This window comes from Gorilla gorilla, chromosome 4 (assembly GCF_029281585.2).
Source record: "Gorilla gorilla gorilla isolate KB3781 chromosome 4, NHGRI_mGorGor1-v2.1_pri, whole genome shotgun sequence".
NCBI lineage: Eukaryota > Metazoa > Chordata > Mammalia > Primates > Hominidae > Gorilla > Gorilla gorilla.
The window spans coordinates 62,165,753-62,236,968 of NC_073228.2; the positions used below are offsets into that span (position 1 = coordinate 62,165,753).

The window sequence follows — 71,216 nt, forward strand, 5'->3', positions numbered from 1 at the left end:
GCATCCCCCAATCTCTCTCTCTTCTCTCTTCTCTACCATATCTCACAACCTAAGACTTTTTTTTGTTGTTGGGGGTGGGGGGGTCCTGGGGAAAATTCTTTTCTTCCAGATTTCTTCAAGATGCACAGTCTGTTGGCCCAAAACCCCTTTGCCTCCTTACCAAAAAACAAATCAGTAAATCCATTTTGTAAAACAAAAGCCAGAGAGATTTCTTGGCTCCTTTAGACTCTGCCGCATGACTCCACTCAGGCAATGACAGAGAGCCAACTGACTGCTTGCATGGAGAGGAGAATGAAGGAGGGAAAGCAAATACACATCTCAAACGATCATCCAGACACTTGATCCACACATATATCCTCTCCCATCACTCAAGATTTTGGCTGTGGTCAGTTGTGGTTTCTTTCTTGATGAACAACACTGTTTGAAAAAAAGTTAGAATAAAAGTTACTCTTTTGTTCCTCCTAACAGGCCCTTAGTACCTGTATTCCTCAACAGCCTCTGTCGACCTTTGTCCTTCTCCCGTTCCTTCCTTTTCTCTCCCATCACTGTCTCTTCTCAGTCTGACATTCTGAGAGGAGCTGGCCAGAAGTCACCATTGCCCAAGTCAAGAGAAGCAATGATGACAAAGGCAGCAGCTCAGGTGGCCACACATATCCCCTGCTTCAGCCCACAATGTACCTGTTCCCCCCTCCCCAATCATGACATCATATGAGCACTTCCTAATTTCCACATCCCAAAATACCCCTTTTAGCCTTCATCTTACTTGGCCTGTCTCTATCAAAGATGGCCACTCCCTCTTCCTTAAAAATCTTATTATTATTAGATTTGGCTTGAAAGGCACCTTCACCCACTTGGTCTTCCTTCTCCTCTGCTGCCACAGCCTGCCTTTGTGGCCAGATCCTTCCACCTATGTTTTCACTGCCATTGCTCCCCAAAGTTCTGTCCTTGACCCCCTTCTCTCTCCGTGTGCCCTCACTAAACACCCTCAACCTCTCTCAATGCTCTAACACCTACTGAGACATCAACAATTCCCAAATTCACACCTCCAGTATCCCTCTCCGATTCTACACACGTATATGCAACTGCCTGTTGACTGTTTAACCTGGAAAACGAAAAGCTAGAGAGTGGATAAGATGGTTAATTTCCAATATTTGAAAGAGTGTCAGACCACAGAGCAGACCAGGACTAAATGGGTAGATTTCAGCTCAGCACGCTGAGGACTTTCCTTTTTTTTTTTTTTTGAGACAGAGTCTGGCTGTGTCACCTAGGCCAGAGTGCAGTGGTGAGATCTTGGCTCACTGCAACCTCCGCCTCCCGGGTTCAAGCAATTCTCACGTCTCAGCCTTCCTAGTAGCTGGGATTACAGGTGTGCACCACCGTTCCAGGATAATTTTCGTATTTTTAGTAGAGATGGGGTTTTGCCATGTTGGCCAGGCTGGTCTCAAATTCCTGACCTCAGGTGATGCACCCGCCTCGGCCTCCCAAAGTGCTAGGATTACAGGCGTGAGCCACTGCGCCTGGCCTACACTGAAGACTTTTCTAACAAACAACACTAGCCAGGGGCTAACGCAGGGGATCCTTCTGAGGTAGTGAGATCCCTGCGACTAGAAGTAGGCACAGAGGATTTCTGCAGATGGCACAAGGCCAAACTAAGCAACATCTATGTTTTCCCCAGTTCTCAGATTGAGACTTCTCAGCTCAGTAGAGGTTCAGATAAATAAAAGATTTTTTTCATTTTATTGAGTACCTAAAATTACAATTCTTCAATATAGGACACTGGTTAGAAATTACTGTGATATTTCCTTTTCATTGATTTTTTTAATAATCATGATTTGTTGTTTATCAAATAAATACTTTGGTTTTGGGGTGTTTTATTTTTTTGAGATGAGATCTCATTCTGTCACCCAGGCTGGAGTGCAGTGGCACGACCTCGGCTCACTACAACCTCTGCCTCCTGGGATCAAGCGATCCTCCCACCTCAGCCTCCCAAGTAGCTGGGACTACAGGTATGCACCACCATGCCCGGCTGATTTTTTTTTTTTCTGTATTTTTGGTAGAGATGGGGTTTCACCATGTTGCCTAGGCTGGTCTCAAACTCCCGGGCTCAGGAGATCCACCTGCCTCGGCCTCCCAAAGTGCTGGGATTACAAGGGTGAGTTGAGCCACTACGCCCAGCCATACTTTGCATAACAAACTCATTTGTCTTGTCATACATACACTAGTTTTTAGAGAACAAAATTTTCTTGGTCACTGACTGGAGGGTTTCAGATTAAAGCACAGTTGCAAACACACCGCTTCTAGACATTTCTCTTCATTATGTTCCCATACACTGTTTTTAAAAATAGTAAATTAGGCCAGGTATGGTGGCTCTCGCCTGTAATCCCAGCACTTTGGGAGGCCAAGGCGGGTGGTTCATGAGGTCAGGAGTTCAAGACCAGCCTGGCCAAGATGGTGAAACCCTGTCTCTACCAAAAATACAAAAAAATTAGCTGGGCGTGGTGGCAGGTGCCTGTAAACCCAGCTACTCGGGAGGCTGAGGCAGAGAATTGCTTGAACCTGAGAGGCGGAGGTTGCAGTGAGCCGAGATCGCACCACTGCACTCCAGCCTGGGCAACAGAATGAGATTCAGTCTCAAGAAGAAAAAAAAAAAATTAAGTTAATAGATAAGGAATTATAATTAAATCCAAATCATATTTAACACAAAGACTTTTTAAAGGTTCTTCAAATACCTTGTTATTTTTTCATCACCAGCCTGGGATGTTATCAGGCAACCCTAAATACAGTTAAGGCAAATACTGCACCATTACTAAAGGTAAATGAATTTGTGGCGATATTCACTGAACATTTTCATGCTGGGCCCCATGCCCAGCATGTATGAAACAGGGATGTTGAGTAAGTCATAGTCCTGTCCTCAAAGAGCTCTTGGCCTAAAGAGGGAGGCAGACGCATGAGCCAATGATCACAGTAGAATAAGGTAAGTATTGTGATGTTTGTCAGCGAGAACAGGGAAGCCTAGACAAAGGACACTTACGACTAAGGTCTTGGCCGGGCGCGGTGGCTCACTCCTGTAATATCAGCACTTTGGGAGGTCGAGGTGGGCAGATCATACGAGGTCAGGAGTTCGAGACCAACCTGGCCAACATGGTGAAACCCCGTCTCTACTAAAAATACAAAAATAAGCCGGGTGTGGTGGCACATGCCTGTAATCCCAGCTACTTGGGAGGCTGAGGCAGGAGAATTGCTTGAACCCGAGAGGCGGAGGTTGCAGTGAGCTGCCAAGATCATGCCACTGCATTCCAGCCTGGGCAACAGAGCAAGAACCTGTCTCAAAAAAAAAAAAAAAAGAATAAGGTCTTTTTTAAATACCTGACTGCAGGGGGGTGAGGGATAAGAGACTACACATTGGGTAAAGTGTACACTGCTTGGTGATGGGTGCACCAAAATCTCAGAAATCACCACTAAAGAACTTATCTATGTAACCAAACACCACCTGTTCCCCAAAAACTATTGAAAGGTTTAAAAATAATATCTAATTGCAAAATCTTAAAATAACAAAAATGTAAAAGCAAAATTTTTACACTTCCATCATCTAATCAAATTGTTTTCACTTCTCCATCTTACCTTCTAATCTTTATACATATACATGCAATTATTTCATACATGCAATATTATGAAAGTAGTTTGAGAGTCCACCTTTTCATGCCTTATATCATTAGTATTTTTCCATTTCACTTTTTTTTCTTACTCCCACTTCATCCCCTTGAGATAACCAATACTCTACATCTTCTTTCTCTTGATCGAATCACCCAGTGGTAGGGCACCAGAATAATATTCAAATTAGAACAATTGGGCCAGGCACAGTGGCTCATGCCTCTAATCCCAATACTTTGGGAGGCTGAGGCAGGCGGATCACCTGAGGTCAGGAGTTCGAGACCGGCCTGGCCAACATAGTGAAACTCTGTCTCTACTAAAAATACAAAAATTAGCTGGGTGTGGTGACAGACGCCTGTAATCCCAGATATTTGGGACGCTGAGGCAGGAGAATCGCTTGAACCCAGAAGGCGGAGGTTGCAGTGAGCCGAGACAGTGCCACTGCACTCCAGTCTGGGCAACAAAAGCAAAACTCTATCTCTAAATAAATAAATAAATGGCCCGGCGTGGTGGCTCACACATGTGATCCCAGCACTTTGGGAGGCTGAAGCGGGTGGATCACCAGGTCAGGAGATCAAGACCATCCTGGCTAACATGGTGAAACCCCATCTCTACTAAAAATACAAAAAATTAGCTGGGCGTGGTGGTGGGCACCTGTAGTCCCAGCTACTCGGGAGGCTGAGGCAGGAGAATGGAGTGAACCCGGGAAGCAGAACTTGCAGTGAGCCGAGACCATGCCACCGCACTCCAGCCTGGGCGACAGAGCGAGACTCCGACTCATAAATAAATAAAAAGCAAAACTGAGGCCTAGATTGACAACTCCTCCATGGAACACAGCAGCAACATTGTGTGAATTTTCTTTGCTTAGCTACTTATGCACGTATGCTCTTCATACTATTTTTTTCTTCTCTCCCTCCCGCCCCCCTATATATATAATACCCCAACTCACAACTTCCACCTTTACTCATAGTTTCAGCTGCCTCATAACTCCTGCTCACACATGGGCCAACACAACCTTTCAATAACATGACATTTCCATTTCAGCAATTCTGCCATCCTCCTCAAGCCCCTAATATCTCTTGGCTCTATTTCTCAAGTTTACCTTTTCATGCCAGACATACTCATGGTCTCATCATCTATGACCTTGGGAGGAGGAAGAAAGGGGGGTGTGGTGATATGATCTACAACTGCCCTTTTAGCAAAGACAGTGGAAGGGGCATTTTTTTCCTCCCTCCAACAGCCTTGGCCATGACTCCCCTCACCGCCAAAGCCACTGCATTCCCTCACAAGGTTCTGCCTTGTTCATAACCTTGTGGGGCCTTTGAAAAAGTTTAAATGGTTAAATGTTCAATTAACTGCTATGGAGTATACTAAAATTTCACATCTGAAAGCTTTTCTTGTGTCAGCTTCAATAAGGAGGCAGGAAGAAACAATCCTTGAGCCCGTCAGACCCAAAGGTGACTTACTCTAGTGGATCCCAGACCTACCAAGGCGAGGCCCCAGATGGTGTTGCTATCTTCTCATACATGCAGGGCCAAGAATGGACCTCAGAGTCACATGTGCACCTAGGTCCCAGTTCTGCCACTCTGTGTGATATTGAAGAGGTCAAAACCTTTTTTTTTTTTTTTTTTTGAGACGGAGTCTCGCCCTGTTGCCCAGGCTGGAGTGCAGTGGCATGATCTTGGCTCGTTGCAACCTCTGCCTCCCAGGTTCAAGCTATTCTCCTGCCTTAGCCTCCAAAGTAGCTGGGATTACAGGCACACGCCACCACACCCGGCTAACTTTTGTATTTTTAGTAGAGACAGGGTTTCACCATGTTAGCCAGGCTGGTCTCGAACTCCTGACCTCAGGTGATCTGCCTGCCTCAGCCTCCCAAAGTGATGGGATTACAGGCGCAAGCCACCATGCCTGGCCTGGTCAAAACATTTTGAGTCTTGCATTCCTCATCTCTAAAATGAGGTAAAGTTTTTTGTTTTTTTTTTGTTTCTTTGTTTCTTTCTGAGACAGTTTCACTCTTGTTGCCCAGGCTGGAGTGCAATGGCATGATCTCGGCTCACCGCAACCTCTGCCTCCCGGGTTCATGCGACTCCTTCTCCTGCCTCAGCCTCCCGAGTAGCTGGGATTACAGGTGTTCACCGTGACACCTGGCTAATTTTTGTTTAGTAGAGACAGGGTTTCTCCATGTTGGCCAGCTAGTCTTGAACTCCTGACCTCAGGTGATCCGCCCACCTCAGCCTCCCAAAGTGCTAGGATAACAGGTGTGAGCCACCGCGCCCGGCCAAAGTGAGGTAAATTTTTAAAAGTGACTTCATATAAGTAATTGTAAGGATTAAAATATTAAATGGAAAACCGAGTTTAGTGTCAATTAAGGATTATGCAATTGCTGGTTTAATTAATTTCCCATTTAGTTTTTGGCCTAGGGAAAAGCCTGTTAACTAAGTAAATGTTCCATTTTCTATCAACAGGAAAACAATCAGCTACAAAATCACCAGTGTCTCCTGGATTCCAATCCTTGGTCAACAGTGCTAAATCCACAGAAGCAAAACTAAAATTTTTTTTCTTTCACAGAGTAGTTTTAAGCCTCCAAGCGTTTGAATCTTTAAAATGTCATTCAGGGACTTTAAATGAAGTAGTGAAGGCTGGGCACGTTGGCTCACACCTGTAATCCCAGCACTTTGGGAGGCCAAGGCGGGTGGATTACTTGAGGCCAGGAATTTGAGAACAGCCTGGCCAACGTGGTGAAACCCCATCTCTACTAAAAATACAAAAAATTAGCCTGGTGTGGTGGCGGGCACCTACAGTCCCAGCTACTCAGGAGGCTCAGGCACAAAAATCGCTTAAACCCAGGAGGTGGAGGTTCCAATGAGCCAAGTTCGCGCTGCTGCACTCCAGCCTGCGTGACACAGTGAGACTGTCTCCATAAATAAATAAATGGGAAAAAAGCAGACGAAGCATACTGGTTTCTTTTTTTAACCTTTATTTACAAAGAACACAACTCCTCTTGACACAAACACACACACATTTCAAGAAGGAGCCCATTAAGAACAACAACAGACTGGCGAGAATGACGGGGCCTTATTGAACACTGTCAATAAAGAACACTGGTCTGTGTACCCCAGACTAGGGGTCACTGCAAACATTTTCTCAGATATGACTTTTCACCTCCAAGACAGGAAAAGAGATCTTGACGTGGAGGCCCGCCCACCTACAAGGCAGAAAGCTCCACACTCAATCTTCAGCATCGTCAAACTGTCCTGTTTCAAAGACCATCTTGGAATAATAGGGTATCAGTGGAGGCGGATGGTGCCAGCTGGGGTCATAGATCATGTCTCCTTGTGGGGCACAGCACACCCAAGGTTTAAGCTCTTGAGAAATGCTCTCCTGGATGTCGTCAGCATCTGCAGGCAGTTTTAAAAGACAGATTAAGGGAAGGAAGGAGGGAAGGAAGGAAGGTAAAAACGGACAGCCAAAAAGGTATGTCTAGGGGACAGATCCTTGCACTTATTTTGTTTAAAAACACACACAGTTCTCCTTTCCTGAAGAATTGTAAATGCGTTCATTCGGAACAGCTGAGAAGCTATGCTTCTCAGACAAGGGTTCTTAGCAGTGAAGAAGCAAACTGGGTAACACAGCACTTCTATCTGCAGCTGCTCAATTCATAGCAGAGATTTTTGGAGAGAGTAACAGTTTTGACGTTAAAACAGTGATACATTATGGAGTCAAATGCAAAATTTGGATTTTTTCAATATAAAAGAGAAGGTGTCACAGAAATTGGAGACCTGTAACAGATACCAGCCTAAGCTCATAGATGTGGACCCCTGTTCCAAACTGCCTACAGGGCTGGTCTGACAGGTGTGTCTGAGAAGGCCTAGTTCAGGACCCCCAGAGACTCCACACCTACCATATGGATTCCCTTGATCTGCTTTCAACTCTGAGTCCCAGTCCTCATTAAAAAGATCGCCAGGCTGTTCCTTGGGTGGACAGTTTGTCCCTTCTGACAGCTCCCAGGTATTCAGTTCTCCATCAGAGTCCTCCTCATCCATGGCAAAGCCTTCCTCTTCAGAATGGGTGCCCTCACCCTGGGCAGGACTGTCATTAGGAATGCTCTGTGCTCCACGGGCTAAATTGACAAAGAGAAGATGGCCTTAGCGACAAACCAAAGAGGACCTGCTCTGTGCTCAGTAAATCTTGGGCAGACTTACTACGAAGGTAGTAAAACAAGTGCACAGAGTCTTCTTTAGCCACCGAGCAGTTTTTTAAAAATGCACTTCTTTGTATGTTTTTAAAAGAGCTGATAATTTATTTTCAATAAGATGTTTTGTCTTATACAAGGCATTAATTGTCAGGTCCTTTAATTTACAAAGAGGGCTAGGGACAGTTAACATTTTCAGGTGGTTTGTATGTCACTGAGGCAAAGGGCCTCTGATAAATAATACACTTTCACAATACAAGCCTGAATTAGTTTTTGCTCTTTTTTTTTTTTTTTTTGAGATAGAGTCTCGCTCTGTCGCCCAGGCTGGAATGCAATGGCACCATCTCGGCTCACTGCAACCTCAACCTCCCAGGTTCAAGCAATTCTCTGCCTCAGCCTCCTGAGCAGCTGGGATTACAGGCGCCTGCCACCACGCCCAGCTAATTTTTTTGTATTTTTAGTAGAGACGGGGTTTCACCATCTTGGCCAGGCTGGTCTTGAACCCCTGACCTTGTGATCCACCTGCCTCAGCATCCCAAAGTGCTGGGATTACAGGCGTGAGCCACTGTGCCCAGTTGTTTTTGCTCTTTTATTCCTCCCTTCAGCCTCAAAGAGCATGTTAGAGGTGAGCACGGGGACAAAGGGGAGCAGGGGCACTGCAGGCAGAAGACCAGAACCCATCTAATCACAATGGGCAGCAACAGTGCCTCCCTCTGACATCAGGGAGGCCGGAAGGTACATTTTCAAAAGGCCTCACAATAACGGAGGAAAGACTGGGGAAAGATAATGGACTTCCGAGCACATAGTGCTTTGGTGATGCCAGGTCCCAGGAGAGAAGGCAATCAGCCTAAAACAGCCATGCTCTTAATACTGGAACAACAGTAACAGTGATAAGCAATAAAGTGATAGTTCAGAGCAAGGGGTCTAAAGCCAGACTGTCTGATTTCAAATCCATGTTTTGTCAATTACCAAACATCGGACTGGGCCGGGCGCGGTAGCTCACCCTTGTAAACCTAGCACTTTGGGAGGCCAAGGTAGGTGGACTGCTTGAGCTCAGGAGTTCAAGACCAGCCTGAACAATGTTGCAAACCCTGTCTCTACAAAAAATTCAAAAAATTTAGCTGGGTGCAGTGGCATGCACCTGTAATCCCAGCTACTCAGGAGGCTGAGGTGGGAGGATCGCTTGAACCTGGGAGATGCAGGCTGCAGTGAGCCAAGATCGTGCCATTGCACAGAGTGAGATCCTGTCTCCAAAAAAAAAAAAAAAAAAAAAAAAAGTGTGACTGAGCTGAAATTTACTTAACTAGTTCCATAACATAAATATAGAATTACCATATGACCCAGCAATCCCAGTCCTAAACATATACCCAAAAGAACTGAAAACAGCTGTTCAAATAAAACAAGGATACTCACAGCAGCACTATTTACAATCACCAAAAGGTAGACACAACATCAAATGTCCATCAATGGATGAACGGAAAAACAAAATGTGGTATATGCATATGATGGAATTATTCAGCCATAAAAAGGAATGCAGTGCTGATACATGCTACGGCATGGATGCACCTTGAAAATACGCTAAGTGGAAGAAGCCAGACACAAAAGGCCACATATTGTTATGATTCCATTTACAGGCAACTCACATTTGCCTATCCAGAACAGATAAACCCACAGAGACAGAAAGCAAATTAGTGGTTGCCAAGAGCTCAGAGAAGGAAGGAATGGAGAATGACTACTTGGTGAGCACAGGGTTTCCTTTTAGGGTGATGAAAAGATTCTGGAACTAGGTAGTGGTGATGGTTGCACAACACTGCCATTGTGCTAAAAGGCTACTGAATTAATATGCGTTAAAATGGTTACATGGTAAATTTATGTTATGTATCTTTTACCACAATTTTTAAATTGTTTTTATTTAACTGTTCTGTGCCTCAACTTCCACATCTGTAAAATGAAGATAGGGTTGTTGTGAGAGTTAAAAGAAAAAAAAAGGCCAGGCACGGTGGCTCATGCTTGTAATCCCAGCACTTTGGGAGGCCGAGGTGGGCGGATCACCTGAGGTCAGGAGTTTGAGACCAGCCTGGCCAACATGGTGAAAGCCCCTCTCCACTAAAAATACAAAAATTAGGCCGGGAGCAGTGGCTCACGCCTGTAATCCCAGCACTTTGGGTGGCCAAGGAGGGCAGATCACGAGGTCAGGAGATTGAGACCATCCTAACATGGTAAAATCCTATCTCTACTAAAAACACAAAAAATTAGCCAGGCGTGGTGGCGGGTGCCTGTGGTCCCAGTTACTCAGGAGGCTGAGGCAGAAGAATGGTGTGAACCCAGGGGGCAGAGTTTGCAGTGAGCCGAGATAGTGCCACTGCCTGGGAGACAGAGCGAGACTCCGTCTCAATAAATAAATAAATAAATAAATACAAAAATCAGCCAGGCGATATGGTGCGCGCCTGTAATCCCAGCTACTCAGGAGGCTGAGGCACAAGAATCACTTGAACCCAGGAGACAGAGGTTGCAGTGAGCCAAGATTGCGACACTGCACCCCAGCCTGGGTGACAGAGTGAGACTCCATCTCAAAAAAAAAAAGAAAAGGAAAAAAAGGGGCCAAGCGTGGTAGCTCACACCTGTAATCCCAGCACTTTGAGAGGCTGAGGCAGATGGATCACATGAGGTCAGGAGTTCGAGACCAGCCTGGCTAACATGGTGAAACCCCATCTCTACTAAAAATACAAAAATTAGCCGGGCATGGTGGCATATGCCTGTAATCCAGCTACTTGGGAGGCTGAGGTAGGAGAATGCTTGAATCCAGGAGGCAGAGGTTGCAGTGAGCCAAGATTGTGCCATTGCACTCCAGCCTGGGCAACAAGAGCAAAACTCCCTCTCAAAAAAAAAAAAAAAAAGGCAGGGGGCTGGGCACAGTGGCTCATGCCTTTGTAATCCCAGCACTTTGGGAGCGTGGGCTCACAGTAATCCCAGCACTTTGGGAGGCCTAGGTGGGCAGATCACTTCAGATCAGGAGTTCGAGACCAGCCTGGCCAACATAGTAAAACCCCGTAGCTACTAAAAATACAAAAGTTAGCTGGGTGTGGTGGCGCGTGCCTGTAGTTCCAGCTACTCGGGAGGCTGAGGCAGGAGAATTGCTTTAACCTGGGAAGCGGAGGTTGCGGTGAGCTGACATCGTGCCACTGTACTCCAGCCTGGTGACAGAGCGAGACTCCGTTTCAAAAAAAAAAGATATTTTGAGAGAGAACACATTCACGTAACTTTCAGTATACTGGCATAATTGTTCTATATTACTATTGTTATTAATCACATATGCATAATTTATAAGTTAAACCATATCAGAAATAGTATATATAGGAGGAAAAAAAAGCAGTTTCAGGCATCCATTGGGGTGGGGGGGTCTTAGAATGTATCTCCTAGGAATAAGGGGAGACTGCTGTACTATTTTCACCGTTTCAAGCTGTTTCTCTCGGTAGAAGGATGGGTTTGAACATAAGAAAAGTTCAGGACTTCCCTTAAGGAAGCTCCAAGCAAGGCTTCCAAAGGAGGGTACTGTTCAACTGGGCAGAGAAGGCCACTAAGCAGCAGAGAGGACTGGCTAAAAGAGAAGGTAAATGAGACAGAGGGACTATTCCTCTCCTCACATCCTTGGTCTCCCCAACTTCCGTCTCTGCCATCTACTTGCCTAGTCGATCCATAGCCTTCTCAGTCTCTCTCTCCTGACTGGAGTGGTCAGCTGTAGCAAAGCCAGCCTGCAGGAAGAAGAAATGATTACCAAGGACTTGGGTATCTGGGGTATGCCCAGTATTCAACTATTGCATCTCAACCCCACCCACTCTTCCATACTCCCCTTGGTGATGCAGGGCTGGGACTCTGCCACCCACATTTCTGCTTTGCCCTGTTAAACTGCACAAGGCTGGAGGGAGATGGGCCTTGTTCCTCCCTATTCATGTAGGCATCACCTCATGACACTTCACCGTGGCAGCAGGAATGCCTTCCTATAGTGGCCACAGAATCCAGTATACAGTTCTGCGAACTCTTGCAGAGCCAGTCTTATCACTGCACCTTCTCTTTAGAGGTCTGGGTCTCAGGACTCTCCTCCAAGCTCAGAGACCCCCTATCATCAGCTGGGGCAGTGCCTTCTCCTTAAAGGTTGGAATTTCAGCTCTGCAGAGCCTTTTCCCTAAGCTTTTAAATTTTAATCAACTTAATCTCTTTGTTCCTTCAGCCATAGGTTGGTAGCTGTTCCCTGAGGTTGCCACCCCCAGGTACACGTTTTACCTTTTCAGTTACTTAACAACTTTATAGCTAGTAAACAACTCTATCAAATTCTCTGTTTCCTCACCGACACACTGAGGTGGGGGAAGCTTTATAATTCCTCTGCAATGCTGAGCACTGAAGGCAGTATTTCTAATCTAACTGAAAATCTTCCCGCACAGCCAACCAAATGCTTCTCTGCTCCCATCACTCAGAAGTTCCTGAAACCCTATGACCTCCAAGACCTCTTTCTAATGAATCACGAAATGTTCCCTGCCTGCATAGAAGACCTGATTTTGATCCCAGCTCTGCCATCCATTCAGAGTGTGACCTTGAACACATCACTTCAATTACTGTGCCTGAGTTTTCTTCTCCAGAAATTGGGGGTGACTGTTCTGACCCTGCAGGGGACTTATGATTAGACACCATTTATGAAAACACCTGGCATGTGGCAAGAATAACATTACTTGAACTTAAATTCACCTTTTCTGCTACATCTAAACTGTACTCGGCACCTGCTCCAATCAGCATTCATTATCTAGTCATGTCTGGGTTTAATAATTCAGTTCCACTCCCTGTAGTTAGTGACAACCTCTGGTCACTGCCGCCCAGGGAGAAGTCAGACCTCTCGCCTAAACCACTGCCACGGCCTCCTAACCACCTTCCCATCCAGCCATCTGGCCCAGCCTTACAGAATTAATCACTACTCTGCTCAAAACCTTCAACAGCCCTCCACTGAGAGAGCACAAAATTAGCCATGGCATTCGCACGTCCCCTCTTCTCCCACTCCCATCAACCTGTTGAGCATAGTCCTCTGCATGCTCTGAGACCCAACTCCAGGCCATGTGCCCTGCACTTTCTCATCTCCACGCCTCTGCAGACACCACCAGCCTCTCACCTTGATCCTTTCCTGCTATGCCCTGACAAAATTAGTCCCATTCTATTCTGCACTCCAAAGTAATTTTCTTTATAAGTGTCGCTGCATTTTTCATATCTTACTTTGGCTAAGTACCATCTTTGAGGCATCATTCATCCAGTCGGTATGTCTATCTCCTGTGCCAGGCACTATGCTAGGCTGGGCAAACAGCCCTAACAGAGGATTCCTACCTTCAAGCCGCTCAGCACCTAGCCGGTACAGACTGTAAACAAGGACAGGTAAGAACTGTAATAACGGTCTGTAACGTTCTCGTGAAAACCAGGAGCTGTCTAGCTTACATGAAAACAAGTTTCTGGAAACCCTGAGTCAAACAGGGCCTTTCTGGTTTCAGTAAGGAGAAGGGGGAGCGCGCATGTGACATCTGGGGCTCAGGGTTAGCTGGCATCCCCACCAACGGACAGAGGTCCACAGGTCTGTAAAGTCAAGTCCCTCTCCTCGCCGCCCTCACCTGGCCCTCGCCCAGGCTCCTGGCAGCGGGCCCCGGCTCTCGGTCACCAGCGTCACCTCCCATTTACCAAGTCCGCAGCGGCGCCCAGCGGGCGGACAGCCTTCCCTGCTGACCCGGCGCGCCCACCCACGCCCTCGGCTTTCCCCGCCCCGCAGCCCCGCGGCCCCGCGGCCTGGCCGTTTTCAGCTCGAGCGCGAGCCCAAACAGTGCTCCGTGTCGCGGGGCGGCCCGAGGCCGGCCAGAGGCGCTTCCCCGGCCCCGCGGCCCCCGCCCAGCCCGGCCCCGCGACTTCCCGCCCCAGGCTTCGGCTGGCTGTTGCTCCCGGCCCCCACGCAGCGCTCACCTCCGGGCTGGGGGGCGCCCCCCGCGCGCTAGGCAGCGGCGGGCCCCGAGACGGCTCCGCGGCCCCCTGCGCCTGGGCCCCGGCGGCCTGAAGGTCCATGCCCTGCGGCCCGCGGCTGGTCGCCCTGGACGCCGTGGGCCACGTGACGCGCCGGCCCGGCTGCCCGCCGGAGGATCCGCCGCAGAAGTGCCAATCAGCCTGGGGAGGGGGTGGGTACCGGCCAAGAGGGCGGGGCGCGGCGGGGGTCACGAGGAAGCGGGGGCGGGGCGGCGCAGGGGGCGGGGCGCGCGGCCTCGCGGAGCCCGCCCCTCCCTCCCAGCGCGAAATCTGAAACAATCTCGGAGACGGATTTTGGAAACTCCTCTCGGTGCATATCCTAAGGCTGGACGACTAGCTGCGTGTGAAACGTCAAGCGTACCCTACTCGGCCACTCGGGGTGTGCTCCAGCTTCAAAGCCCCGCGTGGGTAAGACACACGAGCAACCCAGTGACCTCCACCTTGAGCTAATGATCGTCTTTGAAGTTAATCCATTAGAAACCAAGATAGATGATTAAGACACAAACTGCAATATGCAGTGGACACAGAATACGGGCCACGACGCTTACTCATAATAATCCTGAACATTCGGGATTCCTGTATTTCCATGCTCAACGCCTGATACCGACAACCTAATTATTTCCCATTTTGCCTCGAAAGGTGGCTTCTGGGGATAGGCAGGGCCTGAGCTGGGAACAGCCCAACTGGAAAGACAGCCTTCCCTGCCTTCCCCACAGTGCCTAACCTCTAATAACAAACCAGCTCAAGGCGTGCTAATCACGTCAACATCAGGACATGAGACCCTCTTCCTTCATCCCCCTCAAAGACTGTGTTGTTTGTACAACACAAAAGGCATTTGAAAAAATTTAGCATAAAACTGACACACAATATTCGATATTATTTTTGTTCTATATGTAGATGTTCCTACACAGGAGTCAGTATCCCCAAGGCTAACTGCCTCTAGGTCAGCAATGTCCAATAGAACGTTCTTTAATGGTGGAAATGAAAGTTCTACTATCTGTACTGTCCAATATAGTAACCATATACCTACTGAGCACTTGAAATGTGGCCAATGTGAATAAATTGAATAATTCTAATAAATTTAAATTACTACATGTGCCTTGGAGCTACTGTTTCTAACAGTGCAACTCTAGGTGTACTAGCTAGATGTGTTTTCATAACCTGCAATATTGAGAATCAGATACAGGGATGTGATGACCCCAGGTGACCACCCTTATAGCCTTGTGTTAAGGAGACTACCACTATCCTCTTTGCTCCCTAATCTACATATCTCTTTTGTAAAATTAAAGTGCCAAATAAGATTAAGAATGTTAAACATCCCAGGACTTAAGGGACAGGAAAAAGAGGAATTTTTTTCTTATTTTAAAACAAATGACAAGAAAACAGGGGCTGGCCGCGGTGGCTCACTCCTGTAATCCCAGCACTTTGGGAGGCCGAGGCAGGCGGATCACTTGAGGTCAGCTCAAGGCTATCCTGGCCAACATGGTGAAACTCCATCTCTACTAAAAATACAAAAATTAGCCAGGCGTGGTGGCACACACCCATAATCCCAGCTACTCGGGAGGCTGAGGCAGGAGAATCACTTGAGCCCGGGAGGTGGAGGTTGCAGTGAGCAGAGATTGCCCCACAGCACTCCAGCCTGGGCGACAGAGTGAGACTTGGTCTTAAAAAGAAAAAAAAAAAAAAAGAAAGAAAAAGAAAACAGTACAAAAGCTTAAAATAAAAATGTTCTAAAGTAGACTCTAATACTCATAGAAATTTAATATATAATAAAGGTAACATCACAAATCAGCAGAGAGAAACATAACTGCCCAAATAGTGTTGGCAAAATTAACTGCTTGGGGAAAAAGAGTTGTTCTCAGCACCAGGAAGAGCTTCCAAAGCATTTTAAAAACAGACATCACACATACACACACAAAATACCTCTGGGCATCAAAAATCACCACAAAAGGTGCCTATAATCCCAGCTACTTGGGAGGCTTTGGCAGGGAGAACTGTTTGAACCCAGGAGGCAGAGGTTGCAGTAAGATCACACCACTGCACTCCAGCCTGGACCACAGGGCAAGACTCTGTCTCAAAAAAAAAAAAAAAATCACCACAAACAAGGCTGGGGGTAAAATTATTTGCAACAAATGAGAAATAAGATATTAATATTCTGAATATGTTTTTAAAAACTCTGGCCAGGCACAATGGCTCATCCCTATAATACCAGCACTTTGGGAGGTTGAGGTAGGAGGATTGTTTGAGCCCAACTGTTTAAGAGACCAGCCCTGGCAACATAGCAAGACCAGTCTCTACAAAAAAAATTTTAAATTAACCAGGCATGGTGGTGTGCACCTGCAGTCCCAGCTACTCAAGAGGCTGAGGTGGGAGGATCTCTTGAGCCCAGAAGTTAAGGCTGTAGTGAGCCATGAACACACCACTGCACTCTAGCCTAGGTGACAAAGCAAGAACTTGTCCAATTAAAAAAAAAAAATTAACTCATAAATTAGTAAGAAAAAAATTTTTTAAATAGTCTAAGGATGTAAAAAGATGAGAAACATAAAATACACTAACTTCACTAATATCAAAGAAAAGTATGGTAAAACAATGACATATCACATTTCACCTATAAAATGGTAAAAATAAAAGATATAATTACACCAGTACAGGTAAGGGTACTGACACTTTCATGTATTGCTTGAAAGAAGGAGCAAACCGGCAATACATATCAATATTCTCTAAAAGCAGTATCCTTTGATCCAGTAATTCCACTGTCAGATGTCAATCTCCTAAGGAAATGGCCAGGGATGTGAACAAAGATTGACAAGAATCTTCATCAACAGCATTTATCTAATTTTTTAAAAAATTAGAAATGACAGTCCAGGCCGGGCTTAGTGGTTCACGCCTATAATCCCAACACTTTGGGAGGCCAAGGCGGGTGGATCATGAGGTCAGGAGTTCGCAACCAGCCTGGCCAATATGGTGAAACCCCCACTCTACTAAAAATACAAAAATTGGCTGGGCGTGGTGGCGGGTGCCTGTAATCCCACCCAGCTGCTCGGGAGGCTGAGCCAGAACCACTTGAACCCAGGAGGTGGAGGTTGCAGTGAGCCGAGATGGAGCCACTGCACTCCAGCCTGGATGACAGAGCAAGACTCCATCTCAAAAAAAAAAAAGACAGTCTAATCAGAGGATTAGTAAAATATATTATGGCTCATTTTTACAATGTAATGTTATGAATTCATTAAATGTTTTTAAGGCTATTTAATGACACGGAAAAACAATACTAAGTGAAACGTAACAATAAGCTACACCGAAAGCTTCTCCCAGTGACAGGATGCTTTTTTTTACCACACTATTCTATTTCCTCCATATTTTCCAGAACAAATGCATACCACGTATCTTTTATAATGAGAATAAACCAACAAAACTGTACTTTCTCCTTTTTTTTTTCCTTGAGAAGGAGTTTCACTCTTCTTATCCAGGATGGAGTAGCAATGGCATGATCTCGGCTCACTGCAACCTCCGTCTCCCAGGTTCAAGCAATTCTCCTGCCTCAGCCTCCCAAGCAGCTGGGATTACAGGCACCCACCACCACGCCTGGCTAATTTTTGTATTTTTAGTAGAGACGGGGTTTCACCATGTTGGCCAGGCTAGTCTCAAACTCCTGACCTCAGGTGATCCGCCTGCCTCAGCCTTCCCAAAGTGCTGGGATTACAGGCGTTGAGTCACCACGCCTGGCCACTTTCTCCTTCATTTTAACTGGCTCTTAGGTCGAGATTAGAGATATTCATGCTTGACCTGGGATAATTTTTAAAAAACCCAGTCGTATGCCATCCATGTATTTTGGGAAACATTTAGGACCTGTGGAAGATCGGGCCTCAACATTAAATCAGCAATTCTCTTTACTGGAATCAGATTAGCACATCAAACTCAGCAGTGTCGTGCGCCTATAATCCCAGCTACTCAGGAGTCTGAGGTGAGAAGGTCACTTGAGTCCAGGAGTTCAAGACCAGCCAGGGCAACAGAGCAAGACCCAGTCTCAATCATAAAAATTTTTTAATTTTTAAAAAAGATTTAACAAGTTAACATAAAATTAAAGTGTGTCTCAAAACCAGACAGCCATCTTGTCTGCCATCACTGAGCAAATTACAGATGGACTCAATACAAATTTGCCCACAGGGCTTGCTTGCAACACTATTTCACAAAGCTGACTGTATTCTTCATCTTCACAAATGGCCAGTCTGATGCATAGCATGTTTAGCTACAAATGCCTCTGCTGACTCTCCCTGCAACATTTTCATCGCTCGCCAGTAGATCTGTCCACAGTTCTCAGGTCTACCAAGGGGGTGGTTCAATTCTTCTTTCATATAATCCATCCAAAGATCTTTAAAAAAAAAAAAAACATACAATTAGATAACTGACAGAGTGTTATTAGGTAACCTTATTAAATATCAATTCAACTCAAGATTTCTAAGAAACTTAACTTCTCACTGTTACTTCCCTAGGACGCTTTGTTTAACAATACCTCTCTTAGCTTCTTTAAAGTATAGTGGCAGGTTTTGGTTTGTTTTTGTGTGTTTTTTTCTTTTTTGAGACAGGGTCTCACTGTGTTGCCCAGGCTAGAGTGTAGTAGCGGGAACATGGCTTACTACAGTCTCAACCTCCTGAGTTCAAGTGACCCTCCTGCCTCAGCCTCCAGGGCAGCTGGGAACACAGGCACACCACCATATTAGGCTAATTTTTTTATTTTTTGTAGAAACAGGGTTTCACTATATTGCCCAGGCTAGTCTTGAACTCCTGGGCTCAAGCAATCCTTCTACCTTGGCCTTAAGCAATCCTTCTACCTTGGCCTTCCAAAGTGCTGGGATTACAGGCGTGAGCCACTGTGCCTCATCAGTTTTGTTTTTTTGTTTTTTTTTTTCCCAGTAGAAAACCTTCACATCAATCATAAAAGTCTATTTTATTCAATGAACTCAAAAATACTAAACTTTTTGGCTAGTCACAGTGGTTCACACCTGTAATCCCGGCACTTTGGGAGGCCAAGGCGGGCGGATCACCTGAGGTCAAGAGTTCAAGACCAGCCTAGCCAGCATGGCGAAACTCCATCTCGACTGAAAATACAAAAATTAGCCGAGCATGGTGGCACACGTGCCTGTACTCCCAGCTACTTGGGAGGCTGAGGCATGAGAATCGCTTGAATCTGGGAGGCAGAGATTGCAGTGAGGCAAGATTGCGCCACTGCACTCCAGCCTGGGTGACAGAGTGAGACTCTGTCTCAAAACAAAATAAAATCAATGTTTATGAGTTCATAAAGTCCACAGATTTTACATGACATACCTATACCCAGAAGTATGTTGTACAAGTCCTACAAATGAGGGCAATGTGGAGACAGTCAACAACAGACGCCAATTAGCATCTCACGTTTACCCCTTTCATGTAACTCTAAATACATTTTTTTAAAGAAAACAAAACCATGCAAATCTTTCTCTAATCCAGAGGGGGTGTTTTTGGTTTTTGTTTTTGAGACAGGGTCTCATTGTATTGCCCAGGCTGGAGTACAATGGTGGCATCACAGTCATTGCAGCCTCAACATACTGGGGCCCAAACAATCCTCGCACCTCAGCCTGCTGTGTAGCTGGGACCACAGGCATGCACCACCATACCCAGTTACTTTTTTTTTTTTATTGTTTGTAGAGATGGGGATCTAAATATGTTGCCCAGGCTGGTCTCAGACTCCTGAGAAATCTAGGGTTCTTAACAGACGACCCATGGACCCCTGAACTTATGATCCTGAAATGATAAAATTAGTATACACAAAGCAACTGAGGAGGCAGAGGAAGGAAACAAGTTTTATTTTAAAACAGGGTTATGATGCAATAAAAAAACTAAGAAACAGTTTTGTTTGTTTGTTTGTTTTTGAGACAGAGTTTCACTGTTGTTGCCCAGGCTGGAGTGCAATGGTACAATCTCAGCTCACTGCAACCTCCGTCTCCCAGGCTCAAGCGATTCTCCTGCCTCAGCCTCCCAGGCAGGGATTACAGGTGCGCACCACCATGTCCAGCTAATTTTTATTTTAGTAGAGACGGGGTTTTACCATATTGGCCAGGCTGGTCTCGAACTCCTGACCTCAGGTGATCCGCCTGCCTTGGCCTCCCAAAGTGCTGGGATTACAGGCATGAGCCACTGTACTCAGCCAAGAAACACTGTTCTAACCATACTAATTGGTCACAAATTAAGGGTTTACTTACCAGAATCTGCGGATCCAAACTCTCTCAAAGCTCTCTCGTAATATTCTCTTATGTTCGCCATATTGCAGGATTCCTGACAAAGATAGACAATCTTGTCTCAAAAGCCTGATTTATAACATAACAAATTCATTCCAACCATATTGTTAAGCAGCTACTGTCTGTCAGGTATTTGAAGGGAAGAGTTTAACATGAACACAACTTGGCTCTCAACTTTTCTAGGAAAAAAATCAAAGCCACTCAACAGAGTGAAGTACATATGTGAAACATAAAAGCACTTTGCTGTAGTAGCATGGAGAAAAGTGCTATTAGAAAAAAGTGGGGGACATGGGCAGCTTCACAGAAAACAGTATTTGAAAGTCTTGAGGAATGAGTGGGAATTAAATAAAGAAACAGCAAAGGTTCTGTTCGCTTTGAGTAAGGATTTCTTCCTTTTGAATATCTGGGCTCTGCTACTTATTTGTTATATCCACCTTAAAATAAATACTAGTTATATGACCTTCAGCAAGTTTTTGAACCCTTTGACCTTAAACATTTCCTCACCTATAAAACAAGCTTTAATATCTCCTAGCACAACTATAAGTATTAGATTAAAATGCTGATGAATTATGTACCTAGCAGAATAGCTGTAATTAACTTTACAACCAAAAACTGCTCATTCTCCACCTATTTTAAAAAATGTATTCTTGCCGGGTGCGGTGGCTCACACCTGTAATCCCAGCACTTTGGGAGGCCGAGGCAGGTGGATCACGAGGTCAGGAGATTGAGACCATCCTGGCTACAACAGTGAAACCCCGTCTCTACTAAAAATACAAAAAATTAGCCAGGCGTGGTGGCGGGTGCCTGTAGTCCCAGCTACTCAGGAGGCTGAGGCAGAACGGCGTGAACCTAGGAGGCGGAGCTTCCAGTGAGCCGAGATCGCGCCACTACACTCCAGCCTGGGCGACAGAGCGAGACTCTGTCTCAAAAAAAAAAAAAAAAAAAAAAGTATTCTTGCCGGGCGCAGTGGCTCATGCCTGTAATCCCAGTACTTTGGGAGACCGAGGCGGGCAGATCACAAGGTCAGGAGTTGAGACCAGCCTGGCCAACGTGGTGAAACCAGTCTCTACAAAAAATACAAAAATTAGGGCCAGGCGCGGTGGCTCACACCTGTAATCCCAGCACTTTGGGAGGCCGAGGCAAGGCAGGTGGATCACAAGGTCAGGAGTTCAAGACCAGCCTGGTCAACATGGTGAAACCCTGTCCCTACTAAAAATACAAAAATTAGCCAGGCATGGTGGTGCATGCCTGTAATCCTAGCTACTCAGGAGGCTGAGGCAAGAGAATTGCTTGAACCTGGGAAGCAGAGGTTGCAGTGAGCCAAGAGTCCAGCCTGGGCGACAGAGTGAGACTCCGTCTAAAAAAAAAAAAAAAAAAAAAATTAGCCAGGTGCGGTGGCAGGGGCCTGTAATCCCAGCTACTCGGGAGGCTGAGGCAGGAGAATCGCTTGAACCTGGAAGGCGGAGGTTGCAGTAAGCCAAGATCGCGCCACTGCACTCCAGCCTGGGCAACAGATAGCAAGACTCTGTCTCAAAAAAAAAAAAAAAAAAAAAGTCAATTTAACCTCATATTTTAGACATGCATGAAAAACAGAATCACACCTGTTTAATGGCTCATATGTGCACGGCATTATGCAACGTCCTTTCTATCCAGTATCCCATTTGGCCTTACAACTCTCATACCCCTGAAACAGGTATAATGACCTCCTTTACAGATGAGGATGGGAAGCTTAGAATTAAGTGACTTGCTCAAGGCACATAACTATCATGTTATAAATCCAAAGCCTGGCTATTACATATTAGGCTAGACTATCTCCTATACTATAAAACTGTTCTATACTGTAGAATAAGAACAGATACTTGGCTTGCCGGGCGTGCTGGCTCACACCTGTAATCTCAGCACTTTGGGAGGCTGAGGGGGGTGGATCACCTGAAGTCAGGAGTTTGAGACCAGGCTGACCAACATGGCAAAACCCCGTCTCTATTGAAAATACAGAAATTAGCCGGGCGTGGCAGCCCGTGCCTGTAATCCCAGCTACTCGGGAGGGTGTGGCAGGAGAAGCACTTGAACCCAGGATGCAGAGTTTGCAGTGAGCCAAGATCACACCACTGCACTCCAGCCTGGGCAACAGAGTAAGACTCTATCTCAAAAAAAAAAAAAGTAACATCTAAGTTTTCTATTCCCCAAACATATACTTTCTCTTTGCTTGATTACCGTTCTCAAACCAGCTCTATGAAAAAGGGATTAGACCAAGGGATCAGAAATTTATACTGTATTATAATGAGAGCTTTTTACATAACAAAACACTCCCGGGCCAGGCACGGTGGCTCACGCCTGTAATCCCAACACTTTGGGAGTCTGAGGTGGGCACATCACGAGGTCAACAGATAGAGACCATCCTGGCCAACATGGTAAAACCCCATCTCTACTAAAAATACAAAAATTGGCTGGGCATGGTGGCGTGTGCCTGTAGTCCCAGCTACTCCGGGGGGCTGAGGCAGGAGAATCACTTGAACCTGGGAGACGGAGGTTGCAGTGAGCCAAGATCACGCCACTGCACTCCAGCCTGGCAACAGAGCGAGACTCTGCCTCAAAAAAAACAAAAAAACAAAAAACAGTCTGATAGATTAGTAACCACTAATCCATTTTCCCAAACAAGAAATGCTGAAACAGAACACTTACTTGCTCCTTTTCAAACTGAATCATTTTCCTGAAAAAGTCAACTGAAAATGGTCGGCTCTCCTGTAAACTAAAAAGGAAGGAGAAAACTTTATCTTCAACAATGACAAAAAGCCTCTTACATCTCATAACTGTAAATACCGAGACCAGTGCCTCCACAACACATGGTTTAATAAAGACTTGACTTCAAATCAATGCAAGGACTTGACCTGATGGCCAGTCATTCTCACGATTCTATGACCACTAATGACTTTCTCTTCATACCCAGTTCTTAGTTTTTTTTTTTTTGTTTTTTTTTTTTGCGACAGGGTCTCACTTTGTCACCCAGGCTGGAGTGCAGTATTGCAATCATAGCTCACTGCAGCCCTGAATTCCCAGGCTCAAGCAATCCTCCTGCCTTAGCCTGTAGAGTAACTGTGACTACAGGCATACATAACCACACACAGCTTATTTTTGAAATTTTTTGTAGAGAAGAGGTCTCACTAGGTTTCTCAGGCTAGTCTCGAACTCCCGGGCTCAAGCAATCCTCCCGCCTCAGCCTTCCAAAGTGCTAGGATTACAGGCGTGCGCCACCATGCCTGGTTTAATTTTCTTACTGTACTCTTCTTTCTCAATTGTAGAGTTTTCAAGTTCCCTCAACTACATGTCAAAGTCTTTTGGGAAATCAGTAATTCCATTTCTAGGAATATATTCTAAGGAAATGATTTCTAATATGGACAAATATTTGTGCAGAAATATTCATCAAAACAGTATTACTGTGGCCAAAAAAGTTATACTGCATCCACGGCCGGGCATGGTGGCTCACACCTGTAATCCCAGCACTTTGGGAGGCCAAGGCAGGTGGATCACCTGAGGTCAGGAGTTCAAGACCAGCCTGACCAACATGGTGAAACCCTGCCTCTACTAAAAATATAAAAATTGGCTGGGCGTGGTGGTGGGCACCTGTAATCCCATCTACTTGGGAGGCTCAGGCAGGAGAATCACTTGAACCCGGGAGGCGGAGGCTGCAGGGAGCCAAGATCAAGCCACTGCACTCCAACCTGGGTGACAGAGTGAGACTCCGTCTCAAAAAACAAAAACATAAAGTTATACTGCATCCACAGAGTGGTATATCATACAGCTTTCTCTTTTATTTTTTCCTTTTAGACAAAGTCTCCCTCTGTCACCCAGGCTGGAGTACAGTGCTGAGATCATGACTCACTGCGGCCTAGAATTCCTGGGCTCAAGCAATTCTTCCACCTCAGCCTCCGGAATAGCTGACACCATAGGTGCAAACTGCATCTGGCTAATTGTTTTTCATTTTTAGTAGAGAAAGGGTCTCGCTATATTGCCCAGGCTGGTCTTCATCTCCTGGGCCCAAGCAATCCTCCCACCTCAGCCTTGGCTTCCCAGAGTTCTGGGATTACAGGAATGGCGTGAGCCACCACGCCTGGCCTCTTTATTTTTTTTTTATTTTTTGAGACAGGCTCTCCCTCTGTTGCCCAGGCTGGAGTATGGTGGCACAATCATAGCTCACTGCAGCCTCAAACTCCTGTACTCAAGCAATTCTCCCACCTCAGCCTCCTAAAGCACTGGGATTACAGGTGTGAGCCACAGTGCCTGGCCCATCAGCCATGTATTGTTTTAATTTCAACTTTTATTTTAGATTCAGGGGAGTACATGTGCAGGTTTGTTATGTGTGTATATTGCGTGACACTGAGGTTTGGGATAGACTGACCCTGTTACCTGGGTAAGGAGCACAGTAATCGACAGGTAGCTTTTCAGCCCTTTCCTCCGTTCCTCCTACCCTCCTTCCCCCCATCCTGTAGTGTCTACTATTTCTGTCTTTATATCCACGTGTACCCAATGTTTAGCTATAATTGCAAGTGAGAACATGTGGTATTTGGTTTTCTGTTCCTGTGATAACTTGCTGAGGACAATGACCTCCAGCTGTATCCATGCTACTGCCAAGAACATGATTTTGTTGTTCTTTATGGGTGCATAGTATTCCATAGAGTATATTTACCACATTGTTTTTTTTCCAATCAACTGTTGATAAGCACCTAGGTTGATTCCATGTCCTTACTATTATGAATAGTGCTGTGATGAACATACGAGTACATGTCTTTTTGGTAGAATTATTTGTTTTCCTTTGGGTATATATCTAGTAATGGGATTGCTGAGATAAATGGTAGATCTGTTTTAAGTTCTTCCAGAAATCTCCAGCTGATTTCCACAGTGGCTGAACTAATTTACATTCCCACCAACAGTATATAAGGTTTACCCTGCAGCATTGCCAATATCTATAATTTCTATGACTTTTTAATAGCCATTCTGACTAGTGAGATGGTATCTCATTGTGGTTTTGATTTGCATTTCTCTAAAAGTTAGTCATCTTGAACATTTTTTCACATGTATGCTGGCTGCCTTCAATATAGCTATTATGTTTGTTTTGTTTTGGGTTTTTTGTTTTTTGTTTTTTTTTTTTTGAGACGGAGTCTTGCTCTGTTGCCCAGGCTGGAGTGCAGTGGCGCAATCTCGGCTCACTGCAAGCTCCGCCTCCCGGGTTCACGCCATTCTCCTGCCTCAGCCTCCCAAGTAGCTGGGACTACAGGCGCCCGCCACCACATCTGACTAATTTTTTTTGTATTTTTAGTAGAGACAGGGTTTCACCATATTAGTCAGGATGGTCTCGATCTCCTGACCTCGTGATCCGTCTGCCTCGACCTCCCAAAGTGCTGGGATTACAGGCATGAGCCACCGCGCCTGGGTGTTTTTGTTTTTGAGACAGGGTCTCACTCTGTCACCAAGGCTGGAGTGTACTAGCACAAACACGGCTCACTACAGCCTCAACCACCTGGACTCAAGTGATCCTCCGACTTCAGCTTCCCAAGTAGCTAAAATCACAGGCACATGCCATGACACCCAACTTTTTTTAAGTTTTTTTTTTTTTTTTTTTGAGATGGAGTCTCGCTCTGTCGCCCAGGCTGGAGTGCAGTGGCGCGATCTCAGCTCACTGAAAGCTCCGCCTCCCAGGTTCACGCCATGCTCCTGCCTTAGCCTCCCAAGTAGCTGGGAATACAGCTGCCTGCCACCACGCCCGGCTAATTTTTTGTATTTTTTTTTAGTAGAGACGGGGTTTCATCGTGTTAGCCAGGATGGTCTCGAACTCCTGACCTTGTGATCCGCCCGCCTCGGCCTCCTAAAGTGCTAGGATTACAGGCGTGAGCCACCGCACCCGGCCTTTTAACTTTTCATAGAAATGAAGTCTCGTTGTGTTGCCCACGCTCGTCTCAAATGCTTGGGATCAAGCAATCCTCTTGTCTCAGTCTCCCAAAATCCTGAGATTACAGGCCTTGAACCACCGTGCCCAGCTCATATAGCTATGTTTAATAAATGATGTTTATAAAGAATTTTTGGCTGGGCACAGTGCCTCACACCTACAATCCCAGCCCTTTGGGAGGCCAAGGCAGGAAGATCACTGGAAGCCATAAGGTCAAGATCAGTTTAAGCAACAAGGCGAGACCCTGACTCTGCAAAAAAATTTAAGAATTAGCGGGGCACGGCCAGGCATGGTAGCTCATGCCCATAATCCCAGCACTTTGGGAGGCTGAGCTGGGCAGATTGCTTGGGCCCAGGAGTTCAAGACCAGCCTGGGCAACACAGTGAAACCCCATCTCTACTAAAAATAAAAAATTACCTGGGTGTGGTGGCGCACACCTGTAGTCCCAGCTACTTGGGAAGCTAAGGCACAAGAATCGCTTGAACCAGGAAGGCAGAGTTTGCAGTGAGCCAAGATGGCGCCACTACACTCAGCCTGGGCAACAGAGCAAGACTCTGTCTCAAAGAAAAAACAAATATTTAGGCCGGGCACAGTGGCTCACACCTGTAATCCCAACACTTTGGGAGGCCGAGGCGGGCAGGTCACCAGAGGTCAGGAGTTCGAGACCAGCCTAGCCAACATGGCAAAAACCCTTATCTACTAAAAATATAAAAAATTAGCCGGGCATCGTGGCACATGCCTGTAATCCCAGCTACTCAGGAGGCTGAGGCAGGAGAATCGCTTGAACCCGGGAGGCAGAAGTTGCAGTGAGCCGAGACTGTACCACTGCACTCCAGCCTGGGCAACACAGTGAGACTCCATCTCAAAAAAAAAAAAGAAATTTTTTTTAAATCATAAATAAAATTACAGTTATACTATAATCTCAACCACATAAAAACAAATTTTAAAATTATGTGTTAACAGTAATTTTTCCTTTGATGATGTAATAAATTATCATGGTTATGTTTTCCCCCACCACAATGAACTGCTTTTATTGTTCAAAAAAAAGAAAAAGAAGGCCAGGCATGGTGGCTTACACTTATAATCCTAGCACTTTGGGAGGCTGAGGCAGGAGGACTGCTTGAGCCCAGGAGTTTGAGAACAGGCTGAACAATGCTGTGAGACTCAGTCTCTACCAAAAAAAAAAAAAAATGTTTTAAGTTAGCTGGACATGGTGGCACATGCCTGTAGACCCAGACATTTGGGAGGCTGAGGTGGGAGGACTGCTTGAGCCCAGGAGGTCAAGGCTTCTGTGAACCATGATTGTGCCACTACACTCTAACCTAGGTGACAGAGCGAGAACCTGTCTCAAAAAAGAAAAGGAAACATTACTTTTTGAAAAAGTTCATTGGAGGCCAAATGCACTGGCTCATGCCTGTAATCCCAGCACTTTGAGAGGCCAAGACAAGCAAATCATTTGAGATCAGCAGTTCGAGACCAGCCTGGCCAACATGATGAAACCGTCTCTACTAAATTACAAAATTAGCCGGGCGTGGTGTCGCACATCTGTAATCCCAGCTATTCAGGAGGCTAAGGCGGGAGAATCACTGTCTCAAAAAAACAAAAAAAAAACAAAAAAAAAGGAAAATGAAACAGTGTATTGGGTCAGGTGTGGCGCCTCATGCCTGTAATCCCTGCACTTTGGGAGGCTGAGGTGGGCAGATCACCTGAGGTTAGGAGTTTGAGACCAGCCTGGCCAACATGGTGAAACCTTGCCTTTAAAATCTAAAATTTAAAAATTAGCCAGGCGTGGTGGCAAGTGCCTGTAATCCTAGCTACTCGGGAAGCTGAGGCAGGAGAATCACTTGAACGCAGGAGGCAGAGATTGCAGTGAGCAGAGATTGTGCCACTGCACTCCAGCCTGGGCAACAGAGCAAGACTCCATCTTAAAAAAACAGAAAAAGTGTATTGGATTACTCCCTCAGATGCTATTTGTGATTAAAATAATCTGGGTATGAGCGGCTGAGTATGGGGTAGAGGGACTAGTAACAACTATGAACGTCTGTGAGTACCTTTTAAACACAGCTCTGGCCTTTTTGTAGCCACCACTTCGATAAGCCCAATCCAGGTACTTATTCTTCAGGGTTACTGAGTCGGCACCTATGACAGCTAAGAGAGCTTTCTACAATTTAAAAGAAAAAAGAAAGAAGCTATGTGAGAAAACTTATAGATACCAAAACAGATTTTCCCAGAACCACCTGAGGCCACTCCATAGTGCTTTAGGCGCACCTGCAACACTAGAGCTGACCAACCAGGGAACCTTCTGCCATTCCCCACACCACAAGACTTGGAACACGGAGCCTATACCTTAAAGACTGCCTCAGTGTCTTCTTGGCTTTTGGCACCTTCACTCCACTCTGCCCAGGAAATCCACAATGGCAGACAAACCTACTCCCAGTTTAAAAAATGTTAGTTAGAGAACAGCATATAACAAAACATCGCATGTACCCTATAAATATGTAAAATATTATGTATCAATTTTTTTATGCTATAAAATGACAGTTTAGTCCTATGCTCTGAAAACTAGTTAAAAAGGCAGGTTCCTCCTAAGATAATCAACATGTAAAATAGGGATTCATTCCCAAACAGTCCTCATTGTGACAGAATTCTCATTGCCCAGCAGGAATGGCACTCCAGAACACAGCCAGCCTTCTGACCAAGTCACTCAGAGCAACACTCTTCTGTGAATTTTAGTTCCTTTCTATTGGTAAATATTTCATGTAATTATCATCAATCATCTTTTAGTTAAGTAAGTAATTAACAGCCCACACAGTTAGACCCACAGCTACCCAGGTCATGTCTCTGCTGTCTAAGACCCACAACACAAGAACTAATTAATCTAGGCTGAACTATCTGATCTTCATTCATGTCCCAGAGGTACATACAAATGAGCAGCAAAAGCGAGGCATGGTGGCGCACATTTGTAATCCCAGCACTTTAAAGACGGAGGCAGGCGGATCACTTGAGGCCAGGAGTTCAAGACCAGCCTGGCCAACATGGCAAAACCGTCTCTACTAAAAATACAAAAATTAGCTGGGCATGGTGGTGGGGCACTTCTTATCCCAGCTACTTGGGAGGCTGAGACAGGAGAATCGCTTGAACCTGGGAGGTGGAGGTTGCAGTGAGCCAAGTTTGCACCACTGCACTCCAGCCTGGGCAACAGAACAAGACTTCATCTCAAAAAAAAGGAAAAAACACCACCAAATGAGCAGCAGTTTTTTTCCTACTTTATCTTCTGGAATACGTTTTACCTACTAATATAAAAAATTCACTGCAAAGTGAATCTGGCCATACACCGTGGCTCACGCCTGTAATCTCAGCACTTTGGGAGGCCAAGGCGGGCAGATCTCTTGAGGATAGGAGTTCCAGACCAGCCTGGCCAACATGGAGAAATCCTGTCTCTACTAAAATAGAAAATATTAGTCGGGTGTGATGGCGTGCACCTGTAGTCCCAGCTACTCGGGAGGCTGAGGCAGGAGAACTGCCTGAACCCAGGAGGCAGAGATTGCAGGGAGCTGAGATCACGCCACTGCACTCCAGCCTGGACAACAGAGCGAGACTCCATCTTAAAAAAAAAAAAAAAAAGTTGGGCTTATATTCAGCAAGTGACATTAATATTCTACTGGTATTTCTAACTTTATAAGATATCTAAATAGAATAGGAAGTTCTATATAATTTGGTTAACTTTCAAATAAAGGATATTAAATAGAAGCAAATTCTTCTACTCTTAACCTATGAACCATCACCACTTAATAGCAAATGCCACTCTAGAGTTGGCTCTCAATAGACAAGTACATTCCAAATGAGCCTTGGCTAGTCTTAAAAGGTTTCCCAAATATAATGAATACAAAAGATCCAGCTCACTGACCTGGGGTTTCACGTGCACAAAGGCTTCTTCAAAAAGCATGGCTATGTCAGGGCTCTTTGACTCGACCAGCACCTGCAGCTTCAGCTGCCACATTGTCCCAGAGTCTCTAAACAATTCAGTTCCAGCTACTGCCACTTCCAGAGCTTCCCTCAGGAAGTTATGACACAGCAACGAAACACTCTAGACAAGATGAAGGATGACTGGAAAATTAATTACTGAAACCCAAACAATCTATGTAAATGTAAACCTATGCCTCATTTGAGGCAAGAATTTCACCAACCTTTCCACTACAATTTAAAATAAAAAAGAGGCCGGGTGTGGTGGCTCACACCTGTAACCCCAGCACTTTGGGAGGCCGAGGCGGGCAGATCACGAGCTCAGGAGATCAAGACCATCCCGGCCAACATGGTGAAACCCCGTCTCTACTAAAAACACAAAAATTAGCTGGGTGTGGTGGTATGCATCTGTAATCCCAGCTACTCGGAAGGTTGAGGCAGAAGAATCGCCTGAACCCAGGAGGTGGAGATTGCAGTGAGCTGAGATCACACCACTGCACTCCAACCTCGGCGACAGAGCAAGACTCCATCTCAAAAAAAAAAAAAAAAAAAAGAAATGAGCTATGTGATAATTTATAGGTATCAAAACAAATTTTCCATGGCTGTTAAACAGGCACAAAGTGAACAATTTAGAATTTCTCCTATTTTCACTGCTCCTACCCATGAGGGTTATCCAAAAACAGGGAAGACGTAAAAACCAGAGAACCTAAAGAATTTAGACTGTAAGTTAGGTTTTTTTGTTTTTGTTTTTCTTTTTTTTGGAGACAGAGTTTTGCTCTGTAACCCAGCCTGGAGTACAGTGGCGCAATGATCTCGGCTCACTGCAACCTCCAACTCCCGGGTTCAAGCAATTCTCCTCCCTCAGCCTCCCGAGTAGCTGGGACGACAGGCGCCCATCGCCACGCCTGGCTAATTTTTTGTATTTTAGTAGAAATGGGGTTTCACCATGTTGGCCAGGCTGGTCTTAAACTCCTGACCTCAGATGATCCACCCACCTCGGCCTCCCAGAGTGCTGGGATTACAGGCGTGAGCCACCATGCCCAGCGTATAAGTTTTTAATAAAACAGTTCACAGCCAGGCATGGTGGCTCACGCCTGTAATCCCAGCACTTTGGGAGGCTGAGGCAGGTAGATCACCTAAGGTCGGGAGTTCAAGACCAGCCTGACCAACATGGAGAAACCCTGTCACTACAAAAAATACAAAATTAGCCAGGCGTGGTGGTACATGCTTGTAATTCCAGCTACTCGGGAGGCTGAGTCAGGAGAATTGCTTGAACCCAGGAGGCGGAGGTTGAGGTGAGCCAAGATCATGCCATTGCACTCCAGCCTGGGCAACAAGAGCGAAACTCCGTCTCAAAAAAATAATAAATAAATAAAAACAAAACAGTTCACTATGCCAGAACACATGCTCACCAAACAGAGGATGAAAATTAACAAATAGGCTGCGCTCAGTGGCTCACGCCTGTAATCCCAGCACTTTGGGAGGCCAAGGCAGGCAGAACACCTGAGGTCAAGAGCTCGAGACCAGCTTAGCCAACATGGTGAAACCCTGTTTCTACTAAAAATACAAAAATTAGCTAGGTGTGTTGGTGCACGCCTGTAATCCCAGCTACTCGGGAGGATGAGTTGGGAGAATCACTTAAACCTGGGAGGAGGAAGTTGCAGTGGGCCAAGATCATGCCACTACACTCCAGGCTGGGTGACAGAGCAAGACTCTATCTCCAAAAAAATTTTAAAAATCAATAAACAAAAATCAATCCACAAAATCAGTATTTGTGGAGTGTCAAGGAAACAGGTATATTTAAACAGAGTTGGACATAACATAAACTAATGCAATTTTTCTGAAATTCAATTTGACAGTTTGTAGCAAGAGTCATGAAAGTGCTCAATGCTTCAATTTGGGACTTCTACATTAACAAATATGGTCCAAAAAATACATGAATGATAGGAAATTTTACCTGTTCAAAATGATTATACCTACATTATTTGAAAAAGAGAAAAAAAAACCTAAAACCAATCCAATTGTACAAATTTGTGAAAAATTAAATGACAGTATATCATCAGTACATTCAGCAAGCATTTTTATTGCACACTATATATGCTAGATTCAATAGTGAGCAAATCAGGTGCATTCCCTACCACCCATAGAGCCTCCAGTCTAAGAGACGAAACGGTTTGATATGTTTCTTCCGACAGAAGATGAATCATCTAGGCTGGGCACAGTGGCTCACGCCTGAAAGACCAAGTTAGAAAGCCAGGCACGGCCAGGAGCAGTGGATCACGCCTGTAATCTCAGCACTTTGGGAGGCTGAGGCAGTCAGATCGCTTGAGGTCAGGAGCTCAAGACCAGCCTGGCCAACATAGTGAAACTCCGTCCCTACTAAAAATACAAAAATCTGGCCAGGCGTGATGGCTCATGCCTTAGTCCCAGCACTTTGGGAGGCCGAGGCAGGCGGATCACTTGAGGTCAGAAGTTAGAGACCAGCCCAACCAAGATGGTGAAATCCCGTCTCTACCAAAAATACAAAAATTAGCTGGGCGTGGTGGCATGCACCTGTGATCCCAGCTACTTGGGAGGCTAAGGCACAAGAATCACTTGAACCCAAGAGGCAGAGGATGCAGTGAGCTGAGATCACGCCACTGCGCTCCAGCCTGGGCAACAGAGTGAGACTCCGTCTCAAAAAAAAAAAAGGAATGGGTGGACAAACAAAATAAACCCAAATCATGACTCTTGTTCTAAGTGTTTTTCACTATATAATATTCCTCCCTTTGCTAGTACAGATTTCATTTTTTGCATATGCCAAATACAGGGAAACACATATAAACACACTTCACATACCAAACTCCCAAGTGGCCTTCATCTTAAGACTATATATATTTAAAACATGACTCTGGCACAAAACAACTGGAATAAGGTATTTGTAACTGGCACAGAATATTTTCTCCATGTTCTTACCAACTGCTTGTATTGGCATTCTGACAGAAGCTTCAGTTCATGTGCCTTCCTGAATACAGTCATGGTTCTTTCCAACCTCTGAAAACAGAAAAATCCCTCAGTTCATTACAAAGATCCCAGCAGGGGCCTCTGGCCTCTGACATGAACAAAAGCAGTTTTGCGCATTTCTTAAAATTCAAAGAAGCTGACTTGCTCCTGCATGGTGGTTTCACTTATGAATAGATGCAATGGGCAGCTGCACCGAACAGAGCCCAGTTACACGAGAGCCCCTCCTAACCTGGCGGCAAACCAGACTCAGACCTTTAGAATGACACGTCACCCACAAGGAGAGAGAGAGTGGCTAAACATAAAAGTTCTGAGAAACTGTGCCAGACACCAAAAGATCTGTGCTTCTGTTCTTTCAGAAGGCAGTCACTATCTAGTCAACCACCGTAACCATGTAACAACCTCACCTTCCCTCTAAGGAACCCACTATTTGACTTCTTAGTAAATCTTTCCAAGCAAAAGGTGATGTAACACTTCCACATGGCCTCTGGAAAAGTCAGAAAGATTGTGTTGATCAGATCACTTAGTTCAACATTCATCACATCAAAGTTATTAAAAGAGAAGGAAAAAAAGTCATCATACACCTTTTCTTCAAGGGGAAAACTCTCCTCTGAAGAAGAGTTTAAATCAGCCTGATTTTAAAAAGTGTTACACTGACTACAGCCAATCAAACACCTCAAATATTGGGGGAAAACAACTGAGTAACAGCTTAAATATAAAAATTGAAAGCCTTATCCAGGTTATATATCCCCTCTGCCTTTATTCTACATTATTACAAAATAAAAATTAAATCACTTTCCAAAGATAATTAAGGGTGGGGCAGTGGTTCACATCTGTAATCCCATCACTTTGGGAGACTGAGGCAGGCTGATCACCTGAAGTCAGGAGTTCAAGACCAGCCTGGCCAACACGGTGAAACCTCATCTCTACTAAAAATACAAAAATCCATGGGGCATGGTGGCATGCACCTGTAATCCCAGCTACTCAGGAGGCTGAGGCAGGAGAATTGCTTAAACCTGGGAGGAAGAGGTTGTAGTAACTCGAGATCGTGTCACTGTACTCCAGCCTGGGCAACAGAGTGAGACTCTGTCTCAAAAAGATAATTAAGGACGTCGGTAATCCTAGCAAGTTGGGAGGCCAAGGCATGCAGATCACTTGATTCTAGCAGTTCAAGACCAGCCTGGGCAACATGGCGAAACTCCATCTCTACAAAAAATACATTAAAATTGGCCTGGCGTGGAGGCATGCGCCTGTAGACCCAGCTACTCAGGGGGTTGAGGCGGGAGGATTGCTTCAACCCAGGAGGCAGAGGTTGGAGTGAGCTGAAATTGCGCCACTGCACTCCAGCCTGGGTGACACAGCAGGATCCTGTCTCAAAAAAAAACAAAGATAATTAAGAAATAATAATTAAAGAATCTTAGGAATTATTTCCTAAGCTTCCCCCAAAATAGAGGAACATAAATACCACTACTATGGAGGAAGGTCATAAAAGCTCCATTACCATCAGAGAAAGACCAAGTTAGAAAGCCAAGACCAAGTTAGAAAGCCAGGCACAGCCAAATGCGGTGGCTCATGCGTGTAATCCCAGCACTTTAGGAGGCCAAAGTGGGCAAACCACCTGAGGTCAGGAGTTCAAGACCAGCCTGGCCAACATGGTGAAACTCCGTCTGTACTAAAAATACAAAAATTAGCCAGGCATCGTGGCACACGCCTGTAATCCCAGCTACTCGGGAGGATGAGGCAGGAGAATCGCTTGAACCTGGGAGGTGGAAGTTGCAGTGAGCCGAGATCACACCATTGCACTCCAGCCTGGGCAACAGAGTGAGACTCTGTCTCAAAAAAAAACAAAAAACAAAAAAAAACCCAGGCACGGTGGCTCACACCTGTAATCCTGTAACCCTAGCACTTTGGGAGACCAAGGCAAGTAGATCGCCTGAGCTCAGGAGTTCGAGACCAGTCTGGGCAACACAGTGAAACCCCATCTCTACTAAAATACAAAAAAATTAGCTGGGCATGGTGGCGGACACCCGTAGTCCCAGCTATTTGGGAGGCTGAGGCAGGAGAATTGCTTGAATCCGGGAGGTGGAGGTTGCAGTGAGCCGAAATCGAGCCACTGAACTCCAGCCTGGGTGACAGAACAAGACTCTGCCTCCCAAAAAAAAAAAAAAGCCAGGCTCATCGTAAACTATGTTACAGAGACATCCCCAATATTGATTTTGGCAATGGGAACAGGAGCTTAAGTTTCACACTCAGGGATACTATTCCTTTTATATCACACCATGGTTTGGTGAAGTTCACCTGTTGGCAGAGTCTTCACTGCCTCTTCATACACAGCACAGCACCTCTCCTCCTTCCGGCCAACCTCCACTGCTTTGGCTTGTTTCGTTGTAGGCTGCTCTTCTGTCTGTGACTCAATCTCTAATTCTCGCCTTGCCACATAATCCCAAGTGAGAGGATCATCTGTGTGTAGAGCCTGAAGGCTGAAAAATACAATTTACTGGTATCAATCCCACAACAAGAAACTGACTCAGAATATCAGAGAAACAGTTACCTGTGCTTAAAAAATCTACACAGGACATCCCTGTAACAACTGCAGTACCATAAAAACTATTTCCCAGGCTGGGCCTGGTGGCTCATGCCATTGGGAGACCAGCACTTTGGGAGTCTGAGGTGGGTGGATCACCTGAGGTCGGGAGTTCGAGACCAGCCTGACCAATATGGTGAAACCCCATCTCTACTAAAAATACAAAAATAAGCCGGGCATGATGGCATGTGACTGTAGTCCCAGCTACTAGAGAGGCTGAGACAGGAGAACTGCTTGAACCCAGGAGGCAGAAGTTGCAGTGAGTCGAGATCGCATCACTCCAGCATGGGCGACAGAGCAAGACTGTCTCAAAAAAAAAAAGAAAAAAATATATTTCCCAACAGGCTCTCCAGAATATGTTCACTAACTGTAGAAATTTTGTCAATGGATCAGAATTGTCCCACTTTTTCACTTTTTTTTCTTTTTTTGAGCCAGAATCTCACTGCCACCAAGGCTGGAGTGCAGTGGCACGATCTCAGCTCGCTGCAACCCCCATCTCCTGGATTCAAGCAATTCTCCTGCCTCAGCCTTCCAAGTAGCTGGAATTACAGACGCATGCCACCACGCCCAGCTAATTTTTGTATTTCTTTGGGAGAGATGAGTTTTCACCATGTTGGCCAGACTGGTCTCAAACTCTTGACCTCAAGTGATCCTCCTGCCTCGGGCTCCCAAAGTGCTGGGTGGGATTACAGTGTGAGCCACTGCACCTGGCCAGAGCTGTCCCACATTTATTGAGTTTCAGAATATTTCAGGTATCATTCACAAATGTTAACTTTCAAGTTAGCTCTCAAAGTCAAATCAGCAGTTATCTGTGACAACACAAGACTCCAAGAGACCTGAAGAACTTTTTTTTGTTTTTGAGATACGGTCTGTCACCCAGGCTGGAGTGCAGTGGTGCCATCATGGCTCACTGCAGCCTCCACCTCCCGGGCTCAGGTGATCCTCCCACCTCAGCCTCCCATGTAGCTGGTACTACAAGTGCATGCCACCATACCCAGCTAATTTTGGTAGTTTTATTGTACAGAGTTTTGCCATGTTGCCCAGGATGGTCTCCAACTCCTGGGTGCTCAAGCAATAGTCCATCCCAAAGTGTTGGGATTACAGCCCCTGTGCCCAGCCTAAAGAACTTTATTATAGCTGAGCTCTTCATTTTCGTTTGTGTGTGTGTGTGTGTGTTTTAAGACAGAGTTTCTCTCTTGTTGCCCAAGCTGAAGTGCAGTGGCACAATCTCAACTCACTATAACCTCCGCCTCCTGGGTTCAAGCGATTCTCCTGCTTCGGCCTCCCGAGTACCTGGGATTATAGGCATGTGACACCACACCCAGCCAATTTTTGTATTTTTAGTAGAGGCAGGGTTTCACCATGTTGGCCAGACTGGTCTCAAACTCCTGACCTCAGGTGATCCGCCCGCCTCGGCCTTCCCAAGTGCTGGGATTACAGGCATGAGCCACTGCATCTGTTTTTTTTTTAGAGACAGAGTCTTCTCTGTCACCAGGATGGAGTGCAGTGGCGCGATCTCAGCTCACTGCAACCTCCACCTTCCAGGTTCAAGCGATTCTCCTGCCACAGCCTCCTGAGTAGCTGGGATTACAGGTGCATGCCATCACACTAAGCTGATTTTTCTATTTTTAGTAGAGATGGGGTTTCACCATGTTGGCCAGGATGATCTCAATCTCTTGACCTCAAGTGATCCGCCCACCTCGGCCTACCGAAGTGCTGAGATTACAGGCGTAAGCCACCACGCCCAGCCCAGGGTTCTTCATTTTCTAAATAATAGAGAAAAAGCACAACCTACTCCTCTCTCAAAACCCTGAAGATATCCAAACAACAGATTGATTCAAGTTCCATTTCCCCTCCTGTCAAAGGAAGAGGTGCTACCAAAAAATGGAAGTACCCACAAGGTAGGCTAAAAATAATTTTTTTTTCTTTTTTTGAGACAGGGTCTCACTCTGTCACCCAGGCTGGGGTGCAATGACGCAATAACAGCTCACGGCAGCCTCAACCTCACAGGCTCAAGGGATCCTCCCACCTCAGCCCCGCAAGTAGCTGGGACTACAGGCACATGTCACCATACCCAACTAATTTTATTGTTATTTTTTGTAAAAACAGGTCTCGCCATGTTGCCGAAGCTTACAAATAATTGTTAAACCATATAATCAGACATTAAAGAATAAAATTACCAGCCAGGTGTAATGGCTCACACCCGTAATCCTTGCACTTTGGGAGGCTAAGGCAGGAGGATCACTTGAGCTGAGGAATTCAAGATCAACCTAGGCAACATAGTGAGACCTCATCTCTATAATTAAAAACATAAATAAATAAAAATATAATAAAGAAATAAAAAGAATAAAATTACCAGCACTCAACTATAAACATATAACTCTCATTTTATGGATAAATGCCAGGAAAATAGAATTTAGAATTCTATATAAGCTTTAGATTTTTTTTTTTTTTTGAGATGGAGTTTTGCTCTTGTTTCCCAGGCTGGAGTGCAATGGCGCAATCTTGGCTCACTGCAACCTCCGCCTCCCGGCTTCAAGTGATTCTCCTGCCTCAGCCTCCCGAGTAGCTGGGATTACAGGTATGCGCCACCACGCCCGACTAATTTTGTATTTTTAGTAGAAACGCGGTTTCTCCATGTTGGTCAGGCTGGTCTCAAACTCTTGACCTCAGGTGATCCATGCATCTCGGCCTCCCAAAGTGCCGGGATTACAGGCTTAAGCCACCGTGCCTGGCTAGATTTTTTTTTTTTATTGAATAAACTATTTCCCCCAGTAAGTGAATCAAAGAACTCAATCAGGAAGATACTTTTTTTCTGAGACACGGTCTCACTCTGTAACCCAGACAGGAGTGGAGTGGCAGGATCACAGTTCACTCCAGCCTCAACCTCCCAGACTCAGGTGATCTTCCCACCTCAGCCTCCAGAGTAGGTAGGACCACAGGCATGCACCACCACACCTAGCTTATTTTTTGTAGAGACAGGGTTTCACCGTGTTGCCTAGGGTGGTCTCAAACCCCTGAGCTCAAGGGATCCACCTGCCTTGGCCTCCCAAAGTACTGGGATCCCAAAGTGTGAGCTACTGCACTGGGCCAGGAAATTTTTTTTTAACGTAATATGATATTAATTTTTTTTTTTTTTTTTTTTTTGAGATGGAGTTTTGCTTGTCACCCAGGCTGGAGTGCAATTGTGGGATCTTGGCTCACTGCAACCTCCACCTTCCAGGTTCAAGTGAGTCTCCTGGCTCAGCCTCCCAAGTAGCTGGGATTACAGGCATGCACTACCACGCCCAACTAATTTTGTATTTTTAGTAGAGACGGGGTTTCACCATGTTGGTCAAGCTGGTCTCAAACTCCTGACCTCTGGTGATCCACCCACCTCAGTCTCCCAAAGTGCTGCGATTACAGGTGTGAGCCACTGCACCCGGCCAACATTAGCTTTTATTCCAGGGATTTAGTGTGGTATCTTCTTTCTCTTCTACTAAATATCCAACCTCAAACCCTTAATCTCAAGATCAGAAATAGATATATTCACCTTTCTACTAACTTTACTTACTCATCATAAATCTCTTTTTGTAGATCTTTGGCAAAGTCAAATAGCTGTGCAATTGAAAGCAGTGACACGTGAAATTCTGCACCTAAATTTAAAAAGCAGGGGAGGGAAAGTTTATTGCCAATAAGAATCACTTTACTTTAAAAGTACTGGAATTAATCTTTTTGTTTTTTGAAATGAGAAATAGAAGAAAATAGAAGAAAAGTCATCCCATAGTCCCCTCACCCCAGTGTCCCCCTACTCAAGCAAAGCTATTGTTAATATCTTTGGAGTATTCATAAAAAAAGAACTAATTTTCAACTCCCCACATGATTTAATTACTCCATGAGAACTTACTGAGGATTGGTGCAATGGCTCACACCAGTTATGCCATCACTTTGGGAGGCCAAGGCAGGAGGATCACTTGAGCTCAGGAGTTCAAGACTAGCCCGGACAACATGGTGAAACCTCATCTCTACTACAAGTACAACTAGCCAGGCATAGAGGTCCATGCCCAGCTACTCAGGAGGCTGAAATGGGAGAATCACCTGAGCCCATGAAGTCGAGGCTACAGTGAGCCATGATTGTACCACTGCACTCCTGCGTGGGTGACAGAGTAAGACCCTGTCTCAAAAAAAAAAAATGGAAGGATAAATGACTACACACTGGGTACAGTGTACACTGCTCATTGATGGGTGCACCAAAATCTCAGACATCACCACTAAACCTGTTCCCCAAAAACCTATTGACATTTTTATTTTTTTGAGATGAAGTCTCGCTCTGTTGCCCAGGCGCTCTCAGCTCACTGCAACCTCCACCTCCCGGGTTCAAGCAATTCTCCTGCCTCAGCCTCCCAAGTAGCTGGGATTACAGGCGCCCACCACCACACCCAGCTAATTTTTGTATTTTCAGTAGAAATGGGGTTTCACCATGTTGGCCAGGCTGGTCGCGAACTCCTGACCTCAGGTGATCCACCTGCCTTGGCCTCCCAAAGTGCTGGGATTACAGGCATGAGCCACCATACCCGGCCCAAACCTATTAAAATTTAAGGAAAAAAAATGGGAGTAGAATATAAATTTTAAAAAGAGACTTATGCCGGGCATGGTGGCTCACGCCTGTAATCCCAACACTTTGGGAGGCCGAGGCAGGCAGGTCACAAGGTCAGGAGTACGAGACCAGCCTAGCCAACATAGTGAAACTACGTCTCTACCAAAAATACAAAAATTAGCTGGGCAGGGTGGCACACACCTATAGTCCCAACTACTTGGGAGGCTGAGGCAGGAGAATCACTTGAACCCAGGAAGCAGAGGTTGTGGTGAGCCGAGATCACGCCAATGCACTCCAGCCTGGGCAACAAATCAAGACTCCATCTCAAAAAATAAATAAGTTACTGAAATGTTCAATTATAGCCTAGGAAAAATAAGTATTTTCTGAAAGAAACAGGACACTATTCCTACAGAGTTTTATACACATTCTAATGGAAAATTTCAAAACTAGCTAAAGATCTTCATTAAGAAAAGAATGTTTCACTTTCCTACCAAAAATAATGTTCAAAAGATACCTACCTTTAATTATGCTTACAGAATTTTTGTAGATGATCCATGCTAACTCGCCCTTAAGGATTTCTTCAGAATAATCAGGATTCTCCTAAAGAGTGTTATATCAAATGTAACTTAACAGGTAGTACAAGGAGGAAAAGCACTAGGACGAAAATTAACAATCCTAGACTACCTGTGCCATATGACCACTGTAAATCATGTCTCTCTCTCTGGGCCAGTTCCCTCACTTGTAAAGTGTGCAGCTTGAACAAGATCACTGACCTTCCAACTGTGTTCTCTCAGGCTCCAAGAGTGGTGGCAAGATCACATGGCTTAAGGCCTCACTCTCCATTTGGACCAAAACAGGTCAGATTTTACATGTCTTGTTTGCGCTTCTCTGTAACATTTTATTTGAATAAAAAAGTCCTGGCCTGGCGTGGTGACTCATGCCTATAATCCCAGCACTTTGGGAAGCCGAGGCAGGCGGATCACTTAAGATCAGGAGTTCATGACCAGCCTGGCCAACATAGCAAAACCCCATCTCTACTAGAAATACAAAAATTAGCCGGGAGTGGTGGCGGGCACCTGTAATCCCAGCTACTTCGGAGACTGTGGCAGGAGAATTGCTTGAACCCGGGAGGCGGAGGTTGCAGTGAGCCAAGATCGTGCCAGTGCACTCCAGCCTGGGCGACAAGGAGCAACACTCTGTCTGAGAAAAAAGTTCTAAGCTGGAAACCACAATAACAGACAATAGCAAAGTTTCTTCTCAGCTCTAACATTCTAAATCTTTTAATTATTCTGTCATATAAAAAATTATATAAAAAGGGAAAGAAAGAAGGCCAGGAAACCACACATTTCACAACCTTTCTCAAGCTCCTTGAATCCACCAATATATCACTTTATGAGATCATACAGCGTTAAAGAATAGCATTTGGCTATTCTGTAAGTATCAATTTTGAGAACCACATTAATTAGTCCAAATATCTATTTTTATAGCATACAGCTTCATTTTCCTAACTAAGTCCATTTATAAGTAACACTAACTCATCTGGAAGTTTCAAAATGTAACAACATTAAACATTAAAGCTTGAACCCGGAGGCAGAGGTTGCAGTGAGCCAAGATGGTGCCACTGCACTCCAGCCTGTGTGACAGAACGAGACTCCGTCTCAAAAAAAAAGAAAAATATATTCCAAATATTTTCTCTCACTCCTAAGCAGGCTCAAAATGTTATACATCATTAGCAAGTGAGAATAAAATAATTAGAACCTTACCACATCCATACTGGCTTTTTCAAATTCTTCCTTCTCCTTCCTCAGTTTTTCAGCATGCATCAGCTCCATCCTAAAGTACTACAGAAGAGAAATAAACTGAAAATCTTTGGAGATGCTTTTTTAAATTTTTTTGAGACACGGTCTTGCTCTGTCACCCAAGCTGGAGTGCACTGGTGATCACAGCTCATTTCGGCCATGAATTCCTGCACTCAAGTGATCCCCTTGCCTCAGCTTCCTGAGTAGCTAGGATTAGAGGTGCATTCCATCACTCTCAGATAATTTTTTTATTTTTATTTTTTGTAGAGACAGGGTCTTGCTACGTTGCTGCCTGGCCTCAAACAACTGACCTCAAGTGATCCTCCTGCCTCAGCCTCCCAAAGTGCTGGGATTAAAGGCATGAGCCACCACACCCAGCCTTAACTTTCATTTAAGAATTAAATAGCAGGCTGGGCGCAGTGGCTTATGCCTGTAATCCCAGCACTTTGGGAGGCCAGGCGGGCGGATTACTTGAGGTCAGGAGTTCGAGACCAGCCTGCCCAACATGGTAAAACCCCATCTCTACTAAAAATACAAAAATTAGCAGGGCATGGTGGTGCACACCTATAATCCCAGCTACTTCGGGGACTGAGGCAGGAGAATCGTTTGAACCCTGGGGGCGGAGGTTGCAGTGAGCCAAGAACACACCATTGCACTCCTGCCTGAGCAACAAGAGTGAGACTCCATGCCCAAAAAAAAAAAAAAAGAATTAAATAGCAGTTTCTCTTTTATCCTGACAAATGACTCAGAAAACAGTGCAGCTTCCAATACATTCTTTCTATTATTTGGGATTTTATCTAAAGCTTGGCCCTCAAATGTTCTAGGGCACCATCCATAAGGGAGTAAGTCCCCGAAGAGAGAAAGGAAGTACTACCAGGTATCTATCTCAAGAAAAGGAGACAGAAAGAACATGGAGAAAAGAGGAAGACCAGGCAAAGAAGCCAGAAGAGGGCTTCTTTGGAGAACCAAGGGAACAAGAAAAAAAAATAAAAACAAAAGTATAAAGAGGCTAAATCTGGCTCCCAGCTAAAAAAATGTGAGAGTCTAGTTCCCTATTCCTTCCAACCACAGGAAGGAGGCGGGGGTTCCAACCTCTCAACTAACTTAGAAGCTGCAGTGTCAACACCTACCACTGGACAAAAAATAAAAAGATGTTTTTCCCTGGCCGGGCATAGTGGTTCACACCTGTAATCCCACCACTTTCAGAGGCTGAGGCAGGCAGATCACCTGAGTTCGGGAGTTCGAGACCAGCCTGCCCAACAGGGCGAAACTCCATCTCTACTAAAAATACAAAAATTAGCCGGACGTGGGATCCCAGCTACTCAGGAGGCTGAGGCAGGAGAATTGCTTGAACTCAGGAGGTAAAGGTTGCAATGAGCCAAGACCGGGCCACTACACTCCAGCCTGGGCAACAGAACGAGACTCCATCTCAAAAAATAAAAAAGATGTTTTTCCTTACCCACACCTCCACACTTATTCCTAGCCTCCATAAATTGAAGCCTTTTTTATTTAATAAAGAATACATGGGCTGGGCGCAGTGGCTCATGCCTGTAATCCCAGCACTTTGGGAGGTGGAGGCAGGCGGATGACCAGGTCAGGAAATCGAGATCATCCTGGCTAACACGGTAAAACCCCATCCCTACTAAAAAATACAAAAATTTAGCCGGGCATGGTGGCAGGCACCTGTAGTCCCAGCTACTCGGAAGGCTGAGGCAGGAGAATGGTGTGAACCCAGGAGGCAGAGCTTGCAGTGAGCCGAGACCGTGCCACTGCACTCCAGCCTGGGCAACAGAGCGAGACTGTCTCAAAAAAAAAAAAAAAAAAAAAAAAAAAGTGAGACCAGCCTGGCCAACATGGCAAAACCCCGCCTCTACTAAAAATACAAAAAAAAAAGCCAGGTATGGTGGTGGGCACCTGTAATCCCAGCTACTCGGGAGGCTGAGGCGTAAGAATTGCTTGAATCCAGGAAAAAAAAAAAAATGCCTCCAGAGGACCAAACTGAAACATCACTGTCTCATCCTATGTGCATACACACTCACTTCTTTATAAAGTTTTGGGCACTCTGGATGAAAGCGCAGTGCCCGAAGAAATAGTTGCCTTGCACTTTCTGAAGACAATCGATCTTCCATTTCCCATTTGGCTGCCATAATCCACAAAGCTGTAAGTGAAAAACCATCAGATTTCGTTTCAATAAATTAATCAAGTCAGACAAGAAAAGAACCAAATGATCCAATTTTAATACTCGCACAATTTTTTTTTTGTTTTGAGACAGTCTCACTCTGTCGCCCAGGCTGGAGTGCAGTGACGCAATCTCGGCTCACTGCAAGTTCCGTCTCCCAGGTTCATGCCATTCTCCTGCTTCAGTCCCCGAGTAGCTGGTACTACAGGCACCCGCCACCATGCCCGGCTAATTTTTTTTTGTATTTTTAGTAGAGACGGGGTTTCACCATGTTAGCCAGGATGGTCTCAATCTCCTGACCTCGTGATCCGCCCGCCTCGGCCTCCCAAAGTGCTAGGATTACAGGCATGAGCCACTGCGCCCGGCCCACTCAAACAATTTTTTAAAAAAACCTTTAACAAAAGGGGAAGCAGTTCGGACAGACAGTTTCTAACTGCAAAGCTTGGTTACCTTATCTAAAATTAGAAACAGTATTCTGAAGCAAATGAGTAAATGATAACAAATGTTCAATTTAGAGGATGAGTACCTAAGCGTCTGTTACTGTTTTCATCAGATCTAAGGACATTATTGTAAGTCACATACACTTTTTTTCTTTTTTTGAGACAGGGTCTTGCTCTGTTGCTCAGGCTGCAGTGGCACAAACACAGCTCACTGCAGTCTTCACCTACCAGAATCCCACCTTAGCCCCTCAAGTAGCTGGGACCACATGCATACGCCATCACGCCCACCTAAATTTTGTAGCTTTGTAGAGACGGGTTTTCACCATGTTGCTCAGGCTGGTCTCAAACTCCTGATCTCAAGTGATCTGCCTGCCTCGGCTTCCCAAAGTGCTGGGATTATAGGCATAAGCCACCGTGCCTGGCCCACATACAAATTTTAAAGGTAGTAAAATGCCAGAAAAAGGCCAGGCACAGTGGCTCACACCTGTAGTTCCAGCACTTTGGGAGGCTGAGGCAGGCAGATCACTTGATGTCAGGAGTTTGAGACCAGCCTGGCCAACATGGTGAATCCTCGTTTCTACTAAAAAATACAAAAAATTAGCCAGGCATGGTGGCACCCTCCTATAGTCTCAGCTATTACGGAGACTGAGGCAGAAGGATCACTTTAACCTGGGAGGCAGAGGTTGCAGTGAGCTGAGATCGCACCACTGCACCACAGCCTGGGCGACAGGGCAAGACTCCATGTCAAAAAAAAAAAAAGTCCAGAAAAAACTGCTTATCTTACCACAAATAAAATTATCTTTTGCTCTTTTCTCAATATTTAGAGAAATTATAGGGCCAGGCACAGTGGCTTACTCCTGTAATCCCAGCACTTTGGGAGGCTGAGGTGCGCAGATCGTTTGAGGCTGGGAGTTCTGAGACCAGTCTGGCCAACATGGCGAAACCCCATCTCTACTAAAAATACAAAAATTAGCCAGGCGTGGTGGTGCACATCTGTAATCCCAGCTACTTAGAAGGCTGAGGCATGAGAATCACTTGAACCCAGGAGACAGAGGTTGCAGTGAGCTGATATCGCACCACTGCACTCCAGCCTGGGCAACAGAGGCAAGACTCTGTCTCAAAAAAATAAAAAATAAAATAAATTATAATTCATAATTTTCTCTAAAACCCTTTGTCCTTCTACATGGGAAATTAACCCTGAGTTAACATTCTAGCTATTTCCCTAGACATTTAATAAAGGTCACCTATCTTATCAAGATTGCTTTTGTTAAAAATGGACGCCTGATTGGTAACCACACCTGGAATAGAAGGGTCAGCAATGGTGGCAAGCAATTGCTTTGGGCTTCCTTGAACATGTGACTCCTAAAATTGAGCATGACCTTTCTAGGATCTGTAGAAGCCATGCCCATCCATGGGGCTTCTAAACCAGACTGGATCCCCTACCTACTGATATGATCTCATCTCCTCATACCTGAACAGTCACCTTAGGACCCAGAGGCTACCTCCATTCTGCTAAGAGCATTCTGCAGAAGGAACATACCTAAGGCTATCCTGCTATATTTCTGAGTAAACTGGTGCCAAATGTAGTCTATTTGAGTCTTGTGTGGTATAAGATATCTGATTAAGCCTAATACCCTGAGAATAGGTGCTGAGGCCCGTCCACTGTCAACTAGACCATTTATACATTATTCACAAGAGAAATATTTCTCTTACAAAACATGAGTCTACTCTGTACCAGCACTCTTCTAAAATTTATATTGATATTTTCCCCTTTAAGCTTCTAAAATTCCTCAGATTTGACTGCCTCCAAATAAAATGTCCCACAAAGGATTCAAAAGTTTATTTTGCCATCATCTAAAAAGAAATACAGTCTGGCCGGGAGTGGTGGCTCACGCCTGTAATCCCAGCACTTTGGAAGGCCAAGGCGGGTGGATCACGAGGTCAGGGGTTCGAGAGACCAGCCTGACCAACATGGTGAAACCCAGTCTCTACTAAAAATACAAAAATTAGCTGGGCGTGGTGGCGGGCACCTGTAATCCCAGCTACTCAGGAGGCTAAGGCAGGAGAATTGCTTCAACCTGGGAGGCGGAGGTTGCAGTGAGCCGAGATCACGCCACTGCCCTCCAGCCTGGGCGACAGAGCGAGACTCCGTCTCCAAAAAAAAAGAAATACAGTCCTTCTTGCCTGCAGATACAACACCTAGGACAGTAACTAGTATATAGTAGGCAGGGGTGAACTACGAGGCAGCTATTCAGTAAGAAAAACTGCTGAGGCCAACTGCCTAAGCTCAAGTCCTCAAAATAATTTCTCTTAGATTCATCAATCGAAATAAAATCCAAAATGGCTTGAGTCCAAATAAAATGTAGCAAAATTGACAAAGATTTCACCATACCTGGTTTGTTGGAATGAATCGCCAACATGGCAGAGAATACCTTGCTAAGTTGAGTTTTAGTAGCCTGTAAAAAAGGAAAATATTTCTACTTCCTGCACAGATAAATCATTGATCTTACTCTCTAAGTAATATGTACCCTAACTTTACCAACTGTAAAATCCAATGGAGCATAACATGCTATTGCTAGGGATATATACACGAACACAGACCCTCAAAATTTTCTACCTCAATTAAACCACTAAACACTTTAAATATCTTTTTAAAAAATCAACTGTATTGAACAAATACACATAAAAATTATATTCTTTTCTTTTTTTTTTTTTTGAGACGGAGTCTCGCTCTGTCGCCCAGGCTGGAGTGCAGTGGCGCGATCTCGGCTCACTGCAAGCTCCGCCTCCTGGGTTCACGCCATTCTCCTGCCTCAGCCTCCCGAGTAGCTGGGACTACAGGCGCCCGCCACCACGCCCGGCTAATTTTTAGTATTTTTAGTAGAGACGGTGTTTCACCGTGTTAGCCAGGATGGTCTCGATCTCCTGACCTTGTGATCCACCCGCCTCGGCCTCCCAAAGTGCTGGGATTACAGGCGTGAGCCACCGCGCCCGGCCTATTCTTTTCAATTGAATTGGAAACCATAGTCATTCAGATATCCAATGTTATATTGATGTTCCACCTTCTTGGGTTCTTTTTTCATGTTAACCCTACACTTCAGGAAAAAACATCTGGCATGAAGCTTAAAGGGCAGATTAACAAAAAGACGGTCAGAGGAAGCAAGACATGCATGGCTTTACTCACCCACTTCTTACAAAAAGCCACATAGGAGAGCCAAAGTTGAACATCGTCCTGCAAGAAAAGCAATGTAATAAGCTGCCCAAATTTGACCTTTACATATAATACACCTTCGCATTAATTAATTTTGCTAAAAACAAGCAAATTTCAGGTTGGATGCGGTGGCTCACACCTGTAATCCCACCACTTTGTGAAGCCGAAGCGGGCGGATCACTTGAGGTCAGGAGATTGAAACCAACCTGGCCAACATGGTGAAACCCCACCTAACCTAAAATTACAAAGATTATTGGGAGGCCAAGGCGGATTGATCACTTGAGGTCAGGAGTTCAAAACCAGCCTGGCCAATATGGTGAAACCCCGTCTCTACTAAAAATACAAAAAAATTAGCCGGACGTGGTGGCAGACCCCTGTAATCCCAGCTACTCAGGAAGCTGAGACAGGAGAATCGCTTGAAGCCGGGAGGCCGAGATCAGGCCACTGCACTCCAGCCTGGGCAACAGAGGGAGGCTCCAACTCAAAAAAAAACAAAAAAAATTAGCCAGGTGTGGTGGTATGTGCCTGTAATCCCAGCTACTAGGGAGGCTGAGGCAGAAGAATCACTTGAACCTAGGAGGCGAAGGTTGCAGTGAGCTGCCGAGATTGTGTGCCACTGCACTCTAGCCTGGGTGACAGAGCAAGACTCCACCTCAAAAAAAAGAAAAAAAAAAAAGCCAGGCACAATGGCTCAGGCCTGTAATCCCAGCACTTTTGGAGGCTGAGGCAGGTGGATCACCTGAGGTCAGGAGTTTGAGACCAGCCTGGCCAAGATGGTGAAACCCTGTCTACTAAAAATACAAAAATTAGCCAGGCGCGGTGGTGCGTGCCTGAAGTCCCAGGTACTGGGGAGGCTGAGGCAGGAAAATTGCTTCAATCTGGGAGGCAGAGGTTGCAGTGAGCCAAGATCACACCACTGCACTCTAGCCTGGGCAACAGAGCAAAACTCCATCCCCCACCAAAAAAAAAAAAAAAGCAGCAGATTTCAGAAAATCCAGTCACCTCTCATCCTATCTGGCTCTTCCTCACAAAGGCCTCAGATCTCTTAACTATGATAATTCAACCTTTCCCCCAACTCCCACTCACAATGCTCCAAAAAAACTTTGTTATCTATCCAGTTGGTTTAATGCAGTTCTTAAAGAATCTCAATCTGGGGTAGCAATATAAAATTTGTCATTCCCAAGAATCCAAAATACTTCTCATATAATATACCCAATCCCAAACACTCCCGTAATCCCAGCACTTTGGGAGGCTGAGGTGGGCAGATCACTTGAGCCCAGGAGTTCGAGACCAGCCTAAGCAACATGACGAAACCCTATGTCTACCAAAAATACAAAAATTAGCCAGGCATGGTGGCATGCGCCTGTGATCCCAGCTACTGGGGAGGCTGAGGTGGGAGAATCATTTGAGCCTGGGAGGCAGAGGTTACAGTGAACCGAGATCACCCTACTGTACTCTAGTCTGGGCAACACAGTGAGACCTTATCTCAAAAAAAAAAAAGAAAAGAAAAAAAATCAAGTTTCTGAGGTATTGCCCCTACATAACCATTTATTTTCTAGCTCTAAGTCTTCAGTGTACTTACAAATATATACAAATATCTCCCAAATTTCCAATCCTTAGTAATGTATCAAATACACTGTTTTCAGCACTGTCCTCATAGAATAACTATAAGGTAATAAGATCAATTTTCTTACTGGTTTGTTAAGTGGCTCAAAAAATGTTTTGAGTAATGATACCATCATTAGAGTAAGTATAAAGATACCCAAGATAAAGATAGAAAACTGCATTTGAATCCCTAATACAATATGTATAATACTTATCTTCACATCTCATAAAGTTAAGGATGCCTTGATCACTCACTTTCCATTTTGCTGAGGCACGTTGGAAAACACCTTGTACCCGGTGTACAATAGAATTCTCAATCTCATCCTTCTTAAATGAATATCCAATGCGCTAAAGGGGGACATAAAAAAACAGAGCCTCAACTTAATCACATTTGTCCAAAACAGCATTCCTACTTGACCACTTAATGGTACAGATGAAGCAAACAAATAATTACAAATATCCATTTTAGGCATATCACCACAGTTTTATCAACACCGTCTCCTAAACACAAGTCCTAACTATACAGCCATACTGCTTAGTTCTGTATTTTTCTCCAACTTCTAGAAAATCTTCTACTTACTGTTCTTCTTCTCTGGATCAGCTCCAAAAGATTAATTTCATACTATGAAAGAAAAACATACAAAAAAATGAGAAGCTAGAATATCTAAAACCTTTTAAATACTGGAAATTTAGTTAAAGTCATAAAACAAAAATCGAGAATATAAAATAAAAAATAATGTGCTATCACATAATTTACAATAAATGTCTAGAACTCACTTAAAATTCACTTAGCTACAAAACTTAAACAGAATTAACAAGCTTATAATTACATGCTTCACTTAAAAATTATTCCATGAAATATTTCAAGCATATAAAACACCCCATGCAGCTACAATGCAGCTACACCAAACCTACATTGCACTACATTTGCTTCAAATCTTTTTTAGAAATAAAACAGTTTGTATAAAAATGAAGCTACCTATGTACCTATCTCTGATTCTACTCTTCTCCCTCTCCAGAGGCAGCAATTACCTTGACTTTGTTATCATTCCCAAACATGACTTTGGACTTTATTATAATGATGTCTTGAATACCTTTAAATTTTACATAAATGTTATCATGCTACATCCATCAATCCATAGGTTTTTTGTTTTGTTTTGTTTTGTTTTGTTTTTTGAGACGGGGTCTCCCTCTGTCACCCAGGCTAGAGTGCAGTGGCATAATCTCGGCTCACTGCAACCTCTGCCTCCTGGCTTTAAGAGATTCTCCTGCCTCAGCCTCCCGAGTAGCTTGGATTACAGGCGCCTGCCACCATGCCCAGCTAATTTTTGTATTTTTAGTAGAGATGGGGTTTCACCATGTTGGCTAGACTGGTCTTGAACTCCCGACCTCGAGTGATCCACTTTTGGCCTCCCAAAGTGCTGGGATTATAGGCATGAGCCACTGTGCCCGGCCCATCAATCCATATTTTTACTCAACATTATCCCTTTAGCTATATCCCTATTCACCGAGGCTGGTGGTGTGTGCCTGTAATCCCAGCTACTTGGGAGGCTGATCAGGAGGTAGAGGTTACAGTCAGCCGAGATCATGTCACTGCACTCCAGCCTGGGTGACGGAGCGAGACTCCATCTCAAAAAAGAAAAAAAAAAAAAAGTTTGCTCTTATAATGAATATAAAGCAGTCCTACACCTGGTTTTTTTTTTATTGTTTGTTTTTTTGAGATGGAGTCTCGCTCTGTCGCCCAGGCTGAAGTGCAGTGGCGCAACCTAGGCTCACTGCAACCTCCGCCTCCTGGATTCAAGCAGTTTTCCTGCCTCAGCCTCCCCAGTAGCTGGGATTACAGGTACGTGCTACTGTGCCTGGCTAATTTTTTATTTTTAGTAGAGATGGGGTTCCACCATGTTGACCAGGCTGATCTCCAACTCCCGACCTCAAGTAATCCACCCACCTCGGCCTCCCAAAGTGCTAGGATTACAAGCATGAGCTACCGCGCTCGGCCCCTACACCTGGTTTTAATCTTTATTTAACTAATTACTGATAAGCCTGATGTCTTTTCATAAGTTTAACTACAAGTGATGTTTCCCCTTTGTGACTTTCACGTTCACATGATTTGCCCATTTTTCTTTTTAGTTTTCATTTTCTTCTTGATTTACAGTTCTTTATATATGTGTATATGTAGTTCTAATTATGTGTTGCAAATATCTTCTCACACTTTGTGGCTTGTATTTTCACATTATTTGTAGTGTCTTTTTTGCACAGAAAAAAAATTTTTTTTTTTTTTGAGACAGGGTCTCTATCACCCAGACTGAAGTGCAATGGCGCCATCATGGCTCACTACAGCTTCCACCTCTCAGGTTCAACTGATCCTCCCACCTCAACCTCCAGATTAGCTGGGACTACAGGTGTGCACCACCATGCCCAGCTAATTTTTGTATTTTTTGTAGAGATGGGGTTTGCCATGTTGCCTAGGCTGGTCTTGAACTCCTGGGCTCAAGCGATCTGCCTGTCTCACATGTGAGCCGCCACGCCCCTCCGGAAATTTGTATTTTGAACACAATCAAACCAATCAGTCTTTTCTCTCGTGGTTTGTGCTTTCACAGTCTAATTTAGCTTTAAGAAATCTTTTGGCTGGGCACACTGGCTCAAGTCTGTAATTCCCAAAACTCTGGTAGGTCAAGGCAGGAGGATGACTTGAGCCCAGGAGTTCAAGACCAGCCTGGGCAACATAAGGAGACCCTGTCTCTACAAAAAATAAGAAAACTAGTCAGCCATCTGGCACAAGCCTGTAGTCCTACCTACTTGGGAGGCTGAGGCAGGAGGATCACCTAAGCCTAGAAGTTTGAGACTGAAATGAGTGCTCGCACCATTGCACTCCAGCCTGGGCAAGAGTGAGTGTATTATTTGGAAAAAAAAAATTCTATTTTTGACATAATATGGTCTTGGCTCATTTTGAGTGAGCAATCTACTCATAGGACCTCTTCCAAAAACAATAGCTTAGCCAAGGTTCATATATTGTTTGTTCAGCTGTCTTTTGTCTTTTTAAATCTAAGCTCAAAACTTCTAGTCTTTTTTTTTTTTTTTTTTTTTGAGATGGAGTTTCGCTCTTGTCTCCCAGGCTGGGAGTGCAATGGCACAATCTTGGCTCACTGCAACCTCCACCTCCTGGGTTCAAGCGATTCTCCTGCCTCAGCCCCTGAGTAGCTAGGATTACAGGCACCCAACACCACACCCGGCTAATTTTTGTGTTTTTAGTAGAGATGGGGGTTTCACCATGTTGGCCAGGCTGGTCTCGAACTCCTGACCACAGGTGATCCGTCCGCCTCAGCCTCCCAAAGTGCTGGTATTACAGCATGAGCCACCATGCCCAACCAAAACTTCTAGTCTTATAAACATGTGATCTTGTTATTGGTTCTTTCTGAATCCTGATTCCGTCATCCAACATATTAGCTATTCTCCCCCATTGGAAAATTGGTCTGACATAATTTTTCTTTATTCAAACTTTCCATGCATTTACAAGATGAAAAAATCTTGCAGTACACCTCTTTCCAAGTGGACAGACAATAGATAAACAAGCAGTTAACTTTTCAATTCTCTACAATCATCACATTCACTCTCCTCTATCTTGCTCACAAAGACGCAAATCTCTTGCTGAAGTCCTGATACACACTATGTCTCTGACAATCTCTGATCTACAAACCCAGTAGAAAAAAAAAAGAAAGAAAACGACAAGAGAGAAAGAGGAGGGGAAAAGTAAGTTCAGTTTGGCCAGGACTACAGTCTTAGTGGAGTAATGCTACTCCCAATGCTACTCCTGTTCAGAAATATCTATCTAATGAACGTTTCTGGAATTCTTTTAATTTTTTTAAAAAATTGATGTTGGCCGGGCGTGGTGGCTCATGCCTGTAATTCCAGCACTTTGGGAGGCCGAGGCGGGTGGATCACCAGGTCAGGAGTTCAAGACCAGCCTGGTCAAGATGGTGAAACGCTGTCTCTACAAAAATTAGCCTGGCGTGGTTGTGGGCACCTGTAATCCCAGCTACTCAGGAGGCTGAGGCAGATAACTGCTTGAACCCAGGAAGCGGAGGTTGCAGTGAGCCGAGATCACACCACTGTACTCCAGCCTGGGCAATAAGAGTGAAACTCCATCTCAAAAAAAAAAAAAAAAATTGATGTTAAGCTCATCATTCTAGAACTGATTTTAAATTTGTGAAGGAATGGGAGGCTGAGGCAGGAGAATCACTTGAACCCAGGAGGCGGAGGTTGCGGTGAGCGTGAGCAGAGACTGTGCAACTGCACTCCAGCCTGGGTGACACAGAGAGACTCTATTTCAATTAATCAACCAATCAATCAATTTGTGAAAGGATTAAAAAGCAAGGCTAGGGCCGAGCATGATGCCTCATGCCTATAATCATAGCACTCACTTTGGGAGGCCGATGCAGGTGGATTGCTTGAGGCCAGGAGTTCGAGACCAGCCTGGCCAACATGGCAAAACCCAGTCTCTACTAAAAGTAGCTGGGTGTGGTGCCATACGCCTGTAATCCCAGTTACTGAGGAGGCTGAGACTTGAGAATCACTAGAACCCGGGAGGCAGTGGTTGTAGTGAGCCAAGATCGCGCTACTGCACTCCAGCCTCGGTGACAGAGCAAGACTCTTGTCTCAAAAACAAAAATAAAAAAAGTAAGGCTGGGCCCGGTGGCTCACAAACACTTGTAATCCCAGCATTTTGGGCGTGGGCAACATGCCGAAACCCTGTCTCTACAAAAAACACAAAAACTAGCCAGCCATACTGGCACACACCTGTAGTCCCAGCTACTCCAGAGGCTGAGGTGGGAGGATGGCTTCAGCTCAGGAGGTGGAAGCTACACTGAGCCATGATGGCACCACTGCACTTCAGCCTGGGTGAAAGGCGAGCCCCTGCCTCAAAAAAAAGTAATGAAATTATTAATTATTGGCCGGGCACTGTGGTTCACACCTGTAAGCCCAGCACTTTGAGAGGCCAAGGTGGGTGGATCCCCTGAGATCAGCCTGGGCAATGTGGCAAAACCCAGTCTCTACCAAAAAATTAGCCAGGCATGGTGGCATGCACCTATGGTCCCAGCTACCCAGGAGGCTGAGGTAGGAGAATCGCTTGAGCCTGGAGGGCAGAGGTTGCAGTGAGCAGAGATCACACCATTCACACCACTGCACTCCAACCTGGGTGACAGAGTGAGATGCCATCTCACCAAAAAAAAAAAAAAAAAAAAGAAAGAAATCATTAATTACACACTTACTTGAACATAATTGATAAAGTCTTCCTTGAAAAGGGTTCTTCTCTGGATTTTGTACTCTAGATCGGAAGCCTTCTTAATGATAGCCCTGAGGAGAAAGCCATTTAAACTTCACTTGAAAACTGCAAAAATTAAACGTTTAAGTTTATTTTGAATATATTTAAAACATGTTTTCCAAAATACAAAATTCCTAGAGTTATCTTTCATAAGAAAGTATTATCGGCCGGGCACAGTGGCTCACGCCTGGAATCCCAGCACTTTGGGAGGCTGAGGCGGGTAGATCAAGAGGTCAAGAGACTGAGACCACCCTGGCCAACATGGTAAAACTGCATCTCTACTAAAAATACAAAAATTAGCTGGGCGTGGTGGTGCGTGCCTGTAGTCCCAGCTACTCGGGAGACTGAGGCAGGAAAATTGCTTGAACCTGGAAGGCGGAGGTTGCAGTAAGCCGAGATCGCGCCACTGCCCTCTGGCCTAGCGACAGAGCGAGACTCCATCTCAAAAAAAAAAAGTATTCTCTTACACAATTACTTTTGTGTTCTTAAGGGTATCAGGACTCATTTTTAAACTTTCAGGAAAATAATCTTAATCAACTCCCAAAACCAATGACATTCCCACCAGCAAAGCAAATACAATTAAGAACTTTATACCATTTATGTATGGTGGGTTTTTTTTGTTTGTTTTTTTCTCACTCTGTCGCCCAGGCTGGAGTGCAGTGGCATGATCTCGGCTCACTACAACCTCGGCCTCCCAGGTTCAAGCGATTCTCCTGCCTCAGCCTCCCGAGTAGCTGGGACTACAGGCGCCCGCCACCACGCTCAGCTAATTTTTGTATTTTTAGTAGAGACGGGGTTTCACCACATTGGCCAGGCTGGTCTCAAACTCCTGACCTCGTGATCCACCCACCTCGGCCTCCCAAAGTGCTGGGATTACAGGCGTGAGCCACAGCGCCTGGCTGGTATTAATAAAGACTTCTTTTACTCCAAGTTCAGGTCACTTAAATTTTAATAATAAATTTCTTTCCGAAATTCCTCTTATTTCTGAGTTCTCAACATGTAAATTTTTTTAAAAATCTAAATTGCGTCTGCCTTAAAAGACTTATTACTACGAAGGACTTATGGGAGAAGATTCAGAGTCCTTAGCTAAGGAATGAACATATGACAAATATATATTAAGAGAATTTAATGCAAGATGTGCAAGACAGGTGTCTTTAGTAATGGTAACATTAACCTTAACTGAGCACTTTCTAAGCGTCCACACTGCTTTGTTCTGTGTTTCATTAACGAATGCTTACTTTGAAGCTCTGAGTCACATTACTACATTCAGACGTTGCAAAACAAAGAAACAGTCACAGAAACCATTAAAAACTATTAAACATAATTTTCACACGCTACTGAATGTCTACTATGTGCCAGGCGCTGTAGTTAGGCTCTGGAGTAGCATATGAAACTGATTTCAACGGTCCCCACCTTCAAGTCTAGTTAGGAATTTATCCACTCCCCCTGGGCTCCCACAGCACTCTGTTCCCATCCCTACAGCAGTACAAGGTACTACAATCAACTTACAGTACACTGTTATCAAAATATTTAATTTGTCTGTCTCCCCCACCACACTGCCCAATTAGCTCCTAATGAGCAGGAATCCTGGGTTTATCACCTTTACAGCCCTAAAACCCGGCTCCATGAAGGGCTGTCAAAACGTCTGATGGGTAAGTAGACGGACGGATTACCTTGCAACGAATGAAAAATTAATTCTGGACATCACCGAAAACGAGAAATGGGCTTCCGCCACGTTAGGAAAAGTAAACACAGGTCGAGCGTCCCCACACCTAGCCCCTGCCACACACTCCCAACCTCCCCTCAGGCCGCCTCAGCTCTTCCCTCTCCCCAACCCTCTCTCACTTAATCTCCGCATGACTGAACAGTCCAATGCGCTCCAGCTGTTCCAATTCCGGGAGCCGATCTTCTATGCGTTCCTGAATTATCTCTGCCATGAGGTCGGAAGTCTACAACCCCGCGGGTAGCTTCTCAACAGCGAACACGAGCAGGAGGCTCCCGGTTTCAGGTTCGGAGATCCAGCCCTACCACCGACGCGTCCCGACGTAACGTGCTCCCTAGGTCCCGCCTTTTCCGCTTCCGCCGCCTCCTACTTAGGGGAAGGCCCTTCGGCTTCTACAGCCACCGTCCCCTCCCTGTGGCCGATTGTGGGATTGCAGCGAGAACCCGCCCTGGTCTTGGGCCGGACGACTCTAACGGACAGGAGTTGAGGGGCGGGGCTAGACGGGAGGGAGGGGTTAAGTGCGCGCGCCGCTAGACTTGGACGGCCATCAGGAAAAGCGCCTCCAGGTGTAGAGAGGTGGGCTGCCCAAGCCTGAAAGGGACACGAGATGCATTTTCTTCAGAATATTGTCTATTTTCATTGTGTTCCCATCCCACGTCCTGATTTCCCAACACCAAGAACAACAACAAAAAAAAAAGCAAAGGAGGAGGACATTGTACAATTAAACATTTTTGAAAGCCGGTCGCGGTGGCTCATGCCTGTAATCCCAGCAGTTTAGGAGGCCGAGGCGGGCGGATCACCTGAAGTCAGGAGTTCGAGACCATCCTGGCTAACATGATGAAACCCCGTTTCTACTAAAAATGCAAAAAAATTAACTGGGCGTGCTGGCACGCGCCTGTAATCCCAGCTACTCGGGAGGCTGAGGCAGGAGAATCGCTTGAACTTGGGAGGCCGAGATCGCGCCATTGCACTCCAGCTTGGGCAACAAGAGTGAAACTCCGTCTCTAAATAAATAAATAAATAAAATAGAATTGTTTATTATTTAAATCAATATCCTGGCTTTGTAAGCAATAGCTTTCAAAATATATGTCCCTAGGTGAATATCAGACACCATAAATTCTTTTTAGAAAAGGAGATTTTTGTATTGAAAAGTTTGAGAATTACCTAAACAAATCACTAAGGTATAGACACCCTCCTTAAACCATTGCCCAAGCAACTTAGCATTTCTAAGAGAAACACCAGGCAACACAGCTTGGAGGCAATATTGCTGGTATAGTTAGTAAACCTCAAATGATAACTACATGGTTCAGTTCTTTTTTAGTTCTGGATATAAAAAAGCCAAAGCAGCAGTTCTTGCTAGATCTGCTTATTTCAACATTCACATTAGCACCTGGATCCTGTGTGTGATTTATGAAAGGAGAATGGGCTCAGCAAAACCATGTTCCACCTCTGTGCCTTTCATTTCTTTCTTTCCTTTCACATTTTACCCACTTATCTCAGAACTGAGACGAGGGTTGGCTTGTGCTACACCATTTCTTGAATCCTTCAGCTGTAAGACATGTGAGAAGTGGAAGGAAATCACGAATGTAAGACAAAGATAGAATTTATTTGTAAAAGTAAAATCTCTGGGGCTGTGTTAACAGTAAGAGTGGAGATGACACTAGATAGTAAACTCCATATGGGCAGGGAATTTTTTCCTGTTTGACTGGCTAGATACTCTACAGCTTATAGCAGTGCCTACCATATAAGTACTCAGTTAACAAATGCGTGACACTAGGAAAAGGCACTTACTAAATTTCTTTAGGTACAAGGAAGTCAGCAAGTTATGACAGACTGTAATCATTTCAAAGTAAATTTGATAGAGACCTTGATAAATTAACCATGATTTTTATTTTATTTTATTTTATTTATTTATTTAGAGACAGAGTCTCGCTCTGTCACCAGGCTGGAGTGCAGTGGCGCGATCTCGGCTCACCACAACCTCGACTCCCCTGGTTCAAAGGATTCTCCTGCCTCAGCCGCCCAAGTAGCTGGGACTACAGGCACGTGCCACCACACCCAGTTAATTTTTGTGTTTTTTGTACATACAGGGTTTCATCATGTTGGCCAGGATGGTCTCAATCTCCTGACCTCATGGTCCACCCGCCTCAGCATCCCAAAGTGCTGGGACTCCAGGCGTGAGCCACCGCGCCCGCCCAATTTTTAAATCAAACTAACTATAAATACGCTCCTCCTTTATATTGTTTTGTTTTGTTTTGTTGTTCTTTTTAAGACCGAGCCTCGCTGGCCAGGCGCTGTGGCTCACGCCTGTCATCACAGCACTTTGGGAGGCCGAGGCCACAGATAACCTGAGGTCAGGAATTCAAGACCAGCATGGCCAACATGCAGAAACCCCGTCTCCACTAAAAATACAAAAAAAGTAGCTGGGCCTGGTGGCCTCTCTCTGTTGCCTAATGGGGAGTGCAGTGGTGCGATCTCGGCTCACTGCAACCTCCACCTCCTGGGTTTAAGCGATCCCCCGAGTAGCTGGGATGACAGGCGTGAGCCACCATGCCCGGCTAATTACGTTTTTGTTTTGTTTTGAGACAGGGTCTTACTATATTACCCAGGCTGGAGTGCAGTGGTGTGACCACAGCTCACTGCAGCCTCAACCTCCTGAGCTCCAGCAATGCTCCCACCCCCGCCTCCCAAGTAGCTGGGACTACATGTGTGCCCCACCGCACCTGGCTAATTTTCCTTTTTTCTTTTTTGTAGAGACAGGGGTCTCACTATGTTGCCGAGGATGGTGTTTTTGTTATTGTAAATAGAGACAGGGTCTCACTGTATTGTCACCATGGTCTTGAACTCCTGGCCTCAAGTAATCATCTTGTTTCCCCTTCTCAAAATTCTGGGATTACAGGCATGAGCCAGCACGCCCAGCGATCCTCCCTTATTTTGAAATTTAGCTTTTTTTTTTGAGATGGAGTTTTGCTCTTGTTGCCCAGGCTGGAGTGTAGTGGCGTGATCTTGGCTCACTGCAACCTCAGCCTCCCAGATTCTAGTGATTCTCCTGCCTCAGCCTCCCGAGTAGCTGGGATTACAGGCGCCCACCACCACGACCAGCTAATTATTGTCTTTTTAGTAGAGACGGAGTTTCACTATGTTGGCTAAGCTGGTCTCGAACGCCTAACCTCAGGTGATCCGCCCACCTCGGCCTCCCAAAGTGCTGGGATTACAGGCATGAGCCACCACGCCTGGCCAAAATTTAGCTTTTATATATATATTCTTGTTGTTGTTGTTTTGTTGTTGTTGTTGTTGTTGTTGTTGAGACGGAGTGTCGGTTTGTTGCCCAGGCTGGAGTGCAGTGGCACGATCTCGGCTCACTGCAACCCCCGCCTTCCCGTTTAAACGATTCTCCTGCCTCAGCCACCTGAGTAGCTGGGACTACAGGCGCATGCCACCACGCCCGGCTAATTTTTGTATTTTTGGTAGAGACGGGGTTTCACAATGTTGGCCAGGCTGGTCTCGAACTCCTGACCTTGTGATCGATCCACCCGCCTCCACCTCCCAAAGTGCTGGGATTACAGATATGAGCCACCCCGCCCTGCCTAGCTTTTATATTTACCTTCAAGAATTATTATGATGGGCCAGGCGCAGTGGCTCACATCTGTAATCCCAGCACTTTGGGAGGCCGAGGTGGGTGGATCACAAGGTCAGGAGTTCGAGACCAGCCTGGCCAACATGGTGAGACCAGCCTGGCCAACATGGTGAAACCCCCATCTCTACTGAAAATACAAAAATTAGCCGGGCATGGTGGTGCGTGCCTGTAGTCCCAGCTACTCGGGAGGCTGAGGCAGGAGAATCGCTCGAACCCGGGAGGCGGAGGTTGCAGTGAGCCGAGATCACGCCACTGCACTCCAGCCTGGGTGACAGACCGACACTCTGTCCCAAAAAAGAAAGAATTATTATGATGTTTTGGAGGCCGAGGCAGGTGGATCACCTGAGGTCAGGAGTTCACAACCAGCATGGCCAACATGGTGAAATACCCCCCTACTAAAAATACAAAAATTAGCTAGACATGGTGGCGGGAATCCCAGCTACTCTGGAGGCTGAGGCAGGAAAATTGCTAGAACCCTGGGTGGCGGAGGTTGTAGTGAGCCATGATCACACCACCACACTCCAGCCTGGGAGACAGAGCGAGACTCCGTCTCAAAAAAAAAAAAAAAATACTTGGGAGGCTAAAGCACAAGAATCGCTTGAACCCGGGAGGCAGAGACTGCAGTGAGTCGAGATCGTGCCACTACACTCCAGCCTGGGCAACAGAATGAGAATCTGTCTCAAAAAAAAAAAAGAATTATTACGACAGAAATGACAAAGCCTTCTTTTCACTTTTGCATCTCATAATAATAGCTGTCATTGGCCCGGCGCAGTGGCTCACGCCTGTAATCCCAGCACTTTGGGAGGCCGAGGTCGGCAGATCACAATGTCAGAAGTTCAAGACCAGCATGGCCAGCATGGTGAAACCCCATGACTCTGTCTCAAAAAAAAAAAAAAAGCTGTTATTATGTAGGGCTTATTGTGTGCCCAGCTACTATGTGCACTGTTCTAAGTCCTTTATGTTTTGTTTTGTTTTTTGTGAGCCGAAGTTTCGCTCCTGTTGCCCAGGTTGGAGCACAATAGTATGATCTCAGCTCACTGCAACCTCGGCCTCCCAGGTTCAAGTGATTCTCCTGCCTCAGCCTCCCGAGTAGCTGAGACTACAGGTGCCCGCCACCACGCCTGGCTAATTTTTGTATATTTAGTACAGACGGGGTTTCACCATGTTGACCAGGCTGGTCTTGAACTCTTGACCTCAGGTGATCCACCCGCCTCGGCCTCCCAAAGTACTGGGATTACAGGCGTAAGCCACCGTGCCTGGCCAAGTCCTTTATGTATTAACTCACCTAATAGCATCACATAAATATTTTGAAATATCAACTCAAGAAGGAGCCCTCAAAAAGAGAGATAGTACCTGAGATTGCACCACTGCACTCCCACCCAGGCAACAAGGTGAGACTCCCCTCAAAAAAAAAAAAAAAAAAAAAAAAAGTACCTACTGGAGAAAGCCCAAGACAGAAGAAGAAACTGTTTGCATAAAGCCCGCAATGTCTCAAAATCCTGGCCAGGTGCGCTGACTCAAGCCTGTAATCCCAGCCCTTTGGGAGCCTGAGGCCAGTGGATCACCTGAGGTCAAGAGTTTGAGACCAGCCTGACCAACATGGTGAAACCCCATCTCTACTAAAAATATAAAAATTAACCGTGTATGGTGGCATGCGCCTGTAATCCCAGCTACTCAGGGGGCTGAGGCAGGAGAATTGCTTGAACCTGGGAGGTGGATGTTGCAGTGCTGGGATTACAGGCATGAGCCACCATGCCACTACGCTCCAGCCTGGGCGACCAAGTGAGACTCCATCTCCAAAAAAAAAATCTACACTTTATGGAAGTTACACTTTAATTAAGAAAAAATTACTTACCAGACTCTCTTTCAACGTATCATTCTCTTCAAGAGCTTCAATTGCTATTTTTATGTGTGTGGCAGGGTCAGAAATATTGAAACTCAAATGGTCAATGTCTTTTTCCCTTTCCAAAAGAGTTTATGATAATTTTGCATTCTAGCCCATGATATATTAGTATTTGCTTTAATATAAATTATTTTTTTCCAGATTGTAAGATTGATCACAGAAAGATGTACCCTGATCACCCCATGGTGACCAAACACTTGGTCCCCACTGTGGTGCTCACGAGCCAGTCTGGAAAATGAGAGGGGTCTCAGGGTGCCAACAGAATCTTTTAAGAAGACTGCCAGATGAACACTAGCCAGATGTTTGCAAATTAAGTTAAAATTTCTGTTCTTGCCTTCAAAGTACTTAAAAGTAAACTTCAAAGTAAACTTGAACTTTTCCTTGGAATATTCACATTGTCACATTTGAAGTTCTCAGACAGCTCCGTGCTTAAAAACAGCAGAGAAAGAGATGCTCATCTTTTTTTCATTATTATTATTTGATAAAGGGAAGTACCTAGTTTGAGCCATAATAAGAGGCAAGGCACCTGGAATCCCATCCCCCTGCCTTGTTCCAAGTCCCCTGCCTGATTCTCCCATACAGAGAGCGCTCGTAGACTTCAAAGTCAGAGAAGTGATAGACGCAGACTGGTCTTTGATGCCTAAGAACATCAGAGCCCTCAGTTTGATGCGAATGCAAAGCATCTGTACTTTTCAAACCTTTCATGTTATCTCACATTGCCAACAACAAAAGCTGAAAAGTTTGAGGTGACACACTTTACACACATTAAAATATTTGGAACCAGTAACTTTTCATTTCTTTTTCTATTATTTATAGCTTCTTTTACTTTGCAAACCGCACTGGATAGTAAATTACTTCTGGCACGCAGCCTTGTCAGCTTGCCAAATTTCAACTGGAGCAAGTTTCTACAGCCAGGCTAATAAGCCCAGAAAAATAGGAGGTAAGTATAATGGAAATAATGACATGATTTTTAACTGCAAAGAGCGTTGAATGATAACGCAAGATCTTAATAGATTCTTTTTTTAAGCTTTTTTTATTCTAATGAAATCTTTACCTTTTTTAAGGCTATTTTAGTTTAAAACACATGTAAATAGAAAGGGTTCCTTTTAATTGGTGAAAAACAGTTTTGTGCTTTTTTCCCTGTGGCTTAAGTTACTGCTTTTTGCAAACTTGAAAAAAAATACGAAAAAAGAAAACTAAGAATATGGTAGTTTGGGTATAACAACCTACTATTAAAACAAACTGACATCTTGAAAAAACATATTCTGAAATGATTGGCCTTCCAGAATGGTGCCTGGGGATTGTTGTGTGCGTGAATACGTCTCATGAAAGCCATAGCTGATTAGCTACATTAGCTTACCTTCAGTTTGCCCTAGTCCAGATAGAAATCCAGTTCCAGCTTAAATAACTTTTAGGTTTTATTTGAACAAGACTTACTAAAATTAAAAATGGCTATCACATTGATTTCTATCACTGAAAAAACTTGTTAGGAGGCAGTATTTGTTTCCCTAAACTTAATTCTTACATTTGTTCCCATTCACAATTTACAAGTGACAAGGAAAATTCTTTTTCCCCTTCTCATTCTGCCTTCCAATTAGACCTAAACTGATTAGCCTCAGCACCACATGCTCAGTCCCAAAGTGTTGAAGCAAAGAAGAGGTTTGGAGTTGGGTGTGTGTGTGTGTGTGTGTGTGTGTGTAACTATACTAAAATAATGTGGCCTTGCTCCAGAAATGCCAGCTTTCTTACAGTTCCCCAATCATATCATTTTATACCTCTATTAACACACACTATTCCCTTTGCCTGGAATGTCTTTTGCCCCCTTATCCACTTAGTAAGCACAGTTCATTTAAAAAAATAAATAAATAAAAAGGAAGCATGCCCTTACCACCTCATCATCCCACCCTCACCACCAATTTGTATATTTAAGTACAGAAACATAAAGGCTTCAGTCTTTGAATCTCTTTTTCCCTTACTATTAATTTTATAAGTGATCTTTTACAGACCCATGACTTCAAATGTCATCTACATCAGTGCTGTTCAATAGAATTTTGTGTAATAATGGAAGTGTCCCACATCTGCACTATCCAATATAGTAAATACAGTAGCCATTAGCTACATGTGGCTATTGAGTACTTGAAATATGGCTAGAGCAATTGAGAACTGAATTTTTTTTCTTTTTTTTTGAGACAGAATCTCACTCTGTCGCCCAGGCTGGAGTGCAGTGGCATGATCTCGGCTCACTGCAACCTCTGCCTCCTGAGTTCAAGTGATTCTCCTGCCTCAGCCTCCTGAGTAGCTGGGATTACAGACACCCACCACCACGCCCAGCTAATTTTTGTATTTTTAGTGGAGACAGGGTTTCCATGACCATGTTGGCCGAGCTGGTCTCAAACTCTTGACCTCAAGTGATCCGTCCACCTCGGCTTCCCAAAGTGCTGGGATTGCAGGTGTGAGCCACTGCGCCCAGCCGAGAACTGAAGTTTTAATTTCATTTAATGAATTTAAATTTAAATTTAAATTGTCACATGTAGCTAGTGGCTGCCATGTTGGACAACACTGACCTATATAACTTCCAAATATATTAGTAGCGCCAATCCATAACTGTCCCCTGAACCCCAGACTCATGCCAGTATATCCAGCTGCCTACTCAACATCTGCACTTGGAGAGCTTACAGGCATTCCCAAATTAGTATGTCTAAAAACAAGTACCTGATGCTCTCCCACAAACCTGTTCTTTCCGTAGTCTTCCCCATCTCAGTGAAAGGCAACTCCGTTCTTCCAGTTTCTCAGCCCAAAAGCCTTGGAGTTGTCCCTGACTCTATATTTAATTAATCAGCGATCCTCTCTGCTCTACAAAATATAGCCAAAATATGACCACTCCTCATCACAGCTACTGCTGTCACCCTAGTTCAAGCCACCATTATCTTTCACCTGGATTATTCCAGTAGTCTTCAACTGGTCTCCCTGCTTTCACTCTGGCCCCTTTAAGTCTATTCTTAACACAGCAGCCAAAATTATTGTGTTAAAATACGTCAGAGGACAGCATTCTCTTGCTTAAAACCCTGCTGTGGTTGACTCACTCAAAGCAAAAACTAAAACCCTTTCATGGCCAGGTGTGGTGGATTACTCCTGTAATCCCAGCACTTTGGGAGGCCAAGGCAGGCAGATCACCTGAGGTCAGGAGTTCGAGACCAGCCTGATCAACATGGAGAAACCCTGTCTCTACTAATACAAAATTAGCCAGGCAAGGTGGCAAATGCCTATAACCCCAGCTACTCGGGAGGCTGAGGCAGGAGAATCGCTTGAACCCAGGAGGCAGAGTTTGTGGTGAGTCAAGATTGTGCCATTGCACTCCAGCCTGGGCAACAAGAGTGAAATGCTGTCAAAAAAAAAAATCTGTTTGTTTGCAGAAAGGTTCCCATATGATCTGGTCCCGGTACCACACTCCTGCCATATCTTACCTTATTTCCCACTCTGATCCCTTGCTCCCTCCACTCCAGATCCACTAGCCTCTTTGGTATCCCTTCAACATGGCAATGCAGGGCCTTTGCCCTGGCTATTCCCTGCCTGGAATTGTCTTCCCCAGATAAATGTATGGCTCATTCCCTCACCACCTTCAGATTTTTCTCAAATGTCACTCTCTCAGGGAGGCCTCTCCTATTACCAATTGCAGCCCCTCACCTCAATACTTCTTATTCTACATTCTTACTTTTTGTTTCTCCATATCACTGATCGCCATCTAACATACTATAATAGTGTTTATTATTTGTCTCTCCTCATATGTACATTAAAGCATAAGCTCCATGAAATTGAAATTTTTTTTTTTTTGAGACGGAGTCTGGCTCTGTCACCCAGGCTGGAGTGTAGTGGCACAATCTTGGCTCACTGCAAGCTCCACCTCCCGGGTTCACGCCATTCTCCTGCCTCAGACTCCTGAGTAGCTGGGACTACAGGCACCCCCCACCATGCCCAGCTACTTTTAGTAGAGACAGGGTTTCACCGTGTTAGCTAGGATGGTCTCGATCTCCTGACCTCATGATCCACCTGCCTTGGCCTCCCAAGATGCTGGGATTACAGGCGTGAGCCACCGTGCCTGGCTTTTTTTTTTTTTTTTGGAGAGGGATTTTTGCTGTTGTCACCCAGGCTGGAGTGCAATGGCGCGATCTCGGCTCACTGCAACCTCCGCCTCCTGGGTTCAAGCAATTCTCCTGCCTCAGCCTCCCGAGTAGCTGGGATTACAGGCACCTGCCACCATGCCTAGCTAATTTTTGTATTTTTAGTAGAGATGGTTTTCACCATGTTGGCCAGGCTGGTCTCAAACTCCTGAGCTCAGGTAATCAACCCGCCTCGGCCTCCCAAAGTGCTGGGATTACAGGCTGAGCCTCCAAGCCTGGCTGGAACTGAAATTTTTGAATGTATATTTGTATAATTGTACAGTACTACTTAGCTTGTATTATAACATTTCTTTTTTTTTTTTCTTTTCTTCTTTTTTTTTTTTTTCCTGAGACGGTGTCTTGTTCTGTTGCCCAGGCTGGAGTATAGTGGTTTGATAACAGCTCATCTCCTCCCAGGTTCAAGCAATTCTCCAACCTCAGCTGCCTGAGTAGCTGGGTTACAGGCATGCACCACCGTGCCTGTCTAATTTTTGTATTTTTATAGAGATGGGGTTTCACCCTGTTGGCCAGGCTGGTCTCGAACTCCTGACCTGAGGTGATCCACCCGCCTCAGCCTCCCAAAGTGCTGGGATTACAGGCATGAGCCACTGCCTATTATAACATTTGTGGTTTTTTTGTTTGTTTGTGTTTTTGTTTTTTGTTTTTTGAGATGGAATCTTGCTCTGTAGCCCAGGCTGGAGTGCAGTGGCATGATCTTGGCTCACTGCAACCTCTGTCTCCTGGGTTCAAGCAATTCTCCTGTCTCAACCTCCCGAGAAGCTAGCATTACAGGTGCCTGCCACCACATCCAGCTAATTTTTGCATTTTTAGTACAGACGGGGTTTCACCATGTTGCCCAGGCTGGTTTCAACATTTCTTGAATCCATATGTCTGTATTTAGTGATACTGTGACTTCCATGGGTACTTTATTTATCTTTGAATTCCCCGAAACCTAGCATTGGAAAACATTAGGTATGTACTCAATAAACACTATCTGAAAGGAAACTACTGGACATTTAGCATGCCACCTGTTATAAGAATCCCAGTGTCTAATATGCCCAAAACATTTCCTGAAGGAAACTGATGAACCTACAGCTACTTTAATCTGACCACTTGATCCTGGGCAATTTGCCACTATGGATAAGATCACAAGTAAGCTCTTGGCTCAAGGGCAACCAATCCACTGGTTGGCCAAAATCCTATAATGTACCCTGGTATGAAAAGATGAACTGAACTAATCTAACTCTCCCTCTCTGGACTCCGAATTACCATTAGTTAGAGATAGAAGATTGAGGAGCTTGACAAGGCAAAGATGTAACGGAGCAATAAATATGAGTATGTAGAAACTATGAAGCATAGAAAAGATATACAGGGCAAAGTGCAGGAAAAAGGAACACAGTACCTAAGAGAAAATGGAGAGTCAATGAATCACATTAATAAGAGCACCCTGGAGTGAAGATCCACAAACTGCAGTTAAGGTCTCATTTGAGCTGTCTTGAATCCAATTCTCTTGAAGCTTTGTGCTTCTTGTTATTCTCTGTGTCAATTTACAATAATGCCAAATTGCTGAGGTGCCTTAAGGGAGTGTCTCTTTTCTTTACAACTCCCAAAACCTAACAAAAATGCCATTCTTAGTTTATATAATTGCTGTCACATCTAGAAGAGCCAGGGTATTTCATTTTCGTATTTTCTGCCAAATGATACGTTGGCGATATTCTTCACATCCTAAGGTGATTGATCCTTGGAGCTTTGAACAATTATTAGGAAGCACAAAGGAGTGTTCTTTTTGTAGCCATTTGGTTCTCCTTTAAAGGTTGCCCTCCTGTGGCAAGCTAGAATACAGTTACAGTGTGAATGCAGCTTGCTTTATTTTTTTATTTTTTATTTTTTATTTTTTTTTGAGACGGAGTTTCACTCTTGTTGCTCAGGCTGGAGTGCAATGGCGTGATCTCGGCTCACCACAACCTCCGCCTCCCACGTTCAAGTGATTCTCCTGCCTCAGCCTCCCAAGTAGCTGGGATTACAGGCATGCGCCAACACACCCGGCTAATTTTTGTATTTTTAGTAGAGATGGGGTTTCTTCATGTTGGTCAGGCTGTTCTTGAACTCCCGACCTCAAGTGAACGCCCGCCTCGGCCTCCCAAAGTGCTGGGATTACAGGTGTGAGCCACCGTGCCCGGCCACCTTGCTTTAAATAAGTTCAAAACTCTGGATTTACAGCAACAGATCATTCAGCCACTTTTAACAATTATTTATTTATATTACCACAAAAGTAACATACTGTTAGAAATTCAAATACCGGCCAGGCGCAGTGGCTCATGCCTGTAATCCGAGCACGTTGGGAGGCTGAGGCGGGCAGATCATGAGGTCAGGTGATGGAGACCAGCCAGACCAACATGGTGAAACCCAGTCTCTACTAAAAATACAAAAATTAGCCAGGCATGGTGACAGACATCTGTAATCCCAGCTACTCAGGAGGCCGAGGCAGGAGAATCGCTTAAACCCGGGAGGCGGAGGTTGCAGTGAGCCGATATCGCGCCACTGCACTCCAGCCTGGGTGACAGAGTGAGACTCTGTCTCAAAAAAAAAAAAAAAGAAATTCAAATACCATGTATTTTGAACAGTGAGAATTTACGAACCACAAGAAAGCCACAAACCCAAAGTTAACCTGCAAAGTTTCAGTTAATACCATTGCCTTGGATAAACACAAAATATCTAAGGAAAAGGGCTTTCTGCTTCAAAGACTTGTTCACAGTCTTTCTCTTTTTCCTTCTTCATGAGAAGCTCACCCCTATGAGTCCACACAGCTGCCACCACCACAAAGGAAGCCAGCTATTTTAAAATGTATTCACTACTTTGCTTGAGGGGCAGTGGGGCATAACGGTTAAGACCACCAGCTTTATTTTAAGTATACTTTGGCAGTATCTACCAATATTTTAAACATACATACTTTAAGGCCCAATAATTCCAACATCTACAAATCTGTTTTACACAAATACTAACAAAAGTGCACAAACATATATAAGGATGGTCACTGAAGCAATGTTGATAAGAGCAAAAAATTTGAAAGATCCCAAATGGTGTATAAGAAAAGTGGTTAAATAAATTATAGTACATCCATGCAATAGTATACTATGCAACTATTAAAGAAAGTAAGGAGTGTGTATATCTAATGGGATGGAAATAGGCTTAATTTACATTGCTTAATTTTAGAAAGGCAAGTTGCAGAACAGTATATTGAATAATCCATTTTAAATATGTGTATGTGTCATAAAAAAAAAAAAAAAAGAAAGAAAAAGCGGCCGGGCACTGTGGCTCAAGCCTGTAATCCTAGCACTTTGGGAGGCTTAGTGGGGTGGATCACCAGGTCAGGAGTTCAAGACCAGCCTAGCCAAGATGGTGAAACCCCTCTCTACTAAAAATACAAAAATTAGCCGGGCGTGGTGGCAGGCGCCTGTAATTCCAGCCACTAGGGAGGCTGAGGCGGGAGAATTGCTTGAACTCGGGAGGCAGAAGTTGCAGTGAGTTGAGATCTCACCACTGCACTCCAGCCTGGACAAAGAGTGAGACTCCGTCTCAAAAAAAAAGGTTAGAGGATTGCCCACCAAACCATTCATATTGATAAACTCTGGGAAGTGGAAAAGGGACTTTATACCTTGCTATATTGTTAAGTAATATAACAAAGGCATATCATATTTGTAATTTCTATTTATTTATTTATTTATTTTTTGAGATGGAGTCTCACTCCATCTACAGGTTGGAATGCAGTGGCACAATCTCGGCTCATTGCAACCTCTGCCTCGCAGGTTCAAGAGATTCTCCTGCGTCAGCCTCCCGAGTAACTGGGACTACAAGTGTGCACCACCATACCCAGCTAATTTTTGTATTTTTAGTAGAGATGGAGTTTCACCATGTTGGCCAGGATGGTCTCGATCTCTTGACCTCATGACTCACCCGCCTTGGCCTCCCAAAGTTCTAGGATTACAGGCATGTGCCACTGCACCCAACCTATTATTATTATTTTTTTTTTGAGACGAAATTTTGCTTTTTTTACCCAGGCTGGAGTGCAATGGTGCTATCTTGGCTCACCACAACCTCTGCCTCCCGGATTCAAGTGATTCTCCTGCCTCAGCCTCCTGAGTAGCTAGGATTACAGGCATGCACCACCACGTCCGGCTAATTTTGTATTTTTAGTAGAGACAGGGTTTCTCCGTGTTGGTCAGGCTGGTCTCGAACTCCTGACCTCAGGTGATCTGCACCCCCACCTTGGCCTCCCAAAGTGCTGGGATTACAGGCATGAGCCACCGCGCCTGACCTGTAATTTCTATTTAAATAAAACATTTTAATGGAGACCAAAAAAAAAAAAGTAAGAAGAGGCTTCAGAATCAAACTCTGATTCAAATCCTAGTTCCATCAACTTTTTAGGGTTCAGTGGAATATTAAGATGAAAATTTCCTTTACCTTAACTTCTGATCGTCACTTCACAGCAAATGACTGAAATATCTGAGCTTTTCTCTTATACATTGTTTTTAAACACCAGAGACAACTCCCTCTTATGGGGCTTGTGATCCATCTTTCATTTTTTGTAAAGTGAATCATTTCCCTAATTTTTCTACTTGCTAATAAGATAATAAATATAGCGTATTCTGTCTCTTTCACAAATTCCACCCCCTTTTCTCCGTATCTCACTTCAAGAGTCCACAACCTGGGAGCTGTCCAGGTACCAATTAACATTTTAAAAGCCCTCAAGTGGTTCACACAAATAGTTCTATTATTGCTTTCCTTTACAGCCTTGGTCTGCTCAAAAACCCACATTCAAATTGGATCACATAAACTCCAGCCCTTAAGCACACAGGTATTGTAGGCTAGAGGCCGCTTTTGGCTACAAACCCCCTTATTCATTTAAAATAACTTCATTCATAAGGTTCATTGAACAGCTGGTTTGTGCCCATCACAGGCCCTGACAAAGCACTTCGCCTAACTTGTCACTAATGCTTACAGCAACTCTGGTTGGGTGTTAA

General features: G+C 44.9%; 2 protein-coding genes across 5 annotated transcripts; both read right to left on the minus strand.

The window, feature by feature from the left end:
- Positions 1 to 6,611: 6,611 nt before the first annotated feature.
- COPRS (coordinator of PRMT5 and differentiation stimulator) lies at positions 6,612 to 14,038 on the minus strand. 3 transcript variants are annotated; one of them, XM_004041955.4, is made up of 4 exons: positions 13,829 to 14,038; positions 11,529 to 11,595; positions 7,553 to 7,771; positions 6,612 to 7,049 (listed from the first exon to the last, which is right to left on the minus strand). In XM_004041955.4, the coding sequence occupies exons 1-4, from the start codon at positions 13,925 to 13,927 to the stop codon at positions 6,880 to 6,882; spliced, it is 555 nt and encodes a 184-aa protein (XP_004042003.3). In that variant the 5' UTR covers positions 13,928 to 14,038; the 3' UTR covers positions 6,612 to 6,879. The 3 variants fall into 3 exon arrangements, with proteins under 3 accessions (XP_004042003.3, XP_018884088.3, XP_018884089.3); XM_019028543.4 differs by lacking the exon at positions 13,829 to 14,038 and adding an exon at positions 13,486 to 13,691; XM_019028544.3 differs by lacking the exon at positions 13,829 to 14,038 and adding an exon at positions 13,100 to 13,211.
- A 3,871-nt stretch (positions 14,039 to 17,909) lies between these two features.
- Positions 17,910 to 57,300, minus strand: UTP6 (UTP6 small subunit processome component). Of its 2 annotated transcripts, XM_019028406.3 has the most exons (19): positions 56,621 to 57,300; positions 54,723 to 54,807; positions 50,033 to 50,074; positions 49,708 to 49,800; positions 47,821 to 47,868; positions 47,029 to 47,092; positions 44,057 to 44,175; positions 41,982 to 42,059; positions 40,737 to 40,818; positions 39,196 to 39,277; positions 35,357 to 35,538; positions 33,466 to 33,545; positions 33,014 to 33,091; positions 30,003 to 30,182; positions 28,442 to 28,522; positions 28,147 to 28,256; positions 22,837 to 22,903; positions 20,119 to 20,191; positions 17,910 to 18,254 (listed from the first exon to the last, which is right to left on the minus strand). In XM_019028406.3, the coding sequence occupies exons 1-19, from the start codon at positions 56,710 to 56,712 to the stop codon at positions 18,097 to 18,099; spliced, it is 1,794 nt and encodes a 597-aa protein (XP_018883951.2). In that variant the 5' UTR covers positions 56,713 to 57,300; the 3' UTR covers positions 17,910 to 18,096. The 2 variants fall into 2 exon arrangements, with proteins under 2 accessions (XP_018883951.2, XP_055244520.2); XM_055388545.2 differs by lacking the exon at positions 22,837 to 22,903 and having other exon boundaries at positions 18,172 to 18,254; positions 56,621 to 56,962.
- Positions 57,301 to 71,216: the final 13,916 nt, after the last annotated feature.

What these genes read in the sequence shown, in the direction of transcription:
- COPRS (XM_004041955.4), bottom strand. Translation starts at nt 13,927, where the DNA reads ATGGACCTTCAGGCCGCCGGGGCCCAGGCGCAGGGGGCCGCGGAGCCG. An exon ending in GAAGGCTATGGATCGACTAG is followed by an intron (nt 7,772 to 11,528) that starts GCAAGTAGATGG and finishes TTGTCAATTTAG; the next exon opens with CCCGTGGAGCACAGAGCATT. An exon ending in AGATCAAGGGAATCCATATG is followed by an intron (nt 7,050 to 7,552) that starts GTAGGTGTGGAG and finishes AACTGCCTGCAG; the next exon opens with ATGCTGACGACATCCAGGAG.
- UTP6 (XM_019028406.3), bottom strand. Translation starts at nt 56,712, where the DNA reads ATGGCAGAGATAATTCAGGAACGCATAGAAGATCGGCTCCCGGAATTG. An exon ending in TTCAGTCATGCGGAGATTAA is followed by an intron (nt 54,808 to 56,620) that starts GTGAGAGAGGGT and finishes CTTTCTCCTCAG; the next exon opens with GGCTATCATTAAGAAGGCTT. An exon ending in TGATCCAGAGAAGAAGAACA is followed by an intron (nt 49,801 to 50,032) that starts GTAAGTAGAAGA and finishes GTCCCCCTTTAG; the next exon opens with CGCATTGGATATTCATTTAA.